Source organism: Nicotiana tomentosiformis, chromosome 6 (assembly GCF_000390325.3).
Source record: "Nicotiana tomentosiformis chromosome 6, ASM39032v3, whole genome shotgun sequence".
NCBI lineage: Eukaryota > Viridiplantae > Streptophyta > Magnoliopsida > Solanales > Solanaceae > Nicotiana > Nicotiana tomentosiformis.
In genome coordinates this window covers 35,289,756-35,361,844 of record NC_090817.1, presented here as the reverse complement: position 1 = coordinate 35,361,844, position 72,089 = coordinate 35,289,756, and the positions used below count along the sequence as shown (strand labels likewise).

Below are 72,089 nucleotides of genomic sequence, written 5' to 3'. Positions count from 1 at the left end.
TGGATTTAAACAATGTTCAAGTAATTTCGGGGTTATTTGCTATTCAGGCACTTGAGTTGGAGTGATTACTACTAAATTAAGACTACTAATAATTATACCTAATCACAGAGAATGAGAGTTGAACTAAAATGATTTATAAACAATATGAGAAATAAGAGTTATTACATGATAGGTGTAAGATAATTATTTAGGATTTAACGCTGTTTAAATTTACTTCTAATGTTCTAATGATTCTTACGAATTCACTCGATGATTAGTTTAAACGTAAGGTCAAGATTCCTCTCTCGATTAAATATGAACTCTACAAAATAAATTAAAATGAAGCACTGTGAAGATATGCAAGAACACGTATATGGACTAGTCTTTAGGAAAATGTCTATCGAATATTCTCCTAACTTGGTTTAATTAATAATTCAAAAATCTCTCTCGATTACTTAGAATAATTACTAAATTAAACCAAATAAAATAATGCAGAATTAATCACCAAAATATTTCTCTTTCGATTAAATAAACCGGTGAATAAATTTACAACCAATTCAAACCTCTATAAACGAATTCATGCAATTAAACTAGAGTTAAATCCACAAACAACACTCAAAACAACATATCCTTCAAAACCCTAGGAAATAACTACTCCATAGATATGGATAAAGTCATCACAAATAAGTTTAAGAATATAAAAAACACCAAAGACAACTTTACAATACAAACTCTCGTTTTGCACTGATTGTTGGCATGAGAATTGATAAAATCTTATGTCTTTAAGCCGTGGCAGCTCTCTAAAAATCTCCTGGGTCGAACCCCCTTCAAAAATATGTTTAAAGTGTATTTATACCATATAGGGATGACTTACCCTCTCTGAGCCGAACTGGGATAACTGAGCGAAAAAGCCACTGACGCCTCGCGCCCCTCGTCGCCCCATGCGACGCGTACGTGGGATTCTTCAGAAAGTCGCCTGATGGAATTTTCAGCCTAATCCTATCATTCACGTGGTAATAAATGCCAAATTCAGACACTTCAATTTATGAAAGTTTGATAACCTACATAGTGTCATTTTTCACGCCGTGATAGGCCTGGCCTTGAGCGTTTTCTTTGGTTTTTCACATACTTGCTCGGTTCTCGACCCTGTACTCGATACCGACTAATTTTTGAACCTTTAGTCAGACTTCAAAGTTCTTTTTTATTTATTTTAGCTCCAAAACGTCTCTTAGCTCAGAATCACAACCTACACAACAGAAAACACGTAATGAGTATATATTGTCCATCTTTTAGCTCAAATACAACTAAAGTATAGCAAATAATGAGTGTAAAGTAGCAAAACATTCATATTTCAAGACTACCATCACCGGTCAAAGCTCCGGACTCATCATCATCCACAACAAGCGGTATCAAAGCCATCGGTCCAGTGACCTCAGCATCAGCATCACCCTCATCATCTGATCCAACATTTGTGTTCTCATCTTGAGATGGGTGAATGGGACTGCCAAACGCAATCCCTAACATCTCCTTCATAGCAATAGAAAACGGGTACTCAAAATTCAGTTGTGTCCGCTCCTCATCAGTCACTCCAAACCGGTGCATCATCAAGTTTAGCGAACCATAAATACACCTATTAAAGTTCTCCTCACGCTCATTCCAAGATGTCGCGCTCAGCTCGGAAGCGGTGTCCATCAATGTCGTGATATCCATCAATCCCTTTGGAGATTCCACCACCTCATCGTACCCAGGATACTCAGGCACCTCACGAGATAACATATACTATGTCAAAAGGTTACCATAAAAAAACATTTTTACCTTTCGCCCAAACCGTGTGCAGGCCATCTCTCCCAGCATGATCTCACCAACATTGGTCGGCCTCCCAGTCATCAAAAAATAAATTAGACACACCCTAGCACAAGTGCATCCCGTGTTTTGTTTTACTGGCATCAACCTAGCTTACACAAAATTCTGCCACACCTTGGCAGTCTTGTTGAAACCCACCCGGAGGATCTCATCGTGGGCATGAACCTTGGTCCTTTTCCACTTAGAATTTGAATCCACTCCACAAAGAGCGTGACGAATAGCAGTGTATTCCGGGCTCCTCATAACCTTGGCAAGATCTTTGGGTTTGGACAGTCAACCCCTAAGAACTTGCACAATGACTCCCTGTCCATTGGCACCTCCTTTCCTTTGACCCATGACTTGCACCTGTGCTCGTTCTAGTTTGCATACAACTCCTTCACCATGCTCAAGTTTGCATGTCCAGGATACTCAAGCAATTTATGCATCTTCAAGCTCTTCAACCTTTCTAGCACCTGAGGGAAGTTCCTGTCCAAAGCGGTCACATTGATCCCTATCTCCGAGACATATCTCCCATATGGCTCGAAGTTGTGATACCATTGGATAACAAACTCACGAACTAATTTCAACTTGGGCCATGGTCCCGAGGATGCATTTCCGGACCCCTCCGCAACTTGCTTCCCTTTTGCTTACCTAGATGACCCATCGCTTTGCTTGCACATTTTGGGAGGGGGAGCAGTGGTAGAGGACTTTCCCGCACCCTTTCTTTTGCTTGCACCATCACGAGCCATTGCAACCTACAAAAACATCAACTTGAATGTGATAATTAATCAGGATCTTCGCCTAAGGTTAAAGTGAAAGTCTAAGATGACTCCACACTTAGAACCTAAGGTTCTATGCAATATAGTCACAATAGGTGTCTGACAAGTGCACAAGAGTTCCACAACAAAGGCAATGGATACTGAAGACTTCTCCATACCACACAAACAAATTCCATGTGTCACACCCTAACAAAGCAAGTAGTCGACTATAACAATGTGACTTAGTAGTATTTTAGCCAAGAAAAGCACGACCCCAAATTACTATAAAGGAATACAAACTAAGACTAACCTATCCTAACAATACAATACAACATATATGATAGATACAAAAGGTCGTGGGTAGGATGGTTATGGTATGTAATTCATAGGGAACAAGCTTCAAGTGATGTAAACCCACCCCAAACACCCCATGCTTAGTTCGAAATATCATAAAAGAACACTCGTCTACTCAGACATCAATTTTGTTCATCTCAATAATTTTAGTTTACTACTTTGGGTATCATATGCACAACCAATTTCACAACCCAATTTTGTTTGTTTACACGTCCCACCATCCACCATATAACTAAAAGCCAAAAGAACTAAGGGGATTTTGGGGATGGGATTTTGGGGGAGGGGGGGGGGAGGGTTGCAATCTAATAAAAACAAAAGAAAAGGGAAAAAGGGAACATACCTGGAATTTTGAAGAGGAGAGAGCAAGTGGAGAACAAATGAAATTTGAGAGAGAGAGAGAGGGAAGAAGAAAGCGGGGGGAGAGAGAGAGGAAGAGAGAGGTCGGGTGAGAGAGGGAAAAGAAAAGGAAAAGAAAGGTTAGGGTTATTTTTATTTGGTTGGGAAAGAGTGCTGGGTAATGGGTATGAGTTATTAGGAGAGTAAAATCAGGTTTCTGGGTCGGGTCAACGAGTTATTTTAATAATTAAACGAAAAAAACTTACTTGGGCTCAGGCTAGCGCGACGCCCTACCTGTGTGCTGGGGTGACAACTTGGATCTGGTTCCAGTGCGCCAGGCAGCACAATGCGCTGGCTTGGACGTTGGCTCATGTGCTTTTTTTTAATAATAATCCCCCATTTAGCCCGAACATTTTATACATCACTTACACATTCCACACCAAAATGAACTACGATGTCTATGACTACAAAGAAAACAAAAACACTACTCTACTCTAACTAAAAAGAGAAAAACTAATCTATGAAAGTAGTAAAATTCTAGTTGCCTCCCAACGAGCGCCTGATTTAACATCGCGGAACGATGTAGGGACTCACTTACTCATCAGCGAGTATCATTTTGGACTTCTAGAGATCAACGACACCTCCCCAATAGTGTTTGACCCATTTCCCATTCACCAAAAATTACCTTTCTCTATTTAAAGCACGCAACTCGATTGCACCATATGGAGTAACTTTCACCACCTCAAATGGACCTGACCACCACGATTTTAAATTCCCAAGAAACAACTTGAGCCTGAAATTGAACAATAGTACCTTTTGGCCTTGTTCGAAGAGACAGGGTTTGATACGCCTGTCATGCCATATTTTGGTTTCTCCTTATAAAGCTTAGAATTTTCATAGGCGTGCAACCTGAACCTCATCTAACTCATTTAACTGTAAGAGTCTTTTCTTGCCCGCAGCTTCCAAGTCCATATTCAACTTCTTGACCGCCTAATACGTCTTATGTTTAGGTCCAGCCAGTAAGTGACATGACTTCCCATCTACAAGCTTGTACGGAGATGCTCCAATTAGCATTTTGTATGCAGTTCTATATGACCATAAGGCATCATCTAACTTTGATGCCCAATCCTTCCTGTTCACACTCACTGTTTTCTCTAGTATGTGCTTTATTCCTTGTTTGACACTTCAGCTTGTCCATTTGTTTGCGGATGATACGCAGTGGTAACTCTATGGTGGACCCCATATTTGGCTAGAAGGTTATTCAACAACTGATTGTAGAAATATGTTCCTTCATCACTAATCAACACACGTGGAGTCCCAAACCTCGAGAATATGTTCTTCTTCACAAAAGTTGCCACCACCTAGGTATCATTGCTCGACAATGCAACAACCACCACCTATTTGGACACGTAGTCCACAGCTAGCAAGATGTACTTATTTCCTCTTGACAATGGGAATGGTCCCATGAAGTCTATACCCCACACGTCAAAAATCTCCACTTCTAGAATATTATTCAAAGGTATCTCATGTTTTCTTGTGATTGTCCCTGTTCTCTGGCACTAGTCATACTTCTTAACAAATGCATGAGCATCCTTAAATTATGTTGGCCAATAGAACCCTAACTGCAACACCTTTGCAGTTGTCCTGTCGCCTCCATTATGTCCCCCACATAGAGAGGAATGGCAGTCATACAACACTCGTTCCACCTCTTTTTCAGGAATGTATCTCCTCATCAATTGGTCAGCGCACTGTCTGTACAAGAATGGTTCATCCCAGTATTAAAAGTTCACATCATACAAGAACCTCTTTCTGGCCTCAAATTGAATTCCAGGAGGGAGAAATCCACTTACAAGATAGTTCACATAATCCGGGTACCACGAGGCAGGGTCATATGTTATGGAAAAAAGTTGCTCATTAGGGAATGTCACCTTAATTTGTCCACCTTCCTTCACATGCTCATGATTTTCCAGCTGCGACAAGTAGTCAGCCACTTGGTTTTCTCTGCCCTTCTAATCTCGTATTTCTACGTCAAATTCATGCAATAATAAAACTCAGTGCATCAATCTAGCTTTGGATTCTTTTTTCAAAAATAGATACCCAATTGCCGGATGATCAATGTGGACTATGACTTTTGTTCCCACTAAGTAGGCCCAAAATTTCTCAAACGCCCACACAGCTGCCAACAACTCCTTCTTAGTGGTGGTGTAATTCATATGTGCATCATCAAGAGTCTTACTCGCATAGTATATTATTACACCATGTACTTTCATGTTAGAATTTGTCTTAAGTGAATCAATATGAGCCGGAGAGTTGAAGGACCTGTAAAAATATAATGATAGGTTAAAACAAATTTTAAGGAGTATCGCGAGGGTTGGAAGGTTAAGAAGCTAATCGAATCGAAGAAAATAAGTTTCATTGAAAGTTGGCAAGTTGGGAATGTTATAACCCGTAATTGTGGGGTGAGACTAGGGTGCTTAAGATGATAAGAAGGTAATGTTATGACGTATTTTAGTAGTGTGATATTTGTGTGTTAAGTTTTGAAGCCAAGCAAGTTATGAAACAAAAGTCGATAAAAGTTGTCGCAAGTTACGTTCATTATTTTACTGAAAGTTTAGGTCTAATGTTATTGACATTTTTCTCTCAATGTCTAGTTTCCAATGCATTAAACTATACGTCGATACGATATTGGAGTAGAGATATATTCGCATTTTTGCAAGACTATGCAAGCAGCTTCTGTTGGGACCCACTTGAGACGGCCACCGACCTTACTTCTTTTAAAGGATGCTTCACCCTCATTTCGGGTTATTTCTCACCCAAAATTCTTCCAAAAGCTCTCCAAAACCCTCTCTAACATATCCCAAGATACCAAGAACCACACTCCAGGTAAATCAACTCAAATCATCATCAAAAGTATTAAAGACTATAGGAGAATGCTTCTATGATGTTGTGGTGTGATTAAGGGCTATTGTGAGCTAAGTTGAGATGGGGTTTCGAGTTGTAGCTGCTTTTCAAGGTATGTATAATATCTTCTTGATTGTTCCTAAGGTTAATCTTATGTTGGTTGTGTTGTTTGAGTGAAAAACATAAGATAGCACTTGAAAGAACATGGAACTATTTTTTGGCTACATATATGGTTTGTAGTGGCTGGAAATTATGAGAAATAATTTGATAATATTGTGGCTGATATTTTTAAGATTTTGTAGGTGTTAACTATGTTTATTAAAGAAGAAAATACAAAACACAAGTGATTGAGGATAAAAGTTAGGGTGCTAGGCGTATGGGGCTATTTTGGAAGTCTTTTGTGGATGTTTTAAACTAGGAATCATATAGTACATATAAGTATGATGTTATGAAGGTTGTGAACCAATTTAAAGAATAAGATTTGGATTCAATTTATGTTTTATTATTAGTAAAAATGAGCTTGCCGCTCAATATCATTGTTAAGATAATCGGAGAAACTCATATTGGATTATATTATCGTTGTTGCTATTGTTGGTTATTGTTGTTGTTGTTGGGCTATTGATGACCCTTAGTGGTCTTTGGGATGTAGTAAAAACAGGGGAGTTTCTGCCCAATTTTCCGTAAGCTATACGACTAGCCAAATACGATGGTACGACATTATATGTTGATGACAATATCATTTCACTTGTTATAGACGTAAGAAGAAGTGTTGAGCTTGGTTGAGGAATAAGGAAAAGATCATACAGGTATGTTAAGACACTTCCTTCTTTCTTTTGGCATGATCTAAAGTAAAATGAACGTAAACGATACGCTATTTCATAAAGAATCTATTACTAGCAAGGTTGTCCATGTTGTTCTTTCCTTATAAAGTTATTCTAAGAAAGTATGTATGATCCTTGAATCCTATTGAGGTCCAAATTGATGGTATGGATGTCCATAACGTTAATCAAAGGTGCAACGACCCTATATCACTCCAAAAGGTTTAGAACGTGGTTCCATGAGTCCAGCATGCATTATATATATGTATCTATTTTACTCTACTAAGCCACACTATAGTCGACCGGGTACGGAACCTACTATGCAACCACTAATCAGTTGGGTTTTACCGAGCTCCACGTGGTCGGGTACGATTCTACCGAGCCTGATGATGGCCGGGTATGTTTTTAACGAGCCTATTATGGCCGAGTACGATATGATGATGATGATGCCCACATAGGAGAATGTATTTAAAAGCTTTTGTATATATATGTATCATGCATATCATGTCAGTAACCCTCAGAGGTACGCAAATGATATAGGTTGTATCTTCTCTATCTCTCTTAACATTATTGTTCTTATTTATGCTTTCTAACCGTACATACTCAACACTTTATTCATATTGACATCCCTTTTGCCTGGGGACGCTGTGTTTCATCTCCGCATGTCCCGATAGACAGGTTGCAGCTCAGCGGAAGGTGTTGGTGCACTCAACTTGCTCCGGAGTTGCCTATTTGGTCAGTATGCCTTGGACATGTATTGATTGGTATGGCGGGCCCCTGTCCCAACCCTTATGATGTTTGTGTACTCTTATAGGCTTGTAGATAAATGTCATGTATATGAATGATGGTAAGTCCTTGTCGGTATATGTTTTGAGTTTACAAATGGTCATGTCGGCCTTATAGGCCCGTATGTCACACGTATAGGTTTATATATCATGTTGGGTTGTCCTATGTCAATTATTTCCTTATGTTTTATTCTGGTTATCTCATGACTACCTTTCTGGCCCATTTACGTATGATGGTATGATAAGAAAGATACGTTACGTGGGTACTCAGTTGAGTAAGGCGCTAGGTGCCCGTCGCGTCCCTCCGATTTGGGTCATGACATATATGGAGTAAAACATCTTGTCCTTTCTCTGGCCTAGCACTGCCCCAATAGTATGGTCACTTGCATCACACATAAGCTCAAATGGCAAGGACCAATCCGATGCCACAATAATTGGTGCAGCCACCAAATTCTTCTTAAGTTCATCAAACACCCTCAGACAAGCCTCATCAAACTTGAATTTCACATCCTTTTCAAGCAACCTGTACAAAAGAGTAGCAATTTTAGAAAAATCATTAATGACGCGTCTATAAAAACATGCGTGTCCCAAGAAACTCCGGACATCCTTCACAGAAAGGGGTGGAGGCAATTTTGCAACTGTCTCCACCTTCGCCTTATCAACTTCAATGCCGCTCCTTAGGACTCTATGACCCAGAACGATGCCCTCTTGCACCATGAAGTGACACTTTTCCCAATTCAGCACCAAATTCATTTCTTCACATCGTGCCAATACCTTTTCCAAATTCTTCAAACAATCATCATAAGATTACCCAAAGACTGAAAAGACATCCATGAAGACTTCTACAAAGTTTTCCAGCATATCGGTGAAAATAGCCATCATACACCTTTAGAAAGTGGTTGGTGCATTACAAAGACCGAACATCATTCACTTAAAAGCAAAAGTACCATAAGGGCATGTAAAGGTCATTTTCTCTCTATCCTCCGGGGCTATGATAATCTGGTTGTACCCCGAATAACCATCAAGGAAACAATAATACTCATGTCCAGCCAACCTGTCCAACATTTGGTCAATGAATGGAAGTGGGAAGTGATCCTTACGGGTTGCTTTGTTGAGCCTTATATAATCAATGCATACTCTCCACCCCATTACGATGTGAGTAGGAATTAGCTCATTTTTCTTGTTTTCTTCAATAGCTATCCTTCCCTTTTTAGGCACACATTGTACTCGGCTTACCCAATTACTGTCAGAAATAGGGAAGATGATACATGTATCAAACCAATAAATTACTTTTTTTTCTTCACGATCTTCTTCATAATAGGATTCAACCTCCTTTATTGCTCAACACTTGGGCGGTGTCCATCTTTCATAAAAAGTTATGCATGCAGAATAATGGATTGCTTCCCTTAATATCAGCAATTGTCCACCCAATGGCTTTTTTGTGCTCAAGAAGCACTCTTAGAAACATTTATTCTTGTAAATTGGTCAAGCTGGATGAAATAATCACTGGCAACCTTTCAACACTCCCCAAGTAGGCATAGAGGTGCGTTGGTAGAGGCTTGAGCTCCAGTTTTGGAGCTTATTCAACAGACGGTTTGGGAGGAGCTAATGTCACTGGTCGATCTAACTTTTCAAATCTTCCAAGCCCAAGAACATACTTGTAAGACATGTTAAGTACTTTCTCAATTTCTTCCACCAACTCATCTTCACTTTCTTCTTCATTCCCCAATAAAGCTTATTCAAGGGGGTCTGTAGGGCTTATATAAGGCATCACTAAGGTCACATCATTTTTCACCACATAAATCATGGATAACTCTTCATAGTGGACTTGTAAATATTGAAGACATCCACTCGATCCCCCACTCTCATTGTAATTTTTCCTTTACACACATCAATGATAGCTCAGCCTATAACTAGGAATGGACGCCCCAAAATAAATGAGACTTCCTAATCAGGCTTGTAGTCCTAGATAATGAAATCAGTAGGGAATATAAAAGAACACACTTGGACTAATACATCATCAATCACCCCTTCTGGACTAGCAAGGGAGTGATCCACCAATTGAAAGATAATAGCAGTCGGTCGCTTCTCACCTGGCCCTAATTTCTTAAACATAGATAGTGGCATTAAATTGATGCTTGCTCCAAGATTACACTAGGCTCGTCCGACTGTGTGCTTACCAATCAAAATTCGGATAGTAAAACTACCTGGATCCTTCAAATTCTAAGGTAGCTTGCTTTGAATTCTTGAACTACATTCTTTTGTGAGTGCCACAGTCTTGAACTCGGCTAACCTTCTCTTATTTGCCACTATGTCCTTAATATATTTTGTATATTTGGGCACTTCCTGAAAGATGCCTACCAACGGAATGTTAATTTGCCCCTGCTTCAAAATATCAAGGAACTTCTTGTATGATGCATTATCCTTCAATTCTACAATCTTTGCAGGAACGGAGGTGGTGGCTTGGCAACTATGGATTGTGGTTGCTTTGCCACAACTTCCTCAACTGGCTTCTCTGACTCTTCTTCAATTCCTTATTCAACTTCTACAGTAGCATGTTTTTCATTAAAGGTTACTTGTTTTCTCTTCTTCGATGGGACTTCTACTAGTTCTCTCCCATTCCTCAGAGACACAATATTAATAGGAGCCTTAGGATTAGTCTCAGTGCCGCTAGGCAGTGCTCCCGCGGGTCTGGTGTTCTGGGCACTGGCAAGTTGCCCTATCTGTCACTCTAAATTTCGGAGAGCAGTAGCTTGATTCTGATTATCAGCCATAATCTTCTTGAGCATCTCCTTAATGTTACCCATCAGATTTGCAGGTAGATCTGCTTGTGGTGGGTAAAATTGTTGTTGGGGAGCTTGTGGCCTGTACTGATTCTGAGTACCTTGATTCCCACCCCAAAAAAGATTAGGGTGGTTCCTCCAGTTTGGATTGTAGGTGTTCCCATATTGATTTTCCTGGCTCCAATTTTCATTACCCACAAAACATACATATTGCGGGGCATAGATCACTCGTGTGACCCTCTCCCAAACTTCACAAAATGCCTGAACCTATTGCACTGGCTGAACTTGTTGCTTATTGAGAACCATGGCCATCTTGTTGAACTAATTGGCTAATATGGAAACCTGCGCTGATAGTGCAGAAATAACATCTAACTCAAGGACCCCTACAGTTTTATGGAATGTGTGTCTGCCCGTTTCTCCTTGCTAGTCAGGATTACTTTTGGAGAATATGTTCAACAGTGCATAAATCTCATCAAAGCTTTTCTCCAACACTTGACCACCTGCTGCAACATCTACCACGATCTTAGTCTCTGGGTGTAAGCCCTCTATGAAGGTATGAGCCAACCCTTCATTAATTTGGTTATGATGAGGACAATCCCGAAGCAGCCCCTTGAACTTCTCCCAAGCTAAGTATATGGACTCGCCCTCCTTCTTTTTGAAGGTGACTATCTCACTTCTGATCTTTGCATTTTTTTCTGAAGGGAAGAACCGTGCCAAATATTTTTGAGCCAGATCATTCCATAATGTAATTGAGTTAGCAGGTTCTTCCTTCAACCATCTCTTCGCCTCAGCCAACAGAGAGAAAGGACACAGTGTGAGCCTCACTTAGTCCGGAGTGACTCCATTAGTGATATAAGTATTACTGGTCTCCAAGAAGTTCAGAATGTGTTGTTGTGGATCCTTGTGCGGTAGACCCATAAATTGCCCATTTTCATGTAGCAGCTGGATCATGCTCTATTTCAGCTCAAAGTGCGCAATGATTCTGGGCTTCACGATGCTAGAGGTGACATTAGCAATGCTAGTCATCACCACCTCCCAGATCCCCATATGTTGCTCGTCTGCCATCTCCACAGGTAATTGAACAAATCCCTGAAAATTATATGTGTCCCTTGCTTCCCTCAACCTTCTGTGAAATGTTCTCTCAGGTTCGATGTCAAAGACTTGAAGTCTATCTTGACTGCTGACCCTTCGCATTTAAACAAAGTTCTTGAGAGCATAGCAACTAATAAGAAAGTATACGTGGTCAACAAGTAATATAATGATGAATAGAGTGTCGAACCCACATAGACTTGTATTAACTACCTACTAATTTCACTCAAATTGTTATCCAATCGAGTCAATCAAAGTTGAATTGTGTGATTATAACTAAGCAGTGAATGTAACAATTAATTAATTTAGCAAGCAGAAAATGGTTGTTGAGAATTCAGTAGAGATAAATATTTCAGGGTTGTGATCGATTCACCAATCCTATTGTATTCTAGCTAATTAACTCTCCTTTTTTATACAATTCGCTTATGGTTGCTAATTAATCGAGTAAGTATTCTCGTAGTATTCTCCCGAATTACTACTCGCCTATTCAAAATAGATTAACGCCTATATTCCTATGAAATCAATCTATCAAGAACACATTAAGATCACGATATTAAATTAAGCATGGTGATTAGGTATATTCCTATCCTAGCCACAAATCCGCCCCCAACTTTGAGTTAAGATCATGCCCTATTCGATTCTTCTCTAACCTAAATGTATCTTTCCCAAGCATAACTCAGATAGTTAATAGAGCTTGATCGCCGGCCAGACAATCAAGAAATTAAACACAGAATTGAAGAAACAACCATGTAGTAGCGAATTATAATTAAGAAAAAGTCAATTTCGAACAACAATATTTATGGCTAAATAACAACCCCAGAACTAATGGGTCTTAGCTACTCATGATAATGTTAAACAATTTCACAAGTGTTGAATTGTTGAAAATACAAAAAAAAAAAAAGTTTAAACTTCTTTTTATACGAGTTGGGGGCGTGTAGGGCAGAAAAACCTTGTCCCGAACTAAGTGGGAAAAGTTCCTGCCACCCAGTGTCCAGGGCAACGCGACGCACTGGCCCTGTGCTGGGCTGTGCACTAAAAAATTTCGCGTCTGGTTGTAGCACCCCAAGCAGCGCGACACACTGGCCTAGGCACTAGCCTGGGCGGTTTTCTTCGTTTGTTCTATTTTTGCTTCAATTCGTGCACTTTCGTCCCATATTGCGTCCGGGTGACTCCTACACATAAAAATACCATGAATTAGCATATATCATTACAGTACACGTACAATTTCCACAAAATATGAGTAAAATGCGAAGCGACATGCATATAAATACACTTACTTTAAGCCAAATATCATTCACTTATCTTCTAACGCATTAACAGAAATAGATCTTAAATATCTTTTCCCCCAATGATTTTTTAGAGGATAACTTTTTTCTTTTTGAAAATTAAATATAGTTAAATTATTACTAAAGATGTTCCAAACTATTACAAACCATTGGTGTGTCGCTTAGAATACATTAATTTCCCAAACTAGCAAGTATATTACAAACATTTTCTTCTAGATATTTAACAAAAAGAGGTCTTGCTCCTGATCATAAGCTAGCTGTTGCATTACAAAAAGTGGTGGCACAGCAAAAACAGTTTTTTTGCTTAACTTGGACTGGTTATTTGCAAGCAGATGAGCAGCAACTTCCTTTACAATCGAATACTTCAAATAATATTGGTAGGGATGACAATGGGGCGGGGCGGGTTTAGGCCTATACGGTGCAGGGTGGGTTCAGGCTTATGCGAGGCGGGGTGGGTTGAAATGGAAAATTTTCAAATTCTAGCGGTTGCGGGTGGAAATCGATTTCTCCTGGTACGCGCTAAATACAAAACTGAAGTTGCATAATCTATTCTTTCTATTTACACTTAACTTTTATAAGGGTCTGCCACCTAACTGCTAAAACCAAAGGAAAACATGTTACAATATATTTAATATACTATTTATTTGATTCAACGACTGCAAATAGATGAAACAGAGTAATTTCTTATTGTTATTCCATGAACATTAGTATTATTTCTGAATTTTCAAACTAAATTCTTTATTTATTTAAGCAACCATAAAAATGTCCAATGTGAATCCAAAAGTATACATCTCGGAAATTAAAAGTACTCCTTCCATTTCACTTTGTATGACTTGATTTAGAGTACGATGGTCAAATTACCTAATTTCAGTATGAACTCAAATACAACTTTGTATGACTTGATTTAGAGTATGAACTCAAACCAACTAACCGAATGTCATTTTACAACTTTTGCACTCATATTATGCACCACATCAAAACAAATTTATTTTCAAATGTAATAGAGAACTAGATAACAAATCAATCCCAATAACCAAAACTGCATTGTGAAAATTTGCAGCAAGGTATAAAAGTCTAGTAAAATGGCCCCAGATTACAAAAGCCTGAAGGGCACAGCCAGCGGATGATGTCAAAATTCTGTGCAGTATTTCACAATATACCACTGTATCCATATATAATTACACTTACAATTAAATTCCCAAAAAATTTATAAAAAAACACACGCTTCACCTTAAAAATATATGGTTGTGTTCGTGCAATTTGACTTCAAACCTCAAGGTAGAGCAATAGTCACACTTCAACTGCTGAAACAGTATGCCTGAACTGTGTAAAGAAGAAAATGACCTGGTTCCTGTCATGAATTATAAGGATTAAAAGATATAGAAGATTATTCAGTATCAAGTTAAGAAAAAAGAAAGTGTTTGAACAGCATAAATACAGATGCTTGCTTACCTGGGTATGTGTATTGATCTTTAATTTTCGTCTAGGTGCTTCAAAATCCTTTCACAAAATTAGCCTTATAATAAGTCACAGGACAGAAGCTCTGCTACCAGTGAGCTCAAACACATTATCGTCTTTCATATTTTCTGGCAAGTTCTTTTAGAAGCAATCTCTGCCGAAAATCAAGATATTTGTCCAAGCTAGTCCCTGCCCACTGCTGACAAAAACATTCATCAGTTGGGACCAGTGAACTCAATGGAAAAGGTCCCTTTGGAGCCCTCTTTAGAGAAACCAAAAACCTATGGCGTGGCCTAATTCTCTGATCCAGCGACAAGCTTAGGTACGTTGGATATTTAGTCAATGATCGCACTTCATTGCCAAGTTCATTAACCAAGTACATGTACTTAGGTTTCAGATTCCCCTCAAGTGATAGAGAAAATACCTGCATGTACAGTCATTGTGAATATATGTCCACTATAATCTAACAAATCAAAAGACTGAGAAATCTTCCAGAATATTGAAGACTTCCATGCTAGCGCAGCTCTAATCATCTGAAATGTCACCCCCTTTTCTAATAGTACTATTTTTAACTAAAGCCTGTTATACTTGGAAATCTATTATGAAGGAGCAGAATATTATGCAAAATAGGAGATAGATGTAAAAACCGTGATTTCTAAAGCAGAATATTATGGCCGGAGCAGCATTTTCTAAATTGGTGAGACAACCCAACCATACTCACAGGTGAAGCAAAAACTACAGAAGGCAATAAATCTGACCTGCGTCATGCTAGTCAGTACTTTCACTATCTCTGAATTGCGCATTCCGATGCTCCTCAAAAAATTAATCCGGGGAAGCAATCCATCCTCAATGCTGTAGTGAAGTAATTGAGGATGCTTCCTAACCATTTTGACAATACTATCTCTGGGTGCACCCAATTCCCTAGTTAGAAAATTGTAGCGGGCTGTCCATGAAGTTTCAATCCGCTGCACCAAAATTTGAGGGCTTAGCTGCACAACTTTAGCGAGGTCATTCTTCTCGATACCGACCTCCTCAAGCAAGTATGTCACTGTGGGTTTTAATGAATTTTCCACACTATAGGAAAAAAGGGATGGAGTAGCAGTAATTATATGCCCTATTCTTGAGTCTGGGATTCCCAAACTAGCCAAAAATGTGACATGGGATTTCAGGTTGTTTTCCACAGTATACTCAAGAATCTGAGGCTGCCTCAAAATTATCTTCCTGATGTCTTTATGTTTGACGCCAACACTCAACAAGAACTCCAACCTTTCCTGTGCAGAACTTTTATTTATTTGAAGGGAAGGCATGTGCCTTTCGTACATCTGGATGAAGTGAGAGTCCTTAAATCCAAAGGTACCTAGGTAATCAAGAAGTGGAAACCATCTCTCATCCAGATCTAGTTCCTCTGCTAGATGACTAAATCTGTCCTTAGCCAAGCTCCCCTTTGCCTCCTACAATGCCACAAGACATGATTTCGCAGCTTATGGTTGAAGCAAAATTTAGAGCTTGACATGCTAACATTTAATACCTTTTCTCTGCAATCTGCATGCAAGAAATTTATGCTTAGTCAGTTTACTTGAAGCATTTTAGCGTACTCTAGGGAACTTTCATCATTTTTATTGCTCGACTTGCCTTGGGTAATCTCAGAAGTTTGCCTCTGGTGTCCCAACTTTGCACCTGATCCTCTTTCTGAATGGTGATGACCGGCTGCACCACACACATAGCATGTAATTTATGTTCCTTCCCAACCATTAAGATGAAAAAACTGGACACATACCTCGTCTGATGTGTGCTGCATTCTGAAACTTCTGGCGCTGCCTATTGTGGTCAGAAACTCTAACATCTCGAGATTCATCCTGGGTGATTAAGACACGGTAATAAAACAGGAAAAGCAGAAGCATCAAGTTTCCTCAAATGAAAGAAAAGCGGGAGGGGGAGGGGGAGGGGCAGGGGAAGGAGACTGTAGCATCAGTAACCAAGAATAAAACCCCCAAAAAACTCAACCAGGGTTGTCTAAACAGTGTTCTAATGTGAACAGATAAAATTAAGACATAATTTCTCAGTTTGTAACAAGCAAGCAATTTGAGGATACAAAATCCAAACAACCATCATTGTGAAATTGAAGATAAAGCAGGTAAAGTCTATGCTGCAATAGCATAAAAGTGTTATCTTTGTGCAAAAAGATACAACTAAATAACCAAAGTATGTGCTGCCCTCTGTTCCAATTCTTGTTTTTTTTTTTCATTCAGCAATTAATTTCTTTTAATCCAAGTGATTTAAAATTTATGCATTTAAAATTTATGCAAATATCATTCAGCAACAAGCTAGCTGTACCTCATAATAAATTGCAGAGTTATATTCCAGTTCCCCAAGAGATTTACCTGACTACTTTTGCTGTGCTAAGTTGAACTCACCCCGCAAGGTTTAGTTAATTTAACTATAGGATCCAATATTAAACAATTAATGTGTTATCTTTAAGGATAATTAATTTAATACCATAAACTAACATAAACAATAAAAATCTCACATAGTATATTCATTGGTTATGGTTAATATACATTTATTTTTCTATTTTTATCATAAACCTTGCTATGAATTTAAATTATAATCAACTTGCAATTGAAGTTCTCTACTACATTTTATTAAACACATGTATAAACATACTATTAATTAGTTATAGAACCAATAGAAGTTTATGTAAAATAAAACACATGAGCATCTATTAGTTGTAAGTTCTGTATGCCAGCAATAAAGCCCTCTAAAATTCTTTGTTACTTCCTTTTATTTGGCTTACCAAGAGTTAGACAGATAATAAGACACCAAGTTAAAGACAGCAAATTGATAGGATTTTGCCAGGAAAAAGCTCACATCAGAAGTCAAAACGTCGTCGTTTTCCTCTTCTTCATTTTCAAAACTGTCAGCGTCGTCAGCATCGGAGTCAGAGTCATAAGGAGAAATTGGCTGGCCGAACCTAGACCTGCGATTGGGCTTGAGAATCTTCTGATTGGTATGCGAAGAGACAACGAAGATTCTGCTAAACCTGAAGAAACTTCTTCTGTTACGAATTAGGGCATTGAATAGCGAAGGTTCTGTACCGGGAAAACTGATTTTGAGGAAAATGGAAGTGTGAGCTGCCATATTATTGAAGATAGTGAAAACAAGTAAGTAGTATAAAAGGAATATACTCTAAAACCCTAAAATTAGGGGATTGGAAGTACATGAAATGTGTGTGGAGGGTACTGTGTACATCTTATCTTTAGAAAATGCACAAGAGAATGGTCCACGGAATATCATCTAATTGTTCACAGTCTTTACTCCTCGCAACTGTCCCCAGTGAGCAGTGACTGTGACTTTTCCCGCTTCAATTTTTACTACACTTATTTTCCGTTGCTTTTGATTGGAAAGGGGAAATCAAGAGAAGATTTAACCAAAGGACCCATAAGTTTTGAATTAGGGAAATGACCTCTATTTTTTTTTTCTTTTATTTGTTTGTGTGTTTGAAAATTAAGAAAACGAAATGTCTGACCTTCAAGAAGTAGTGGCGAGGTTTTAACAAAAATGTGATACTCATCTTTTTAACCTGAACAGTTCATAATAGTATGAAGTCACCGAAAATATCCAAGAAAAACATATATAACAACAATGTATACAAACCAGAGGTAGAATAAACATACTTCGTAAACAAGATAATCGAAACATAACTCATTCTCCATGTTCATATATAAAAATGATGTGCGCAAAGTAGCATCTATATGAATGCTTCTAAATGAATCTAGGACGATCATACATTGTTACGACCCAAAATCACCAAAGTTCGTGATGGCGCCTAACTCACTTTCTAGGCAAGCCAACACTAAAAAACAATAATAGAATTCAATTATTAAATTATTAACAGAGATATGATAAAGATATGAAAGCGGAACAAGTCTCAAAAAAGCATTATGATATACAAATATCCAAGACAGAGTCAAAACACGACCACACAACTATCTAACTAACGCCCAAAATCCAGTGTCATAATATCACAAGAATCTAATCAAAGTATATAGTCTCAACTGACAATAACATGTAACGACCTGACCGCTCGTTTTGAGTTTTAGCATGTCGTTCGGCGGTTTGAGCCCTTGAGTAGCTTTCCTTTATGTATTATGACTTGCGCGTATAGATGGTTTTGATTTTCGAGAAGTTCAGAGTTGATTTGGAAGAATAATTCTCAAATAGGAAGCCTTAATTTTGAAGAATTGACCAATATTTGACTTTTGAGTAAATGACCTCGGAATCGGGATTTGAAGGTTCCTATAGGTTCGTAAGGTAATTTAGGACTTGGACGTTTGTTCGGGTTGAGTATTGGATAGTCCGGAAGTGATTTGGTGCTTATTATCGGAAGTTTATATTTTAGAAGGTTTTAAATTAGCTAAGTTTGACTTAGAGTAGACTTTGGTATTATCAGACTCCGGGCGGTGTTCCGGGACCTTGGATAAGTTCATTTAGTTAATTGGAACTTGTGTGTGAAGTTTGGTCGTAATCCGGAATATCTAAAGTGTGATTCAGATGCGTTCGGCAAAGTTTCAATGTTTGAAAGTTAAGAGAAAATTTTGATCATCGATTCGTGATTTTGATGTTATTCGTGGCGTTTCGTGCCTTTGGAGAAGTTTACATAGGGTATATAAACTTGTTAGAATGATTGAACGGAGTTCCTCGGATCTCGGGTGAGTTTTGGGGTAGTTTCGGACCACTTTAGGCCTTTTGAACTGCTGATAACTGATGTTAGGGGTGTGAGTCGCGATCCGGAGGTATGGACCGCGATGGCAAAGAGCAAAATGCATTCCAAGCCTTGAGAATCGCGATCGTGGAAGGTAGGGTCGCGATTGCGTAGAAGAAATTTCTACTAACAGTGGTTTGATTTCGGAAACTTATATCTTACAATCTATAAGAAATTTGGAGATGATCCAAATATGAAAGTTGTAGATCTTTGAATCTAATTTTCAGAAAAATAAACTGTTTATCATTTGAAATTTTTTACAAAATGTTATAGCTATTATACATAAGGGTGTCTGTGAAGAGAAAAACAAAATTTGTACATCCCGATCATGGGAATTCTTGGCGCGATCGCGAAGAAGGAGGCATGTCAGGTGTATTAAACATTCGATTTTGGGATTTTAAATTTTTTTTTTACTTTTAAGTGCTTGGAGCAAATGTAAGGAGATTTGGGGTGATTCTTAAAGACCATTTTCACCATATATTATAAGGTAAGTAATTCCTTCTTATTGTGAGTTAAATACATGAATTATATATGGATTTTAACATAAAAATTAGTAGAAATTATGGAAATTTGGAAGAAACCCTAAAAGTAGTATTTTTGGATTTTGACCATGAAATTGGATATGAAATTTAAAAAAAATTATGTATTTGAGTTCGTGGTGCTATGGGTAATGTTTATCTTCGAGAATTTTTAGTATCCGTTTATGTGAGCTCGGGGTTGACTTTGTTGACTTTCCGTGTAGAGTTGAGAATTGTTTTTAGTTGATTTAATTACGAGTCATTAAGTATATTTTGATTGGTTTGCACGTTCTTTGACTAGTTTCAGATCGTTTGGCATTGGTTTGAGGTGCTAGAGAGGCGTTGAAGGATCAAGGTTGCGGTTCAGATTAGAAAGGGATGTCACAAGCTCGGAGGAGTGGAGGGAAGATTTCAGATGTTCAGAGTATGCTGGCGCTATTGTTTTGTCACCTAAGAATGGTGTTCTGTGGAAGAGGAATTCTGTATTGATTTACAGATTCTTGATTTGCATTACATTTTAGTACGATTGGTAGCCATGGATGTGTAGATTTTGCTACCTGATGCGGAAGGTTGTGGGAGTATCTCCCACGAGACGATTGTGTAAGTGTGACGTGTCAATCATTTAACTGGTAGAGATTGAAATCAGGTATGAAGATTCTGGTAGTGTCGCTGATTGAAGGGTTTATGTCTGAGAAACACACTATTCCTGTTGTTGCAAACTGTGGAAGTTTGTTCCGAATTTAACGGTTGATCGTATGTGTCATGGATAGGGTCATTATGGATCTTTGGAGGTGATTGACCTATTTTAGTATGATCGGAATCGACTTTGAGGTCCGTGGGTAAACCTAATGTAAATTTATATTCTACACCAAATCAGATATACTTATTCAGCATAGCATTGCTTAAGGATGAGCCTTCGAGCGTGGTGGATGTTATTCCTGCCCTCATCTATTTCATGTGTTACTCTTTTATGCCATGTTGGTTGTGAGGTGGCTTGATTATTCACACACGTGTTGTGATCCTGTGTAGCTTGTGATTTTATATGAGCGAGATGACTCTCGAGATGCTGAATTATTTATTGCACCTTAGTCGTGCTTGGCCTTCGTAGTGCATGGTGCTATTCGTCTTCCCAAAGTTATGTTTATGCACTTGGCGTGCTTGTAGTTGATATGCGTGTCCAGTGAATATGAGCATTTTGGATCAATGAGTATTCCCTTATTGATTGTTATGTATGGATCGGGTGGCACGCTACCATGAGTATGATGTTTAAATTGGGTTGCGAGCCGTAATAGTATCACGTGTGGATCGGGTTGTGCGCCGCAACAGCATCACGTGTGGATCGGGTTGCACACCGCAACAGTGAGATGTTGGGTACGGTTCCTTATACTTATTTTGTGTGTTTAGTTTCTCATCTTTGAGATAGGTTCATAGTATTTGTTTGGCTATTTTATTCGTTACGCGGGCTGGATAGTTCGGTACTCGGGTTCGCTTTTCCTTAATGGTCATAGTCGAATTGTGGTTTGTTGGCACGTTGATGATGTCGTATGATATTTTAGACGGTTTTGATGTGGCTTGTCGACCGAGCAACTTGTACTGGGTGAGACGATGTTGTTGGACCTGAAATCAGCGCAAATGTATTTGTATAATGTATGTTGGAGGGAAAATGTCACTAAACGATTCAGAAAGCAGCAATAGTGCGGAGGAACTCCATGATTTATTGTTTTGATGGGATATTATGAGATTCTTCACATCTCTATCATCATTGCAGAATTGTGAGGTTGGAATAGGATTCTTATGGGTCATGGGTATATTACATGCATTAGGTTCGTAAATTTGCAACTATTGTGGTTGGAGGATGTTACAATGGGCAAATGAATTATGCGGTGCATTGTGCGACTACATCATGGGTGTATGATCATGTTTCGGTACATATTTGTTAGATTGATACGGTGTAAGTATGCAAGAACTGGACCTTATAGGAATTTCGGATGTTGGAATTTGGTTCTAAGGCTTGTAGGCTAAGGAAGCAGGAATGATCTTCCATCTGGATTGAGCTAATGTGCTCATATGGATTATGATGGAACATATAGGTACCCGAGGAGTTATACAGTGGTTTTGGCAATTTTGGAACGGTTCTTGGCACGTTCAAGGATGAACGTATGTTTAAGTGGGGGAGAATGTAATGACCCGATCGGTCGTTTTGATCTCTAGCATGCCGTTAGATGGTTTAAGACCTTGAGTAGCTTCCCTTTATGTATTATGACTTGTGTGTGTAGTTGGTTTTGATATTTGAGAAGTTCGAGAAGTTCGAAGTTGATTTAGAAGAATAATTCTCAACTTAGAAGCCTTAAGTTGGAAGAATTGACCAATATTTGACTTTTGAGTAAACTCCCTCAGAATCAAAATTTGAAGGTTCCTATAGGCTCTTAAGGTGATTTAGGACTTGGGCGTATATTCGGGTTGAGTATCGGATGGCCTGGTAGTAATTTGGCGCTTATTATCGGAAGTTTGCATTTTAGAAGGTTTTGAATTAGCTAAGTTTGACTTAGAGTATACTTTGGGGTTATCGGACTCCGAGTGGTGTTCCGGGACCTTGGATAGGTTCATTTAGTTGATTGGAACTTGTGTGTGAAGTTTGGTCGCAATCTGGAATGTCTAAGTGTGATTGGGGCGCGTTCATGAAGTTTTAATATTTGAAAGTTAAGAGAAGATTTTGATCGTCGATTCGTGGCGTTTCAAGCCATTGGACAAGTTTACATAGGGTATATAAACATGTTAGAATAATTGGACGGAGTTCCTCAGATCTCGGGTGAGTTTTGGGGTGGTTTCAGACCACTTTTAGGCATTTTTGAAATGCTGATAGCTGATGTCAGGGGTGTGAATCGCGACTGTGGAAGTCTGGGTCACGATCGCGAAGAGCAAAATGCATTCCAGGCCTTGTGAATCGCGATCGCGGAAGGTAGGGTCGTGATCACGTAGAAAGAATTTCTGCTGTGAGTGGTCTAACTTTGGGAGCTTATATCTTGCAATCTATAAGGAATTTAAAGATAATATAAAAATAACAGTTGTAGCTCTTTGAATCTAGTTTGCAGAAAATTAAACCGTTGGTCATTTGAAAATTTGTACAAAAGGTTATAGCCATTATACCGAAGGATGTCTGTGAAGATGAAAAGATAATTTGTACACCGCGGTCGAGGGGCTTCTTGGCCGCGATCGCGATGAAGAAAATGATACTGGAATATTTTTTAACCATGCTCGCGAAGAAAGAGGCCTTTCAGGTGTATTAAATATTCGAGATTTTGAGTTCATTTCTTCACTTTTAAGTTCTTGGAGCACATGTAGGGCGATTTGGGGTGATTCTTGAAGACCATTTTTTTCATATATCATAAGGTATGTGATTCCTACTCATTGTGAGTTAAATACATGGATTGTTTATGGAGTTTAACATAAAATTTGGTAGAAATTATGGGATTTGGGAAGAAAACCTAGAAGTGAAATTTTGGATTTTGACCACGAAATTGGACATGGAATTGAAAATAAGTTATATATTTGAGTTCGTGATTCTATGGGTAATGTTTATCTTCAAAAAATTTCAGAATTTGAGTATGTGGGCCCGGGGGTTGACTTTTCGTGTAGAGTTGGAAATTTTTTCTAGTTGATTTAGTTACGAGTCATTGAGTATATTTTGATTGGTTTGCACGGTTTTGACTAGTTTCGGATCGTTTGCCATTGGTTTGAAGTGCTAGAGATGCGTTTGAGTCGGTTATCGAATTTCGGAGCGAGGTAAGTTTCAAGTCTAACCTTGTGAGGGGAAATTTACCCCATAGGTGTTATACTTGTTATGTGCTACATGTTGTTGGAGCTACGCACGTATGAGGTAACGAGTGTACATGAATATGCTAGAATTCTTCATTAGGTTCTGGTAGACTTGTACTCACGCCATGCTTTAATTGTATTATTTGAGTTATCCTTGCATGCTTTAATTAATATATTCAGCTTGAGACTGGACTTGTATAGAGTGCCAAACCTTGCTACCTTAAATACTTGACGAGCTACTTGGTTAGTCGTGGAGCTTACACTTTTCTTATACGGATTTATCTTGAGTTGTACGAAATTTAAAGAAAGTCTCTTAAATTTCATAACTCACATATATATTTGTGGGACCAGTGACCCGTCAAATCAGCAGTATTATGAGATGCATCTACGGTTCGTGTCGGACGACCCTCGGCAGTGTACACGATTATGAGATCGGGCTAAATGCCTATACAGTACTATTATTGGATCGGTCACTCCACGACAGGAAATCGTGCCATTACTCTTATGGGATCGGGCCGCTCACCTCGGCAGAATCGTGCGTAAAATTAGATAAGAAGTCAGTGTACCTGTGAGTTTCCTAACTTGAGATGTGATAATTTATCTAGTGTTGACTATTATGTATCCTATTCGAAGTAGTATCCGGTTATCGAGGACTTCATGTTTATTCTTCTGTTGTGGATCATATTATGCACTTATATCTGTTTTGTATTTTTACTTGCTATGCCTCATATCTATTTTTTTTGTTATACTTGATTTATTGGACCACTAGTAAGTGTCAATGTCGACTCCTCATGACTACTTCTTTAGGGTTAGTTTAGATACTTACTAGGTACGCGTTGATTTACGTACTCATGTTACACTTCTGAACTAATTGTGCAGATACTGAGACGGGTTCAGTTGGTGATCATCTTGGCGCATAGGAGCAACTATTGAGGGGAATTTATGGTGAGCTGCATTTCATGTCACGATCCATAGCACACGGAGTCTCCATCATATTCATTTACTTTATCCTGTCTATTTTATATTCTACACAGATGTTGTATTAGTATTGTACTCCCTAGAAAATGCTATTGCACTTGTGATATCGGGTTTTAAGGATTTAGACTTTTGATCGTGGTTGTATCTGTTATGATTTCGGGTTTATATTTTGGCCACATTTGAATATTTAAAATAATAACATCTTTACTTTTTATGAAAACGAACGAACTTTCACTCTATATTTCATTAATTATTTCGAAATGCATTTTGGATTTACTATTGACGTATTGATTTAATTGTTGGCTTGCATAATGGTAGCATTGGGCACCATCGTGGCCTAGAGTAGGATTTGGTTTGTGCCATAACATTTGTCTAAAAAACAATTATATAGACGGAGATGGCTAAGTAGGGAAAGAGGATTCCATGTGCTGCGGATCGGATCAGGTAAACAGCTCACCATGAAGTTGCCATCAAAATACTCTTATTCCTCTGGATGGATACTACTAATGTCTATCTCAGAAGCTGCACAAAAATATACAGAAGTGTAGTATGAGTATAAAATTACGGTACTTAGTAAGTATCAAGTCGAGCCTCGAAGAAGTGATGGTAAGAGGTCGATATCCACACTTACTATCAGTTCAAGAATCAGGTAAAAGCAGAAATAAGATACAAAGTAAAATATGGAATCGCCAAATGCATACAAGGGCTAAAGACACAATACATATGGAATTTAGATATGGTTTGCAGATAAAGAGATCGAATCAGATATCAAATACCTCAATCCTCGCATAAACACATGATGTATATCAACCAATATTTATATAAAGTCACTGCATGAGTCAAAAATACATAAATATGCATGCCAAAGATTCCTTCTCAATACCTCTCCATGTGCCTGACACATGCCACGTGTCTAAACCAAGTACCATATCCAGGTTTTAACGCTCACATGGCAAGGGTAATTACCTAATTCCGGAGAGACGGATCTATATCCAAGCATTGATCATTTCATAATTAATGATCAATTACCAATAATCGATATCCGTTCATAGTGTCCTAAGTGCCAAAATCCTCAATGTTTCTCAATATCCAACTCTCCAACCATGCACATGTATATGAAATAATATAATTAAGAGACACCGAAATATAACAATAGAAATGTGGATAAAAACTCACATGGCTAAAAGATGTCTATGGCTAATAATGTAATCCAATTAATCATAACAGTTTAATGAGAAATTTCACAATTCATGATTCTAATCATAATATTTAGCAAGAGTGAATTAAACAATTTAACTACCAAATCATGAGTCAAATAAAACAAGTGTATGACTACGGCTTAATAAGAAAGCTCAACATAGAGAAATGATCCTTTATGCCAAATTTGACAAGTCATAACCTTCAGCATGCTTCTAAATTATAATTATGAGCCATCAGTAATCATAGAATTAATGAAACATGGATAATAAATTCACATAGTCCAAACAAGGGATAATCGTAGGCCAAACTGTAACGGATATGGTCATAACCTAGCTACGCATATACACTCGTCACCTTGCATATATGTGACTCCTAAATCAAGTAACAAGTAGAAAGTAGATTACTTATAGGGAGAATTCCCTCTTACAGGGATAGACAAGAGACTTAACTCCATCCAGTAATACCTTCAACCTCCCAAAATTGCTTTTCCTTTTAAACTCAACTCCAAACAACTCGAATCTAGTCAAATAGTACTTAAATGAGTCAATACAAGCTTCGGGAATTGATTCCATAACAAAAGATCCAATCTTTAACCCAAAATTTAAAAGTTAGCAAAAGTTAACCTCGGCCCCCGAGCTAGAAATCCAAAATTGATTATATATATATCTCACTCAAAACCCCACGGTTCAAAATATATGATTAATTCTAAATCGAGATCAAATTGTATAATCAAACCCCCAAAATATTCTCTTAAGTTCATACCAAAAATCTCAATTTCTATACTTTATTCCTTATTTTAAGAGTGAGAAATCCATGTAGACTCTTGAAATATAATCACAAATGAGGAGAAATCTCTTACCCTCTTGCTTTATATGAAAATCTCCTTGAAAATCGCTCGTTTTCAAGTCTAGGGTTCAAAATATGAAAGAAAGAAAAAAATTCTGAAATTCTCATCTTAAATAATCTGTCCAGGGATACTCTTCGCGATCAAGAAGCACCAAAACTACTGCTTGAAAATTACACCTATGGGATCTCAACTAAAGACCCGCAATCACGAAAGACAACCACTCTACTCCTCCGCGAATGCATAGAACAAAATCCCCAGCCATGCTATTCCTTTTCGCAAACGCGGTCAATTCCACACGATCGCATAGCCCAACTCCACACCTCTCCGCGATCGTGACCACCTGCATGCGAACACAATGGACAAAAACTCACCTTCCAGACCCCCTTCTCCGCGATTATGAGACTCAACTCTGTGATCATGAAGCACTACCCTGCACCAGCACACCAACAACTGCAAAACATAAGAAAATGGTCTGAAACTACCACGAATCACACCCGAGCACTCCCGGACCTTGTCCAATCATACCAACTAGACTTTATACCAAATCCAAACTTATCCCAAGGCTCAAAACATCATAAACAATAACAAAATAAAGAATTGAATATCAAATCCATCTTTTAACTTTCAAACATTCTAACTTCGCTGAAAGCATCCGAATCACACTTAGATATTTTAGATTACAATCAAACTTTTCTCACAAGTTTCAATAAATCATTAGGACCAATCTAAGGTATTAAAACCATAACTGGAGTCCGATAAAATCAACTCCCGGTCAAACTTATGAACTCTCCAATCCTTTAAATTACCAACTTTCAAAAAATAGAATCAAAATTTTCTAGGAATCTCCAAATTCAAATCCTAACATACACCCTAGTCCAAAATCAGCACACGAACTTATTGGAGCCATCAAATTACTAATCCGAGCTCGTTTACTCAAAAGTTAAAACTTGGTCAACTTTTACAACTTAAGCTTCCGAAAATAGAATTAAGTGTTCCAACTAACGTCCAAACCTTTCCGAAACTAAGCCAACCATCCCCATAGTTCATAAAATATCAAACAAACAATGGGAAGCATCAAATAGATGAGCGGGGCTCTAATGCACAAAATAGCCAACCAGATTGTTACATTCTACCCTTTTTAAACAAATGTTCATCCTCGAAAGGGCTTAGAATTATACCTGAAATGCCAAAAAGATGAAGATATCTGCTGTGCATATCATGCTCGGTCTTCCAAGTTGCTTCCTTGACCGGTTGACCCCTTCATTGATGTAATCTCTTTCGAACTAAACTTCTGAACCTGCCTATCCAAAATGACCATTGACTCTTCCTCATAATCCAGATTCTCATCCAACTACATTGAATTGAAATCTAACATAAGTGACTTGTCTTCATAATACTTTTGAAGCATGGAAATATAGAATACCAGATGAGCTCCCGACAAGCTGGGTGGAAAAGCAAGCATGTGAGCCACCTCATTAACTCTCTCTAAAACCTCAAATGGACTAATATACATGAGGCTCAACTTGCCCTTCTTGCCAAACCTTATCACACCCTTCATAGGAGAAACTCTAAGAAGAACCTTTTTACTTTCAATGAAAGCCACATCACGAACCTTTCAGCATAACTCTTCTGCCTCGACTACAATGTATGAAGCCGCTCCTAAATCAACCTCATCATCTTTAGAGCATCAAGAACCAAATCTTTACCCAATAACTTAGCCTCACAATGCTCAAACCAACCAATCGGAGACCGACACCGTCTCCTATATAAGGCCTTATACGGAGCCATCTAGATACTGGACCGGTAGGTGTTGTTGCAAGAAAAGTCCGCCCATGGTAGAAATTGAATGCATTGTCCTCCAAAATCAATAACATAGGCTCTCAACATATTCTCAAGGATCTGAATGGTCTTCTTGAACGCCCATCCATCTGTGGGTCAAATGCAATGCTAAAATCCACCTGCATGCCCAACGCTCACTTAAAAAACTCTCCAAAAGTGCGATGTGAATTAAGTGCCCCGATCCAAAATGATAGAAACAAGAATACCATGCAATCGGACAATCTCTCTAGTGTAGATCTATGCTAACTTCTCTAAAGTGTAAGAAGTCATGACCGGAATAAAATGTACAGACATGGTCAATCTGTCCACAATGACCCAAAAAATATCTAACTTCTTCAGGGTCCATGGCAATCCTACTACAAAGTCTATAGCAATACGCTCCCACTTCCACTCTGGTATATCTATCTTCTGAAGCAAAGCACCTGGTTTCTGATGCTTATACTTGACCTGCTGACAATTCAAACACTGCAAAAACATGTCCAACAATATCCTTCTTCATCCTCTACCACCAATAATGCTGCTTCAAATCATAATACATCTTCGTGGCACCTGGATAAATAGAATATTGCAAACTCTTAGCCTCCTCAAGAATCAACTCCCTTAAAACATCTACATTAGGAACACAAATCCGACCATGAAGTCGCAATACACCATCATCACCAATGGCCACCTACTTAGCACAACCTCGCAACACCATGTCCGTAAGGAGAAGAAAATGAATATCATAATACTAGCGAGCCTTAATGTGCTAAAATAAGGATGACTGTTCTACAACACAAGCAAGAACTCTACGAGGCTCGGAAATATCCAATCTCACAATCTATTAGCCAAGGACTAAACATCTATAGCCAACGACCTCTCCACAGCTGGAATATATTCCAAACTTCCCCTACTCTCCACCTTTTTACTCAAAGCATATGCTGCCATATTCATCTTTCCCCGATAACATAAGATAGTGATGTCATAATCCTTCAACAACTCCAACCACCTCTACTGCCTTAAATTTAAATTCTTTTGCTTGAACAAGTGTTGAAGACTCCGATGATCAATGTAAGCCTTACATGACACACCATACAAGTAATGTTTCCAAATCTCCCCGAGTCCAAATATGTCTTTTGTATCAAGATTCGACCTTAAATTGAGGTCTAAATATCCAAATTTACTTTCTTAAGTTTCTATCAAAAGTCCTAGTTTCTACATTTAAAATCCCATTTTCTATCGAAGTTGTAGGCACGACCAAATGGCACGTAGGTGCAACACTATGTCAGTGCAGATGTCACAAGTGTGACAACACCTTAACAAATGGGGAGCATGCATCCGCGACAAAAAGTGCACATATGGGACTAGTCCCAACTCTGAGCCTCTTTGCAGATGCGGCTCCGCACCTGGGCATCACAAAATTGCAGGTGCGATATGCTTCCAGGCTCCCCATTCACGCAGATGCGAGCCACTCGTCCGTACAAGCGGCCTCGCACCTGCACACCTCCAGAAAGTAGGTGCGACCTTAGTTCGCACCTGATCACCACAGGTGCAATACCTGAAAGTTCACAAACAGTAAAAGACATCCAAAAATGCCTGAAATCAATTTGAAACAAACTTGATGCCCCAGTCCCCAGTCCAAACATCCTAGCAAGCGTATAAAACTTACACAAACTCGCTTGAAAGATCAAAACATCAAATAACATCTAAAATCAAGAATCAAACATCGAAACTCAAGAATTTTCAAATGTTCATAAACTCAAACTTCCAACTTTCAACTATAAGTGCCGAAATGACTTTGGGTCAACCGGGACCCAAACCAAACATATGTACAAGTCCAAAATTATCATACGAATCTACAAGAGTCATCAAAACACCGATCAAAGGTCTTTTACCAAGAATGTTAACCGTGATCAACTCCAATAATGTTAGGACTTTAAAATCAAGATTTCTTTGTCAAACACATCTAAACTTTCCGGTAATCAAAACGAACCATGCACACAAGTCTTAAATCATCAAATGAATCTATTCAAGGTCTCAAATCACAAAACCGAAAGGTAGAACTCAAAATGACCTATCAGGTCATTATATTCTCCCTCTCTAAAAAAAATGTTCGTCTTTGAATGGACATGAAAATGTACCTGAACTGGAAAAAATAATATGGGTATCTACTCCTCATATCGGACTTAGACTCTCAAGTAGCCTCCTCAATCGGCTTCCCTTTCCAAAACACTTTTAGGAAAAGAATTTCTTTAGATCTTAACTTTCGCACTTGTCGATCTACAATAGCCACCAACTCTTCTTCATAAGTCAAATTCTCATCAAGCTTCACTGTGCTAAAGTCCAAGACATGCGACTTATCGTCATGATATTTTCGGAGCATAGAAACATAAAAAATCAGATAAACTCCCGAAAGACTATGAGGCAAAGCAAGCCTATAAGCAACATCCCTAACTCTCTCTAACACCTCAAACGGGCCAATGAACCTTGGGCTCAACTTGACCTTCTTCCCAAATCTCATCATACCCTTCATGGGTGAAATCTTCAAATGTACTTTCTCACCTTTCACAAATGCCACATCACGGACCATCTTGTCCGTATAACTCTTTTGCCTACTCTACGTTATTCGAAGACGACCCTGAATCCACTTCACCTTATCTAAGGCATCATAGACCAAATTGTACCCAACATCCTAGCCTCACTAGTCTCGAACCAACTAATAGAGAACTGCACTACCTACCTTTTAAAGCCTCATACGGCGCCATCTGAATGCTGGATTGATAGGTGTCGTTGCTGGAAAACTCCGCCAATGGTAGAAACTATTCTTGATGGACTCCATAATCAATAAGACAGGTTCTCAACATATCTTCAAGGATTTAAATAGTGTGCTCAGACTGTCCATCCGTCTGCAGGTGAATGCAGTGCTAACTTCCACCTACGTGCCCAACTCTTACTGAATGGCTCTCCAAAAGTGCGATGTGAACTGAGTACCATGTTCCAAAATTATAGAAATGGGCACACTGTGCAAATAAAAAAATCTCTCTGATGCGATTTGACCCAATTTCTCTAAAGTGTAAGAAGTCATCACTGGAATGAAATGTGCAGACTTGGCCAATAAGTCCACAACCACCCAAATGGCATCGAACTTCCTCAAAGTATGTGGTAATCCTACCACAAATTCCATAGTAATACACTCCCTCTTTCACTCCGCTATAACCAACTTCTGAGTTAAACCACCTGGTTTCTGATATTCATACTTCACTTGCTGGTAATTCAAACATCATGAAATATGCCCAACAATGCCCTTATTCATCTTCCACACCAGTAATGCTGCTTCAAGTTACGATACATATTCATGACACCTCAAGAATCAATTCCCTCATACCATCAACATTAGAAACACAAATCCGAACTTGTAGTCGCATAACACCATCATCTCCAATGAATACCTTTTTGGCACCACTTTGCTGCAACGTGTCCTTCAACATTAACAAATGTGTATCATCATACTGGCGAGACTTGATGCGCTCCAACAAAGGTGATTGTGCCACCACACAAACAAGAGCTCTACTAGGCTCGAAAATATCCAATATGCCATATTTGTTAGCCAAGCCTTGAAAATCCATAGTCAATGATCTCTCCTTAGCTAGAATAAATGCCAAACTACCCATATTCTTCGCCTTTCTACTCAAGTCGTCTGCTAATACATTTTTCTTCCTCGGATGATACAAGATAGTTATATCATAGTGTTTCAATAACTCCAACTACCTATACTACCTCAAATTCAAATTCTTCTGCTTGAACAAGTGCTGGAGGTTGCGTTGATTAGTGTAAACCTCACATGATACACCATATAAGTAGTGTCTCTAAATCTTAAGCGCATGCACTGTAGGTGCTAACTCCAAATCATGAATAAGATAATTCTTCTCATGGGTCTTCAACTATCAAGACGCGTAGGCAGTCACCCTACTATCCTGCATTAAAACCGCACCAAAACCAATGCGCGAAGCATCACAATACACAATGTAGGGTCCTAAACCTATGGGTAACACCAACACTACGTACTCAAAGCAACCTTGAGCTTCCGATAGCTCTCCTGGCACTAATCAGATCATCTAAAATGAGAACCTTTTTGAGTCAGCTTGGTCAATGGGGCTACGATATTTAATTTGTGACATATATAGGTCAAAGACGTTTCGTATTCTATATTCAATTGATTTATAACTAATGATGCATGATATAGATTAATCAATGTAGGTCAATATGTTTTATCTCTTATATTCATGTATCTAAGTTAGTTTTCTAATTAGTTATAACTCGATGAGTTATTTTAATTACTCACATATATAAAATTGATGATTAATCATACTTATCTTGTACTAAATATATGTTATACTTCGTTGTACAACTTTAACTGTATAAGCCATTATTGCATATCATCTTCTTTAACTTCTAGGAATTAGTGCTTCTATATGACGTGCGAGCATGCCTTATTCTTACTTGATCAGTGCTCCATTTGAAAACTTAAAAATTGATCAGTGGATCAATTGATGAACAATACTATTCTATTTTAAATATGTTTATGATTATTAGTATTAACACGTTTATTTATAATTGTCGTCATGGTCATAACTTCTTTTGTTTATTTAATTTGTGACACATATAGGTTAATGGCGTTATGTGTACAAGTATATTCAATTGATTTACAACTACCGATGCATGGCATAGATTAATCGATATAGGTCGAGACGTTTTATCTTTTATATTCACTAATCTAAGTTAGTTTTCTAAGTTATAAGTCGTTGAGTCATTTAATTATTTCCATATATATATTATGATCAATCATACTTAGGTTATTGTACTCCCTCTCTCTCTCTCTCTCTCTCTCTCTCTCATATATATATATATATATATATATATATATATAATACTTCGTTGTTGTACTTTAATTGTATATAGCCTAATGTACATTATACATGTTAGTGCGTTGATTATTTGTAAAATAAAGTGTAAAATTGATTATTTATATTGAATAGATTATAAATTTCAATGTAATTTGAATGTTTGACCATGTTTCACCTATGAACGACCGGCATCGGTTGGTTGCCTAAATTTTAAAATTGATTATTTTTCAAATTTATCAACAAAACTAACTGAAGTCGGTCGGTAATCAGTTTTTAACATAACCAACCGATATCGGTCGCTAAATATAAAAATTTATTTTTAATTTTTATTATAATTAAAACTATCTCATAAAATGGGATCACACAACCGACCAATTAGTCGGTTAGCTGAAAAAGTTTGTGTTACGACCCAAAATCCCACCAAGTCGTGATAACATCTAATCCAACTTTCTAGGTAAGACAAATAGTATAAGTTACAAATATAATGAGAAATCATAAGTAATAATAAGTAAAATTGCAAAAGAATTCAATACAACTAACCCAGGGACTGGTAGTATAAGTCATGAGCCCTTATAATTTAGATTTACAAAGCTGATATAAAGAATAAATACAATATTTATTTAGAGTTTACATAAGCAGAAATAAAGTCCTAAACTATCAGGAGCAAATGATAGATTAAGTCTGGTTCGCAGCTATAACTTTAATAGCAGCCTTTTTCACCCATAACAGTTCAGCTCCAAGATCTGCATGCAAGGTGCAGAAGTGTAATATGAGTACCACCGACCCCATGTACTCAGTATGTATCTTGACTAACCTCAGTGAAGTAGTGACGAGGTTTTTAAGTAAAAATGATACTCACTTTGTATAACTTATGCAGCTTAATAAACATGTACAATATAGAAAAGTATCCAAAGAGACAGTCACAAAATAACAAATGTCAATAACAAAGGTGCACAACTGGGGTAAGGGTAGTAAACAATCTTTGCCAATTAAATAGATCCAACAAATACAACTTGCACCAACTCCGCTCACGAAGAGACATACATCAAGTAGTGTATGTTCCAACACTCCTATATGGATGTAGAGTGTCTGTATATAACCGTGATCCAATTCTGTATCTGTTTCTAAATACCATGTTTATAGTCTAATATTTTAATGTATGATAATAACTCTTTTTTATATCAATCTAACGCTCTCCAAGTGTCCAACAATTCATTAACAAGTCTTAGACATATGTAAAAAGAATCAACTAGCATATATAAATGATATGCGTGAATAATGCATGTAAATGCACAAAGTATCACTCCAATGGCCAAGCTTTTACCTTTATGCTTAATAACTCATCTCATAAGGTCCCACATCAAAATCAACTAGAAACCCGTCGGGCTCTCAAAACCTACATGTATGCCATCAAGATAAAAATATGATAGGGCGACCCTAGGGGGATGGATCAACATCCACACGCGGCACAGACAACTCACACGACATAAATGCACAGATAACTTACGTGCTGCACGGACAACTCATGTGACAATAATCGTATCAACAAAATGGAAAACTCATGTATTGCATGGACAACTCACGTGCCTGCATGGATAACTCATGTTCCATACTCATAACAATCGCACGGACAACTCATGTGCTGCACGAACAACTCACATGCCATATCAATATCACATCACAATCCGCACGGCAAAGACCTTATGCCAAATCAATAATAATATCACAATATCAGCATGACATAAATCCCGTGCCATCATCTCAGTCCATATTCGATAATCATATGCAGCGATGTATTCATATGAATGAAAGATAAACATATATGATGCACATGGACAAAGAAATAATCCTGCATGGATGTATGTATGTCTACAAGGATGTTCCCTAGGTAGGATGTATGCCTATATGTAGGTATGGCCAAGGACCCAACATGTAATGTGTCAATCAAATAATCATCATGCCCAAATAAGCATCAAAATCCATTTCACAGTCTTTAACATGGGTAAGGGAACTCAATTAGTCATACACCAATTTAAGACATAACACAAGAATAACAAGTACGAGTGTGTGTTCATAACGTACGTGTAATTACGTCTAAAGCAAGTGTAGCAACAATATCAAGACTAGTTCATCATGCACAAAATAAGGTATCATTAGCCTCAATATTAGCTCTAGATAGTTTATTAAGGCATAACACAAGAAAAACAAGTACGGGTGTGTGTTCATAATGTGTCTAAAATAAGTATAGAAACAATCTCAAGAATAGTTCATCATGCTCAAAATAAGTACCATTAGCCTCAACATTAGATCTAGCATGGTTTATTATGCTCATGTACTCAATCAATTGTGTATAACATAGAATCAAGTAGAACACACAACCAAACAAGGCATAGAGTAAACTAGAATCTACCCCGAGTATGAATACCCATGGCACATGTATATATTCTCATCACGGCATATATACATCACCCCCATATAGCAAACAATACCAATTAATAGGAAAAATTCCCCCAACCAAAGCTAAGAAAGACATTTACCTTATGCGGGTTAGTCCAAATCCCCAAAATCGTTTTTGCTTGAGAAATAACCTCTAACCATCTCAAATCTAGCCAAACACCAATCAAGGAAGTCAACCAACACCATAGGAAGTGATCCCAATCCATAAAGCTTTGATATTTGAAGAATTCACACAAAGTGAACAAAAGTCAACTTGTACTTGCATGCTCGAAATCCATAACCAATACCAAAACTGATGACCCATATTCTATCGAGTCCTTATATATGATTAGATTCTAAAATCGAGTCCAAATCGGTACTCAAATCCCCAAAATACACTCTCTTAAGTGTAGGCAAAACATCAAATTTTATCCCAAAATTTCATATTTTCGGTGTTAATAATTCATGTAGATTCTTGAAATAATACCAAAAATGAGTAGAAATCTCTTACCCCAAAGTCTTAAATGAAAATCCCCATGAGAAATTGCCCCTCTCCACGTCTAGGGTTCAAAATATGAGAGAATGAGCTCAAAATTCCGAAATACCAACTAAAAACTAGCTGTAGAAGTCGCATTTGCAATCAGAGGCTCGCAAATGCGAAAACTGCAAATGCAACCTCAGGCTCGCAAATGCGAAGAAAGCTCAGGCCAAACTATGTCATAATTTTGACCAAAAATATCGCAAATGCGTATATCCACAGCTGCCAGTCGTAAAAGCGATACCACAACTTCACAAATGCGAACGCATTCTCAGAAGCCCATAGTCGCAAATGCGACTCACATCCTCAAAAATGCGAGGTCCTCCCAGCTTGACTAGGTCACAATAGCGACAACGTACTCACAAATGTGATGGTCACATTTGTGACCCCCTCATCGCAAATGCAAAGAACCAGAACCAACACAACCCAACTTTGCAAAAATGATCTGAAACTAATCTGAAACTCACCTGAGCCCTCAGCGGCCCGTCCAATCATACCAACAAGTCTAAATACCTCATCCAAACATATTCAAAATCTCGAAACACCAAAAATGACATCAAAACTAAAAATCGTAGATCAAATCGTTCTCTTTACTCTCAAACATTCAAACTTTGCCGAATGTGTCCGAATAACACTTAGACATTCAGGATCACAACCACACTATGCACACAATGAGAGAGATTGACCCAGATTTACATTCAGGAGATTGTTCAATTGCATGGTGTGCCTGTTTTCATTATATCATATAGATCCCCTCATTTTACTTCGCATTTCTGGAGGGCAGTAAAGAGTGAGTTGGGGACCCGAGTAGAGCTCAGCACAACCTTTCATCCGCAGACCGACAGGCAGTCAGAGAGGACGGTTCAGATCTTGGAGGATATGCTTAGAGCATATGTGATTGACTTCGGAGGGCAGCGGGATCGATTCTTGCCTTTGGATGAGTTTTCTTACAACAATAGTTATCAGTCCAGCATTGAGATGGATCCATTTGAGGCGTTGTATGGTCGGTGATGTCGTTCGCCCATCGGATGGTTTGAGCCCGACAAGGCTAAGTTATATAGTACTGATTTGGTGAAGGATGCCTTGGAAAAGGTAAAGTTGATTCAGGAGCGACTTCGCACAGAACAGTCTAGATAGAAAAGTTACACGGATCATAAGGCATGTGATTTATCATTTATAGTGGGCGAGAAGGTCCTGTTGAAAGTCTCACCGATGAAAGGAATCATGAGATTCGGCAAAAAGGGCAAGTTGAGCCCAAGTTTTATAGGTCCAATCGAGGTGTTGAGACGAGTTGGGGAGGTTTCTTATTAGCTTTCTTTGCCTCCAAGTCTATCGGGAGTTCATCCGGTCTTCCACGTGTCTATGCTCTGGAAGTATCATGCCGACAGGTCGCATGTGTTAGACTACAACACGGTTCAGTTAGATGAGAGCCTAGGTTATGAGGAGGAGCCAGTTGCCATTGATGACAGGTAGGTTCGCCAGTTGAGATCCAAGAAGATTTCTATGGTAAATGTTCAGTGGAGGGGTCAACCAGTCGAGGAAGTAACTTGGGAGACCATGGAGGACATGCGGAGCAGATATCCAAACTTATTCGGCACTCCAGGTACGATTCTAAACCCGTTCGAGGATGAACGTTTGTTTAAGAGGTGGAGAATGTAATAACCCGGCCGGTCATTTTGCTTTCTAGATCCCCGTTACCCTAAATAATACTCCACGTATGTGCTTTTACTATTTTATGACTTGCGGGGATGGTTAGTTCGGGATTTGGAAGGGTTCGGGTTAAAATAGGAACACTTAGTTCCTTGTTATTGGCTTAAAAGGGTTAAGTTTGACTTGGGTCAACATTTGTAGTAAACGATCTCGGAATCGAGATTTTATGGTCCCACTAGGTTTGTATGATGATTTTAGACTTGGGCGTATGTTCAGATCGGGATTTGGATGACCCGGGAGCGTTTCGGCGCTTAATATTGAAAGTTAGCACATTAAAGGTTTTTCAAGTTCTTTTAATTTGGTTTGAAGTTGGTTTTGGTGTTATCGAGATCCGTTTGGGATTCCAAGACCGGGAATAGCTCTGTATGGTAATTTATGACTGGCACACAAAATTTGGCATCATTCCTAGTTGATTTGATAGGAATCAGACGCGCGAAAGTGTTGTTTTTAAGTTTTTGAGTTTCATATTCAATTCATGCATTTTGGTGTTCAATTCATAATTCTATATGTTATTTTGGTGTTCAATTCATATTCAATTAATGTTGGTAGATGTGTGAGTGTGATTGGATGGGGTCCTGGGGGCTCCGGGTGTGAAAAGATTGGAATCGGGCTCAAAATTGGCGTGGGAGAACTGTTGGTGCTTCAGATCTGGTGCAATCGCACCTCGTGGAAAGGGCCACAGGTGCAAACTCGCAGGAGTGGCCCAGTGTTCGCCGAAGAAGACCTAAGGCTGGAGCTGGGTGGTCACATGTGCAAGGGTTGTTCCACATCTGCGCGCCCGCAAAAGTGATCGAGGCTTTGAAGATGCGGACTTGGGCTGGCCGGTTGTGGATCGCAGGAGCAAAAGGAATCCGCAGAAGCAGACCTGCAGAAGCGTCCCTCCGTTCACAGAAGCAGGAAAACTAGAGGCAGTGAAGGATCATAGGTGCGACCTTTTGACCGCACTTGATGTTTCACAGTTGCAATCTAGTGGCCGCACGTGCGGAAGTCGCTGGGTAGTGAGTGTTTTTAATTCGAGACTTAGGCCATTTTCCCTCATATTTCTTTTGGTCTTGGGCGATTTTAAGAGCTCATTTGAGGGGGATTATCATCAATATCCTAAGGTAAGTAACTCCCACCCATTTTCAAGTTAATTTTGCGGGTTTTAGCTAGATTAAACATGGAAAGATTATGAAATCTTGTGGGATTTGTGAAGAACCTAGGGTTTTTGTAAAAATGGGATTTGACCACGAAATTGATTATGGAATTAAGTAAAAATTATATATTTGAGTTCGTGAGGCTATGGGTAATATTTATTTTCAAAAATTTCCGGAATTCAGGCACGTGGGTCCGGGGGAGAATTTTAAGAAATCTTCCAATTTGGGTTGGGTGATTACTCTAATAGATATATTATGAAGTTTTGAGTATATATAGATTAAATTATATAGTATTTTACTAGTTTCGGATTGTTCAGCATTGATTTGGAGGTTTTAGAGCGGATTAGTGGACCGGAAGTGAGCTTGAGAACGAGGTAAGTATCTTGCCTAACCTTGTAAGAGGGAACTCATCCCCTTAGGTGTATTTTTGTTGTGAATTACATGTGTGGGAATATGTACGCTCTAGGTGATGAGGGCCCATGTGTACCTATATTCCATGAGATGTTCGGGTAGTCTTAGATTTACATCATGCTTTTAATTGTACTCGCATGCTTGTTGTGCATATTAATTATCTTAAATAAAGCTGAGACTAGAGATTTTAAAGTTGGAAACTTCCAAGTCAGATTTCTTATTTGGGGAAAGAATTGAGGAATACTTAATAACTCTGAGAAATTCATGTCCTCTCGCGTCGCAAGTACTTCCGCAAGCGAGGTAAACTTCTCTATTCTCGTGTGAGCGGACCGTTCGCCTCGGCAGTATAATATATGCATCTATGGTTCACGTCGTTCGACCCTCGACAGTGCACACAGTATTTTGGATCGGGCCGTACGACCTCGGCATAAATCGTGCGTGATACCTTCTCCGAACCTGAGTACACTTGATATTATGTTATGGCTTGAGAGGTATAATTTATTTAATAACCTGAAGTGATTTGGAACTAGTATGTGTTAGATGAAGATTTTGGAATTTATTATCAGTTAAAGAATCATTTATACCTAGCCACTAACGACTTATTTTTTATCATATGTTTAAGTGACAATGAGGCTCTTTCAATGTAAACCAACTACCATAATACACCCTACCACATAAGTATACTTCTTTCTTGGCAGAATACCATACGGACACAGAAACAGTTTCATTTTTTTATAACTGTATTTCCAATACTAAGTGAATGAAACACTCGTTAAACAAGTCTGAAGGTCAGGTTCCAAACACATATAGAGGCAGGAACACTATACTGTTACTGCTAACGAACCAAACACTTGAGATCACATCTTAAGGATAAATAAAGAGCACACAGTTCAGATATGCAGCATCACAAAAATACTGATGCCTTTGTCCTAACAGACTAATCACAAATTGCTTCAACTCAGTTCTTGTCACTAGCACACATAAAGGTTAACAATACTACTTAGAACTCTTTAAAGCATCAACAAAGGTTCAGACAAACTGTCATAGTTAGCAACCTCTATAGATGTTATTAAAGATAGCAGAATATAACTAGAACTCTTTAGCATGACTACAGGTTTACAGATTCAAACAAGAAATTCCTAAAGGTGCTTAATAGGATCACAAATTATCAATCTTACTATATTTTGGAATTGATGGCAGAACCATATCTCCATAAGAGTATTAACCTTATATTGAAATAGGTAAACTATTGTGTTTAAGCAACAACAATAAGAAGTTTCTCTTAGGATTTTCACACCAGGTACAGTTCAAATTAACAGGGAAAGAGAGGACTGAGTGCAGTTTCAAAATAGTGTACAGGGATATGAAATCATGAAGACAAACAGAGGTACATGCAGCATTTCATTAAGCTACACATAGATACTTCAAATAAAGTTATGATCTTACAAGGACATGGTGAGTTTCACTTATTATGAGACCAAGTCAGCACTGTCATAAAGGGGGTTAAACACAAAGAAGATATTGTACCAAACATGTTTAACTCAGTTGTACAGACTAAGATTAACATCTAAACATGATGTAGTTATCCTCAGCTTGTAAAACAGTTATCATTCAACTATAGCAAACATGACTAAAACCTATTTTATGAAAGCTAACTTGATCATAACAGAATATATGTAGAATGGTTACTGATGTTCATAAAATTTCACCTTAATGAGATTGTTTCACACATAGAGATTTAGAGATGTAACTAACGGTTAGACACAGACATAAGACTCTCACAATAATGACTCAGAAGTTGCTCTTAGAATTAGCAAACACTTATACAAAGCAGGAGAGCTGTCACGACCCAAAATCCACTATAGGTCGTGATAGCGCCTAACGCCGCCGTCAGGCAAGCCAACAATAATTTATCAATTTGATTGCTCATTTTATTACTTTCGAAATCACAAATTTTAATAAAAAAAGGAGATTTACACTTCCAAGTCACGGGAATGTACAACATTTGTAATTTATAAAAGAAATGAAAGGCGATAATAATGTATGAAACCCTAAGCATCAACTAGTATAACCCCAAAATCCGGTGTCACAAGTGCATGAGCATTTTCTAAGGAGTACAATAATAATACAATATTTGTCCAGAATGTAAAAAACACGAGATAAAATAAATAGTACGATGGGGACTCGGTGGACTGCGATGCATAGCCTGGGTTGCAGCTCACATAAAGTCTTCTCAACAGATGCGCCTACGCACCAAGATCACCAAATAAACTTGTCAGATCATGTACATTTAGTGCAGAAGTGCAACATGAGTACGTAAATCAGCGCATACCCAGTAAGTATCTAGCCTAACCCTGAAGAAGTAGTGACGAGGGGTCGACATCGACACTTATTAGACGTGTAATAAAATAATATAATAATTCATAACATATATGAAGTGCACAATGATAGTGGGAAAAATCTGTAAATTTTATAATCTTTCAAATATTTCTTCAAAGTATAAATCTCTCGATCTTGTATTCTACCTTAACAGCTCAGAAAATGCCAAGAGTCAATATCAAATAAATAAGGAATACCATAAAAATGCCGGCCATCAGTGGAAGGTTTATCTCGTGAATATTCGGACTACTAGCGATATAACGCACGATTGTGCCAAGGTCATTCGACCCGATCCAGAATAATGTGTACACTACCGAGGAATGAGCGGCATGAACCATAGATGCATTTATTATACTGCCGAGGCATTCAACCCGCTCCACAAGAAAAGGAAGGAAGTTACCGAATTATGAGACATATATTTACAATACAGTACATGAGCACATAATGAATATAATCTTTACCGTTTCTCAAATAACTCGCCCACAACTCAAAGTGTTAAGGCTCGGCCTAGTATACATATATTTATTACTAAATCAAATTCAGTTATAAGTTTAATTAATTAAGCCAGCAGAACGAGTTCAAATAATGCAATTATTACATGATAAAGTCCTAAGTCTACCCAGACATAAACATACTTTAGCTGCGTACGGACTCTCATCACCTCATGCGTACGTAGCACCCACAACTAGTTGCACATAACAATAAATATCACCTAGGGGTAGCTTCCCCCTCACAAGGTTAGACATGAGACTTACCTCGCTCTGAAGTTCCATAACATGCTCCAATGCCACTCAAACACCTCAAACTGATGCTCGTCTCACCAAAACTAGTAAAACAAATGTACAAATCCATAAATATATACTCTATAACTCATAATTTAACAATTTATAAAAATTTCCAACTCCGCTCGAAAAATCAACCATAAGTCAATGGTGGAGCCCACATCTTGGAATCCGAAAATATTACAAAATTTGAACACCCATTCAACCACGAGTTCAACCATACCAAAATTAGTCAAATCCAATCAAAACTCGACCTTCAAATCCTCAAATTATAGTTTATGAAGTTTCTACAATTTTTCCCAAATTTCCATCTCAAACTACTAATTAAATGTTGAAAACAATGATATATTCATGTATATTACCCAAATCCGAGTTAGAATCACTTACCCCGATGAATTTCTTGAAAAACCTATGAAAAATGGCCACAAATCGAGCTCCCATAAGTCCAAATGTGAAATAATACTCTAATCCTTGTTTATAAAATACAAAAATCTGATCTCCCATTGTGCTGACCGCACTTTTTTGTGCGGTCCGCACATCCCAAGTCCCGCGGCCGCGATCCAGATTGTGCGGTCGCACATCCACAGTGACTGCACTATAAGACTTTAGTAAATTTCCCATAACTTTCTATACAAATGTCTACATGATGAATAGTTTACCTTTCTGGAAACTAGACTCAAAGAGATACAACTTTCATTTTTGGATCATCTCCAAATTCCTTATAGATTCAAAACTATAAGCTTCTGAAGTCAGACAATCAAACCTACAAATTCCCCTTTCTACGGTTCGCACATCTCCTCTGCAGTCCGCACTTGGGGCTTTGCCTCAACACTCCAAAATGTGCCCTCCGCACTTCAACTGTTCTAGAACATTGAGTGCCGAAATGCCCAAACTCGTTCAAAACGCACCGCAAAACACACCCGAGCCACTCGGGACCCCGTCCGAATATACCAAAAAATCCCGTAACATAACATGGACATACTCGAGTCCTCAAATCACACCTAACAACATCAAAATCATGAATCGCGCCACAAATCGAACTTAATAAAGTTTTAATCTTCCAACTTTCAAAACTCATGCCGAAACATATCAAATCAATCCGGAATGGCTTTAAATTTTGCAAACAAGTCATAAATAACATAACGAAGCTACTTAAATTTCCGGAATCGAAATCCGAAATCGATATCATAAAAGACAACTTCCGGTTAAACTTATGAACATTCCAAACCTTCAAATTTTTAATTTTCGTCGATTAGTGTCGAGACCTTCTAGAAATATCCAAATGAAATTTTGGGCAAACGCCCAAGTTCATAATCATCATACGAACCTATTGGAGCCTTCAAATCCCAATTTCGAGGTCGTTTACTCAAAAGTCACACTTTAGTCACTTCTTCCAACTTAAAGCTTCCGAATCAACTCCGAACTTCCCAAAAATCCAATTCCGACCACACGTACAAGTCATATTACAAGAAGTGAAGCTACTCAAGGCCTCAAACTGTCAAACGGAGTGCTAGAGGTCAAAATGACTGGTCGGGTTATTACAAGAGTACTTAAACACTTAAACTCCACATGCTTCATCTAAGTGATGAAGGATTAAACTACGAGCTTTCATGTCTATTCTAGTTAGAATTATTAAACACCAACCTCGACTACATAACAACATGATGTAGAAGATAGTGTGGTAGGGATAGAGATCACGGCAGAATCATTAAAAGAAAATCTGAAGTCTAGGTAAACATGAGAAGCCATTATGGCATATTAAGAAAACTTAATCATGCAAACTATTTGAATTCAAGAATGGAAATCATTAAGGTCACATAATAACTTAATTCATACCAATTAAAGATACTCAAAAAGTATGACAGATGACCTCAAATTAACAACATATCATCATGAACTGAAAATCACATCTGTACACTAATGACAAACATCATAAACGAACATAATTACTAAAAGACAGCAACATGTTCATGATATTCGAATAAGATAATCAAAAGAGAAAAGGTGGAGGTGTACTGACCTTCTCTAGGACAGCAGACCAAATTGAGACTCTTTCTTAGCCGTATGGGATCAAGAGCTCGAACTTCAACCAGTGTAAGGCTCAGAAGAAGAAAGAAAATTAGAAGCTAGTTAGAAAACCCTAGCTTGATTCTTACTACTCAAAACTAAAGTTGATATTTTTTCTTTGCTCATTAGGTGATTTCAAGGTGTATCTTCCTTTGTTAGGTGAGAGCATTGAAGGATCCTTTTATAGTGGCATTCAATGCCTCTAGGGTTTAACAAAATTCAAATTTGATAGTGGAAGATGATGATGAGCTGATGGTGTGAGCAAAATGAGTGAAATTAGAGAAGAGTAGAAGGGAAAACAACAAGGATTTTTACCTGAGAAGAGAGAGATTGATTGTTGAAGGCAGAAGATCATGGGTCAGTACTTAAAACCCAAAGGTCACTGCGTTTGATCTCTGGGTAAAGAATCCTCATAATGAATCCTTTTAAAAACTTCATGCATGCTCCGATTTGATAAAGCAAGGGAGGATTTAAGAGATTTGAAGTTACATCTTCAAGGTAGGACTCCAGATTTGAGGGATTTTTAATTTAATGATGAAAATGGGGAAGATCGGCTAGATTCGTGGATGTAGGGGAAAAGAGGAGGACTTGAAGACTGGATTTGTGACCTTGCACGAATTGGTTCAAGGTTCGTGATTGATTAAGGTTGATGGGGTTTGAGAGATGGAAGAGAGAAAAGGGAAATTAGGGCGGCTATTTTGGGAAAGAATGAGCTAGGGTTGGGGGGTGTCTCCAAGTTAAGAATGAGAGATGGAACGGGAGCCGTTGGATCATTGTGATCAACGGCTCCGATATTTCGGAGATAAAAACGTTTATTGGAAAAAAAAAAGACGACTGTTGGATTTCTTTTAATCCAACGGCAGAGATAAATCATCGATGAATATTAAAATAAAAGGAAAATATTAGTATAATTACTGACCGTTGATCATTTGGATCAACGGTCCAGACGAAGTGTGTTTCTTGTGCGAGTGTTTGAGAGCGATGATGTGGCACTTTGTTATTGGCTTAGACGAGATGGCCTGGATAACCAAGGTGGATGGGAGGGTAATTTTCAGACTAGGTCAGGTGAGATTGGGTTTATGTTTTGGGCTGAAATTGATTTAATAAATGACCATATTGCATTTCATGGGGCATTTGCAATTATAGCCTTATAGTTTTTAACCCCTTTAAAATTAATTTAATTAAACATAAATAATTTCTAAAAAAATATACTACTAATTATTGTAATTAATTGTTCAAAAATACTTTATTTTCTAAATTGCAACACTAATTTAGAACATGGTAATATAATTAATCAAAATCTTAAGAAGTAATTCGCTAAATTAATTACAAAAACCTCGATGACATATTAAATATTTTTAATAATATTAAAATAGTAAGTACATTTGTAATTACATATTATTAATGCTGAATGATTAATTTCAAAATTAATGCTTAATTAATTTGTAAAAATAGGTATTTATTAACAAGAAATACTTTCAAATATTTATTGCAAATTATTAAATATAAGTAAATTAATTTTAAAGGGAGGGTCAAAATTGGTCGTCAATAGATGCGCCGCTTTGACCGGAGACGATGAAAGAGTTTTCGGGCAAAGAAATTGAACTAAAGCAAATTTTATCCCAACTTTAGTCATACATCGTTGGAATGGCACAAAGATTATGAGCTGCAGGATTGGGAGTTAAGGAAGAATCTGGGAGGATTTTGGGAAGAATTTTGAGGCTGAATTCTGGCTTTGAATTGCTTACATATCTCGGGCTTAACGAGGATCATGCCTCATGTAGTTCTGGAGTAAAGATTTTTTGAGAAAGCGATGCTCGCAGAAATTTCCCCAGTATCGTATTATGACGATACTGCGTGACAGAGGAATTGACACTCATGATAGCTTGAATCTGTGGCTTGACTTGAAGGATTTGAAAATTTTGAGTTCCACTTGTCTTTTGTGATTGAACTTGGATCCTTGGCCCACTAATGAGTTTGTTGTCCCTCATAGCTTTGTAGTTTGGTCTACCTCTTAGAAAGAGTTCCTCGTTGCGATGTTTGTTCCTGCAAAATAAATGAAATACACACATATCAATATATTGCAATGCAAAATATATTAAGATGCGATGTAGATGATGCATGAATGATGATGTCTGGCTGGCGGAGAGCCGTTATTCGGGATCGGGATGATGGGATACTTGATCTTGACTCGATTTGTTAGTCGGGCTGTATACCGTTCCGCAACTATCGGGGCATTTGAAAATTGTCTCCGCTTGTTGGGGGAGCTTGATTTGTAGAGTGCGTCTCCGCTTGTTGGGAGAGCTTTGCACTGAGAAATGTCTGCGCTTGTTGGGAGAAATTTGATTTGTAGAGTCCGTCTCCGCTTATTGGGAGAGCTTTGCACTAGCAAATATAAAACACTCTCTACTTGGGAGTGATTGACTTAAAACCGTAATCATGCTTGAAGCTGCATGAGCAAAACATCAAAACATTCAAAGTAATAGCAAAGAAAAATAAAAGCATTCCCAAGAGATACTCTTGATTGCAAAGCTAAGTTGCGGCCATCATTTGGCAAAACGTCAGTGACGAGGTTTGCGACTATCTATTCTGGCATCCTTTGCGACAGAGCGACGATGCAGATTATTTTATTGGCAAAGTGAACAGTTTGCTATATACAAGGCTCCGATTGGCGAAGCCGACGTTCGATTTTATATAAGGAACTCCGATCGATTGAGCTAATAGTTTGCTATATACAGGACTTCAATTGGTGAAGTCGACGGCTCGTTTGTACAAGGTGCTCCGATTAGCTGAGCAGGCGGTTTGGCTATATACAGGGCTTCAATTGGTGAAGCCAATGGCTTGTTTTGTACAGGATGCTCCAATAATTTGAGCATGCAGTTTGCTATGTACATGGTTTTCCCGTATCAGTGGTCTGACTCCAAGGTACCTGCAAAGTATTCAAAGATTAGCCTTAGCCGTACAAGAAAATATTCAAGTAAAGGAGAATTTAATATAATCTTAGGAAGGTCGCAGAACCGTCACTTGCCCCAGTGTGGTCTCAATGTTTCCTTGGTTCATGTTGACCCTACACTCAAAGAAAAATTCTTAGCGGGGTAGTTGGTTTGTGTCGACCGCAGTGTTGGTTTGCCCCGACCTATGATATGGTTGCGCCGCGAAGTTCGGTAGGTGGAACAAATTACTGTACTTTTAGAAAATACTTTATTTTAAGGAAAATGCTATCGTTCTGGTTTATGACATGTTACGAGATGTTCTCCACACGCGAGCATCTCTTCTTGAAAACTTTATCCCGTTGATGTCGATATTTCCTGATGCTTGATGATGTGGCTGCTTGCCGCTGAGACTGCGTCCTAATTCAAACTAATGCATTGCAAAGGTTTTCCTAAGGTTGTGATCGAACCCTTTTAGGTTGCCTACGTATCCAAGACAGAATTAGGTATGCACGTAGTTCGTGGATTATGATAAAATATGATGAGGATGACTGAGCCTAAATCAGGCAGCCTACGTATCTAAATGGAATCAGGTCAATACGTAGTTCAATTACAACATATGCAAAATGATGAGATTAAGAATAAGATGGCCGAGTTTGACTCAGACTGCCTACGTATCCTAATAGAATCAGACCAGGACGTAGTTCAATTACAAGAGATGACTGAATCCGATGAGGATTGCCTATGTATTCCTTTCTAAGGTAATCAATATGGCGTAGTTCCGATGCAACATATAAAAGTTATATTTGGTTTTTCTATTACAAAAGAAAGGGGGAAAGAAATTGAACCCTACGTGGGTTGCCTACGTATCCCTCCGTGGGAAGTCAGGTTGAACGTAGTTCTGTAATAGAAAAAACCTAACTCTATTTGTCTTCAAACATAATATCTCTTGATTGCGCCTGAGTTGATGGGCTTCGTGTTGATTCTTCTATCGATTTCTGCCAAGATTAGTGCTCCACTCGACAATACTCGGTGAACCACGTAACGATCTTGCCAGTTTGGTGCGAACTTTCCCTTGGCTTCCTCTTGGTGGGAAAAGATTTTCTTCAGGACCAATTGGCCTCGGTGTGAACTGGCGAGGCTTCACCTTTTTTTAAATGCACTGGCCATCCTGTTCTGATATAGCTGACCATGGCACAATTCATCCATTTTCTCCTCGTCGATGAGCATGAGTTGCTCCTATCTGACCCGTATCCACTCTGCGTCATCCAACTTGGCCTCCTGAATGACCCTTAAAGATGGTATCTCAACATGTGCGGGTATCACAGCTTCAGTGCCATATACTAACATGTATGGCATTGCCCCAGTGGATGTTCTCATAGTGCTCCGATAACCCAATAAAGTGAAAGATAGTTTCTCGTGCCATTGCCTGTGATTGCCCACTATCTTTTGTAGAATCCTCTTGATATTCTTGTTGGCTGCCTTGACTGCCCCATTTATTTGTGGTCTGTAGGCTGTGGAATTGCGGTGGATGATTCAGAACTTCTCACAGATTTCTCTCATGAGGTTGCTGTTGAGGTTAGCGGCATTGTCAGTGATGATAGACTCCAGTATTCTAAATTTGCAGATGATGTTATTTCAGACAAAATCTACCAGTACCTTCTTTGTGACGTCCTTGTAAGTAGATGCTTCAACCCATTTAGTAAAATAGTTGATAGCTACCAAGATGAAATGATGCCCATTTGATGCGGAAAGTTCTATAGGTCCAATCACATCCATGCCCTAAGCGGCGAACGTCTAGGGTGAACCCATCACATTCAACTCATTCGGCGAAACCCAGATAAAATCCTCGTTAATCTAGAACTGGTGACACTTCTATACGTAGCGGATATTGTCATTTTTTTATAGTCATCCAAAAGTATCCAGTTCTCAAGATATTCTTGGCTAATGTGAACTCATTCATGTGGGGTCCGTACATTCCTACATGTATTTCTTCCAATAACCTGGGGTCCTCCTGTAAAGGACTTTCCCGTTGAGGAAAACGTTGTTTGCCAACCTCCTGAGGGCTCTCTTATGACCATTAGTAGCATTCTTTGGGTATTCTCTGGTTGCGAGGAATTTTCTAATATCGTGATAACATGGTTTACCATCTAGCTCTTCATCTACATGGAAGCAATAGGCATTTTGATCCCTCATCTCTTCATCGATATAGTTCTTGTCTGGATGCTGAATCATTGATGATAGAGTTGCAAGGGCGTCAGCGAACTCGTTCTGAATCCTGGGGACATACTTGAACTCAATCTTTGTGAACTTCACGCAGTGCAGGTACACTACAAGAAGGATCTTGACATTTTTGGTGGACCATTCCCCTTGGACTTGGTGTATCAATAGATCAGAATCCCCTATGACCAAGAGTTTTTTGACGTTCATGTCGACTACCATTCTGATCCCAAGGATGCACGCTTCGTATTCATCCATATTATTGGTACAATGGAATCTTATCTTCGTCGATGCTGGATAGTGCTGTTTATATTCCGATATCAGGACTGCCCCAATTCCGACTCCTTTAAAGTTTGCTGCTCCATCAAAAAACATTCTCCATCCCGGGTACGATTCTGCAATATCTTCTCTAGCAGATAATACTTCTTCATCGGGAAAATACATAGTGAGTGGCTCGTAATCCCCATCTACCGAATTCTATGAGAGGTGGTCAGCTAAGACTTGCCCCTTGATAGCCGTCTGAGTTATGTACACAATGTCAAGTTCGCTGAGGAGTATTTGCCATTTAGCTAGCTTTCCAGTGGGCATCGGCTTCTGGAAGATGTATTTGAGCGTGTCGAGCCGAGATATCAAATGTGTAGTGTATGCTGACATATAATGCCTTGGTTTCATGGCAATCTAAGTCAGAGCGCAACAAGTGCATTCTATCAAAGTATACTTGGCCTCGCATGGCGTGAACTTCTTACTTAAGTAGTAGATGGCCTGCTTCTTTCTCCCAGTTTTGTCATGCTGTCCCAACACACAGCCGAAGGCGTTATGCAAAACTAACAAATATAGTAACAATGGCTTCCCAGGTTCGGGCGGAACCAGCACTAGTGGATTTGATAGATACTCCTTGATTCTGTCGAAGGCTTTCTGTCACTCTTCGGTCCATTTTTGTAGCAGCAACATTTTTCAGCAACCTAAAAATGGGTTCACAGATTACCGTGGACTGGGCTATGAAGCGACTGATGTAATTAAATCTACCTGGGAAATTCATTACATCTTTCTTGCTCTTCGGTAGTGGCAATTCCTGAATGGCCTTGATTTATGATGGGCCTAGTTCTATCCCCTTCCTACTTACAATGAAGCCCAATAATTTTCCTGCAGGGACTCCGAACGTGCACTTTGCCGGGTTCAATTTCAAACTATACCTTCGCAGGTGTTCAAAAATGTTTCTCAAATCGTACAAGTGCTCTAAACTTTTCCGAGACTTGATGATGATGTAATCCACATATACTTTGATCTCCTTATGAATCATGTTATGAAAAAGGGTCGTTATGGCCCTCATGTAGGTGGCTCTGGAGTTCTTGAGACCGAACGACATGAATCTATAGCAATAAACTCCCCAAGGTATGGTGAAGGCTGTCTTATCTTCATCTTCCTCGTGCATCAAGATTTGTCGATACCCAGCGAAACAATCCACAAATAACTACAGTTTATGCTTCGCGCAGTTGTCGATGAGGATGTGGATATTTGGCAGAGGGAAATCTTCCTTTGGACTAGCTTTGTTGAGATCTCGGTAATCCACACATATTTTGATCTTTCCATTTTTCTTGGGTATTGGGACTGTATTTGCCAACCAGCTGGGATAATTGGTGACCTTACCACATTCGCCTCTATCTGCTTGGTCACTTCTTCCTTTATCTTCAGACTTAAATCAGGTATGAATTTTCTAGGTTTTTACTTAACCGACGTTCTAGTAGGATCGGTGGGCAGTCGATGAGAGACAATGTTAGTGCTTAATCCCGGCATATCATCATATGACCATGCAAATGCACCGATGTATTGTTGGATGAGCACAACCAGCTTTTCCTTCTACTCAGCTTCTAGATGAATGTTGATTCTGGTTTCTTTCACGTCTTCACTTCCAAGGTTAACCACTTTCATTTCTTCGAGGTTGGGCTTTTTCTGACTCTCCAGCTGTTCGATCTCCTGTGGGAGATTGTATGGCATCATACTCTCATCATAATCCTCGTAATCTGGGTCGTTATGCTCGAAGTTTTTGTTATATGTCACAATCGCGGAATGCAAGTTTTTAGAATTTTGATTACTAAAAAGAAAAGCTAAGTATAAATGAAGCGGTAAATAAAGTTGCAAAATTTTGAGAAAATGATTCTTTTTATTTAATCAAAAAAGGAACGTCTTAAGCATTCACAATAGGCAAATGACAAAAAGGTACTGACACGGTGTATGCCTCAATTAACCGTGCACTTTTCAAAAGAAAACTTTTACAGTTCCATACTACCAAGACTCCAGGTGAACCAAAGATGGACTGGAGGTCTAATTCCGCAGCTCTTCCCCTATTTCGGCATCCCTAATAGTCGGTGTCTTGATGTTAGTCCCTTCAAGCATTCTTCGATTATATTCACGAACATTTTTCCCATCTCGTCGATGATGTCATCTTCCGGTACTGAACTCTGACCTGGACTTGAAACATGCTCTGGCACAAAAACCTTTTTCCCGGAGCTACCGGTATGAGCTTTCCCAACCAGAGGCTGATATCCTATACCGACCCTTCCTTTCTACCCATTAGATTTAATTGGCTCTGTGATCCCTTCCGACCTGGCTCCCAGCCATGTTCCTGGCCTGTATCCATATTTTATTATCTCCCTCATAACCATCTTGGATCTATACAGCGACTGCATTCTTAAGTTTTGTTCAGTCTCTTTCATTTCGGTAGTTTGCATGATTTCCACTGCATGGAAAGAAACTCCGTCTAGCCCTTCAATGAATGGAATAACATGCTCCAAATAAGCATAGTGACCCCAATCACCGTGGACCACGATCTCCTAACTTCCCCACTCAAATTTTATGCATTGGTGTAAAGTGGATGGGATGGCCCCTGCCATGCGTATCCAGGGCCTTCCCAGCAACAAGTTGTAAGAGGAAGAGATATCCATTACTTGAAACAATATGGGAAATTTGACCGGCCCGATCTGCAAAGCCAAATAAATTTTTCCGACGCCATCCATCTGCGAACCATCAAAGGCCCTCACCCTCACATTGCTTTCCTTGACTTCCCTTAAATGGATTCCTAACTCTCGTAGGGTAGAGAGCGGGTAAATGTTGACTCTTGACCCTCCATCGACCAGCATTTGGGACACCACTTTATCCCCATATTTGATAGTGATATGGAGAGCTTTGTTGTGACTTGCGCCTTTGGCAGGAAGTTCATCTCTTCTGAAAGTGATCATATTCGCTTTGACCATTTTCCTAATTATCGCGGCTAGCGCCTCACTGGTGGTGTTTCTTGGTACACTTACCCCACTTAGTATTTTCAACAAGGCATCCTTATGATTGTTGGAACTTATCAACAAAACAATGATTGATATCTGTGCTGGGGTTTTCTTCAGCTGCTCCTTCACGGAGTACTCTTTGGTGGACATTGTCTTCCAGAACTTGGCGGCTTCTGGGTCTATTATGTTCCTTCTTTGAATTTGCTCTCTTACCAAGTTCCCTTTATTGGCATCTTTAGGAGCATAGCATCTCCCAGACCTAGTCATACCATGGGTTGAAGCAGAGTCTGTAATTTTGGCCTTCCCCTTCTGCCGGTACGTCCATGGGACGATTTTGTATTCCCAACTCTCTTTGTCTCATGTATCAACGACAGGTTGTCGCTGATAAGTCTAAACTGTCATTGTAGGTCTCACTTGCACTGTAATCATTGGAGCCATTTGAGGAGGGATACGGGCGGCTTCTACATTTCCTATAGTGACTATCGTTCCCTTTAGGTCATATTCTTCATCCAATGTGATCATGTTGACCCCTTGATTTCGGTTATTTGGTAGCGGATTGCAATTCACATTGGGCGGTGCCAGAGTGCACTGAATGGCTCCGCTCTTGATCAGTGTTTCAATCTCATTTTTCATCTTAAAACAATCTTCTGTATCATGTCTAGGTACATTGGAATGGTACGCACACCTTTTAGTTACATCAAAATACTTGGAGGGATATTGAAGAACCCTTCCTTCCACTGGATGTATCAATCCTGCTCTTCTTAATCGAGTAATTGGGCCAAAGGCTCAGCAATCGGGGTATATTCTAGGGGACCTCTCTTCAAAATTGGGATGAGGGCGTGGTGCACAAGCGAGTCGATTTTAGTAAGTAGTGGTTTGGAGAGGAGCATATGGTCATTGTGGGTTTGGGTTGTTGTTGGCTCGAGGAGGGTTGTATTGTGGCTGAGGATGATAATACCACTGGGTGTTATAGACTGGAGCATAAGTGGGTGGTGGTGAATGATTGTTTGGGGAATATGAAGTGTTTCTGTGATGTGGGTTGGGTTGATAGTAAAGGACGACTGCTGAGACCTCCTCTTTCTTCTTCTTTCCGCTACCAATTGACCCTGATTGGATGGCCTTGCTGGCCGCTTGCAATGCTGCCATGGATTGTACTTTGCCAGATTTTATGCCATTTTCTAAAAAATCTCCCATCTTGACCAGCTCGGGGAATTTCTATCGCATCATTCCCATCATGTTTTTGAATTATATCCCTTCCTGAGCTCTGATGAAATACTTGGTTAATCCACTGTCGTCCAACGGAGGTTGGGCCCTGGCGGCCTCTGACCTCCAATGACGTGCATATTCTTGGAATGACTCGAATGGTTTTTTTTTGCAGGCTAACCAGTGCAAACATATGTGGAGTGATCTCTGTGTTGAATCAAAAGCAATTCATGAAGTCCTCTACCATATCTTGTCAAGTTCTCCAGTTTTGCGGATCCAGTCGAGTATACCAGGTGAGCGCTTCTCCCGTCATGCTCCTTATGAATAACTTCATCCTTAGCTTCCCATTACTCCCCACTCCGACTAACTTGTCACAGTATTCCCTCAAATGTGCTTGGGTATCACCCGTCCCATTGAAGATATCAAACTTTGGAGACTTATACCCTGCTGGCACATCCACATCCGGATGGATACACAGATCCCCATAGTCCAAACTTTCACTTTCTCGAGCGACTTGGAAGTTCTTCATTTGTTTTCTCAAGATTTGCAGCTGCTCAAATATTGACTCCTCTTCCTTACGCCTGGCTTTCCTCTCCATCTCGGCGTATTTCTCAATCTCATAAGGCACCCTAACCATGACAGACGTTGTAAAGGTAGGTTTAGAAATGACATATACATGAGGAACATATCGCTCATGAGAGGAGGTATCGCCACATGTATGTGTTGGTTTGGATAAGTGGTAAAAGTGACTCCGTCACGAGGAGGAGTGTGAGTTGCATTGGTGGTAATAGGAGGGGTTTGTGGTGCCTGAACGTACTGTGGTATGTAGGGAGTATGGATAGGGGGATTTGGTGGGTTTGCGGGGGTTACTTGAGGTATGACTTGAGTGGTAGGGACTGAAGTTGGGGTGTTGTTGTTTTGGCATGATGTGGAAGGAAAATGGTCAGGGATTGAATCCAAATATGGAAAACGAGGTGGTTGAGGAAGCGTTGTCAGGGCTAGATGTGATAGTTCCCTGATATGTTGTACTTCCTCCCTTAGAGACTCCATTTCCTGGGCCATTCTGGCCACGTGTTCATCATTCCTGGTATCGTCCTTCTCCTATGATCACCCCGAACCACCGTACAATCTAAGATCAAAGGGATATGTCAGCTATAGAAAACCCGATTGAACATGCTCTACCAACTTTCTTTTATTTTTAGGGGTAATAATAAAGCAACAGAAAAAATAAGAAAAAAAATAAGAAAAGAAAAAGAAACAGGAGTCAGACACTTCATTTATACAACTAGGAGATCACATAGAGCAATTAATTCATGCATTAACACTAGCGTGTTTTCCTAGAATTCGTGGGGAACTCTCATTGCCAGAGGAAGGCCTAAATCGTCGATGTTTGACAAACATTTAGACTTGAAACATTTAGATCCGAAGAAAGTTTGTTTTCATTGATAATTTGGACTGAGATAAGTGGGAACAAAGATTACATCACTGTTTCATAGAACTGCATGGGCTTGGACAACTTTCCCTTTTGGAAAGTAAAAGAAAACTGGGGATAAGTTACAAAGTGGGAAAGAAGGGGAAATCAACCAACTTCTAGTAACCATCTGTGGAGTCATTTCCCATCTCCTTATCTTCTTCTGGTTCTTCTTCCGTATATTCTGCCGGATCTTCTTCAAACTCCTCCTCATCATCGTTGAACTATGACCCCTCCTCTGGATCCTCTTCTAGCTCTGTACTAGACTCTAGTTGGATGCACTCCACTACCCCGTCATCGTCTTCAGCAGGTGGCAATATGTGATCGATGGATCCTGGGACCACTTGACGGTGCATTGAAGTAGTCACAAGGTAATACGGTAGGATCTCCTGATAAATTTGCAAAGCAGCCACTTCGTCCTCTAGACAGGCTATACCCTCTCTGCTTAGCCTGGCCAGCTCGTCTTTCTCGCTGATCCAGACATAATACTCAGGATTTCACCACGAGTTTTGACCCATTAACATTGTCACCAGGTCGTTCCACTCTTCTTTGAGCCTTCTTATCCTAGGGATCAGAATCTAATTGTTGTACTCATCCTCGTATAGCATTTTCCTGGTCCATAAAGGCACATCCTGGATCATCCCCAACTATCTGAGAACTCACAGAGGTGAGTATGGTTGAATGCCCTTAAGTCTGATCAGCTCAATGAAGTATTTCTGAGGAGTCCTTAAGATTGCTCTTCCACCTAACAATGATAGCTTCCAGTTGATCTATTCTCCACTCAGATTGGTCAGCATTTCCCTCCAATTTTCTTGCCCATGTGGGGAGACCTAATGCTCATTTTCTCGTAATGGCTACGGATCATGTTGTTATGCCCACAAAGTAGTCAATGGTGGCCTCTTGTTGGAAGAAATGTTTGGTAGCCCAGATCTGAAGCAGCAAGTTACAGCCCTTGAAGAAATCATACCCTCGTGCACATGCGGACAAAGCCCTCGTTATCTCAGCTAGCACCATCAGCATCAAAGTAGCTTAAAGGTTGCCACAGAAGGTCGCCAGAACCACGGGTAATAAGTTGATGTTGATCCGACCCCTTCTCTACGAGAAGACCAATAATCCCAACAGTGCCAATGAGAAGGTGATAGGCCTAAGACTCTCCCACGTTGCTTGATCACAATGAAACTCTCCCGAATACCACTCATAGATTTCACGGTTTCCAAACATGTCAAACATATGGTCGAGGCTCACCCATCCGTCCTCGATATTTCTCAGACCCCGACTATTAGCTAGGCCTAAAGCATCCAAGAACTGGTAACCGAGAATAGTAACTGGTAGTATTGGTTTCCTTCCGTTGAATGGCAGCTCCGTGAAACTAGTAACTTCCTCCAATGTTGGTACTAACTCACAGTCGGCAAACTTGAACACCACGTTAGCCAAATCCCAAAATTCTATCAATAGGCGAGTTAGCACCCTATCTGCTCGGATGTTTAGCAAAGAGGTCAGTGCCCCCAGGTGTGTCCGAATCTCATCTCTGTGTTCCCGGCGAATGTTCTTCCACCACTGCTTCAACTTGTGTGTCGCTCCCATCACCATGTTAATCTCAGGGATGTTTTGGTTGATTTCCATTTTCTGAGGTGGGTAAAGGAAATGTGTTTAGTAAGTGTTTGCTTCGGATCTTTAAGTGTTTTGTCAGGTTTGTTTTTCTTTCCACATAAGTCATGTCGTTGGGTGCATGACCCGTTAACATTAAGGTGGCTTTCCTAATTATGTCTTCATGCCAAGGACTGAGTCACCTAAGGTTTATGTAATGTGGCCTATTCTTGCTAGAGTAGAGTGTTTCCTACTTTTGAGTTAGACTAAAGGCTGCGAGAAGTTATGTTAGTTGACCTGACAAAGCCTTTCTCTGAAACTAGAGAGTTTTGAAAAGAAGGTTCGGAGGGGTGTGAAAGACAACCCTCGCGTGCCATTGTGTGTGATAGTGTACAACCAAGACTCGATAGGAACAAATGTGATGACAGTGTATATATAAAGCAGTAACAGATAAGAGTGTGGTAACAATAAGTATAAGCATAAAGAGCAAATAAAGTAGGTAAGCACGTTATTGCAAATACAATTAAAGCAATGCACAAATAAATATGAATGCCAAATTTAGTCTAAGTCTTCTAAGGTCAGAACCTAAGTGTGAAATCCCCAGCAGAGTTGCCATGTTGTTGCACCCTATTTTGCACTAGTCAAAACAAGATTCAACTTGTGGTTTCTCTGTTATTGATGAAAGAGAGTCGCTACCTAATATTTAAAGGTATACTAGGTTACCTATTTAATTACAAAGTCGTATTCTTTATTAGTCTGCTAACTGGAGAGATTATGGGTAAGAGTTCTTATTCTTCTTAGGGGAAGGTGTTAGGCACCCCTTAACATATACCTGAGGTAGCTCCATAGGACTTAGACTAGATTTGGAATCAATTATTTGCACTATTCCTTAACTATTTTCAAAAGAGAGTATGACTTGATGTGCATTAGGACATAATACTTACGAAAGAAGTCTGTAGTTTAGAAGAGGTATCAATTTATAGAGGAGTAATGAAAAATAAAGTTAGTGTATGTATGCTTGAAAAGAGCTTTTAAAATAGTATATAGGTTGTTTGTATTTTAGAAAATATGTGAAAAGAAAAAGCTAAACTAAAACACTTTGTTCCTAAAGCATGGAAGTTCATATTACTTTGATGAGATGAAGGTGTTATGAAAGTAAGTCTAAGATGTACCTTGGCTTTTAGATATTAGACTTGAAAAATACCGTTTGAAAATCCTTATTTTTTGGGCGACAACACCTTATTTTCAAAATGATTTGATTTCCCTTTTGAAGATCAAATTTACGATTCAGTTCTGTTTTTCTTTTTTGAAAGAGGACCTTCCATCTCTTGCTAATATTTTCGGCTTCAAAATCTTTACGAAACTTTATCGAAAATATAGAAGAACAACTTATAATTAGCGAATGTAGGATTAGTTACTAACGAATGTTTCTTTTAATCCTAGGTTCTTTAAGGCTTGCCTAAGTTTTATATGACTTAAGATATAAAGTAAAGATTTCAATCCAATATATAATTGTTGTATACATGTGAGATAAAATAACAACAAGAACATAGAAAATATGACAGAGCAGTAAGGCTAAGGCACTGAAGCAATAAATAATAAAGGAGTTTAAAGGAGAGGATTGGACTCTGGTATTTGGGCCTCAAAGAGGAAGGCCTAGCGATACAGGGACAGGCAACATCTGACTCTGGACCTTCTGAGATATAGCAATACTGGATTTGGGCCCGAGTTCCTTAAGAACTCAACAGGCCGAAACAAAATGTACATGTAAAAAATGAAGGTCATTAGATACATATTATGTATATCCAATCATGCATGAAACACATAAGTAAGTGATTGGAGCAAAATATAACAAATTAACAATACTCAAATACTATGAGAACTTATACTAATGTGGTGGTTATATATGGTAAATAATTTACATTGAAACCTTTCGTTTTCATTAAACACTAAACCAACCTTTCGTTTTCATTAAACACTAAACCCAAAGAGAATAACAAGTGTCAATGAATTAAGGGCTAAGGAGAGAGTTCCACTCAAGGTCGATGCCCCCTTTGAATCTCCCGACACTTCAAAGTTCCCAAGGGTCTCAAGGCCCAGGGCAATGCTTGTACCGAGGAGAGCAGCCCAACCTAGAGTTAAACTCTACTCCCAAATACTCCTAGCCACTAACGACTTATTTTTCCCCATAGGTTTAAGTGCCAGTGAGGCTATTTCAATGTAAACCAACTACCATAATACACCCTACCACAAAAGTATATTTTTTTCTTGGAAGAATACCATAAGGACATAGAAATATTTTTGATTTTTTTATAATTGTATTTCCAATACTAAGTGAATGAAACACACGTTAAACAAGCCTGAAGGTCAAGTTCCAAACATACTTAGTGGCAGGAACACTATACTATTACTACTAAAGAACCAAACAATTGAGATCACATCTGAAGGATAAATAAAGAGCACATAGTTCAGATATGCAGCAACTGAGAAATACTGATGCCTTTGTCCTAAGAGACTAATCACAGATTGGTTCAACTCAGATATTCTCACTAGAACAAACATAGGTTAACAATACTACTTGGAAATCTTTAAAGCATCAATAAAGATTCAGACAAACAGTCATAGTTAGAAACCTTTACAGATGTTATTAAAGATACCCGAATATAACCAGAACTCATTAGCATGACTATAGGTTTACAGATTCAAACATGAAATTCCTAAAGGTGATTAACAAGATCACAGATTATCAATCTTACTTCATTTTGGAATTGATGGAAGAACCATAATTCCATAAGAGTACTAACCCTATATTGAAATTGGTAAACTATTATGTTCAAGCAGCATCAATAAGAAATTTCTCTTAAGATTTGCAGACCATGTTCAATTCAAGTTAACAGGGAAAGAGAGGACTGAGTGCAGTTTCAAAACAATGTACAGGGATATGAAATCATGAAGATAAACAGAGGTACATGCAGAATTTCATTCAACTACACATAGATACTTCAAATCAAGTTATGATCTTACAAGGACATGGTGAGTTTCACTTATTATGAGACCAAGTCAGCAATGTCATAAAGGGGGCTAAAGACATGGAAGATATTATAGACAAGGAAGATATTGTACCAAACAGGTTTAACTCAGCTGTACAGACTAAGTGAGAGTTTGGACATAAGAATTGTAAAATTCCCCAAAAAAGTGAAAAATATTTTCAAGTGAAAATGGTATTTGAAAATTAGAGTTGTGTTTGGACATGAATATAATTTTGGGTTGTTTTTGAAGTTTTGTGAGTGATCTGAATGAAAATTTTGAAAAATAGCTTTTTGGAGTTTTTAAAATTTTCGAAAAATTTTAAAATGCATCTTCAAGTGAAAATTGGAAAATTTATAACCAATCATTTCGAAAAAAACTGAGTTTTTTTTTTAAAAAGTGAAAAATTTCTTATGTCCAAACGGGCTCTAAGATTAACATCTAAACATGATGTAGTAATCCTCAGCTTGTAAAACAGTTATCATTCAACTATAGCAAACATGACTATAACCTATTTTATGAAAGATAACTTGATCATAACAAAATATATGCATAATGGTTACTGATGTTCATAAAAGTTCACCTTAATGAGATTGTTTCACACATAGAGATTTAGAGATATAACTAAAAGTTAGACACAGACATAAGACTCTCATAATAATGACTCAGAAGCTGCTCTTAGAATTAGCAAACACTTATACAAAGTAGGAGAGCAATTAAACACTTCAACTCCACATGCTTCATCTAAGTGATGAAGGATTAAACTACAAGCTTTCATGTCTGTTCTAATTAGAATTATTAAACAACAACCTCGACTATAGAACCACATGATGTAGAAGATAGTGTGGTAGGGATAGAGACTACAGCAGAATCATTAAAAGAAAATTTGAAGTCTAGGCAAACATGAGAAGTCATTATGGTATATTAAGAAACCTTAATCATGCAAACTATTTGGATTCAAGAATGGAAATCATTAAGGTGACATAACAACTTAATCAATACCAATTAAAGATACTCAAAAAGCATGACAAATGATCTCAAATTAACAACACATCATCATGAACTGGAAATCACATATGTACACTAATGACAAACATCATATACAAACACAATTAATAAAAGACAGTAGCATGTTCATGATATTCAAATAAGATAATCAAAAGAGAATTTTGAAAACTATTGATTGCCAATCCCCGACAATGGTGCCAAAATTTGACAAGCCCAAAACACAATCTGAAATTAATGCTCGCTAGCCTAAGATAGTATAGTTAAATTATCATCTCTACATAGATTGGATTTAAAAAATGATCTAGTAATTTCTGGTTTAACTGCTATTCAGTATGATCAAAATTTGATTGGAATGATTACGAACAACGATTAACTACTAAAATAAAGCAATTGACAATTAACTGCAAAGAACTATAGATCAGTAAAGTTGGTTTCTTATCAATGTGAGGAATAAGGGTCGTGATAGGATAGGTGCAAGATAGCTATTTAGGATTAAACTCTAGTTTAATTCACTCTAATATTCTAATGATTCTCACGAATTCACACGATGATTAGTTCAAACGTGTAGTCTAGACTCCTCTTTCGATTAAATTTTAACTCTATGAGGTGAACTAATATAAGCACTGTGAAAGTATGCAAGCATGCATTAATGGATTAGTCTTTAGGAAAATGCCTCTCGAATATTCTCCTAACTTGATTCAATCAACAATTCAACAAACTCTTTCGATTACTTAAGGGAATCACTACATTAAACCAAACAAAATAATGCAAATATACTCACCAAAATATTCCTCTTTTGATTAAATAAATCGGTGAATAAAGTTGCAACAATTCAAAACTCCATAAACGAATGCAAGCAAGAACTAGAGTTAAAATCCACAAATATTTATCAAAACACCATATCCGTCAAACCCTAAGGTAAACTACTCTATAATCATGAAGGAAATCATCACAAATATAATTAAAGAATAAGGAAGCATCAATCTAATATTACAATCCAAACTCCCGTATTGAATTAATGGAAAGATAATGAAATCCTAAGTCTTGTAGCCTCCAATGCTCTCCCAAAGCTTTAAAGGTCAAAAGTCCTCTAAGAATCATGTTTTGGGTGTATTTATATCATATAGGAATGAGCCAGGACGAAAATATCCTTTCCTAGCTGAAGTAGGATAAATACTCTATAAGAATTGTGCATGCACGGTGCATGGCGCGCCGCCCCACGTGATGCGCCTGTGGAGAAGTTCAAAGAGTTGATTTTTACACTCTGCAAGAATTTTGCACTAGCGCCCCGCGCCCCGCTACGCATGGCGAGGCGCGGTAGTGCAATTTTCTCAGAGTAATTTTTGTTTTCTCACTTTTTGACATCTAGACTTGGTCCTCGACCCCCGAACGTGATTCTGGCTTAATTTCTTGGGCTTTTACTCAGACTTCAAAGCTCTAACTTGTTCAAATTAGCTCCAAATTATCTTAATAACTCGGAATCATTTCCTGCAAGGCATAAAATACGTAATACGCACAAACCACCATTATTTAAGCTCAAGCCCAAGTAGCAGTGATTAGAGTACAAACTATGACTAAAATATGGGTTTCTAGCCTACCATCAACCCTATGCGATCGCTACTCTCCTTCCGTGATTGCGATGAACACCAGAAGACAGCTGATGCAAAACAAGGAGAAATGGTATGAAACCACCTCAAAACACACCCGAGGCCCTCGGGACCCCGTCCAATCACACCAACCAATCCCAAAACATAACACAGACCTGCTTGAGGCCTCAAATCACATAAAACAGCATCAAAATCATGAATCGTACCTCGATTCAAACCTAAGGAACTAATGAACTCTCAACTTCCACAACTCATGTCGAACCATATCAAATCAACTCAGAATGACCTCAAATTTTGCATATAAGTCCCAAATGACAGAATGGACCTATGCCAACTACCAGAACCATAATATGAACCCAATATCATCAAAGTCAACTCCCGATCAAACTTATGAATCTTCCAAACCTTCAACTTTCCAACGCTCACCAAAAAACATCAAATCAAGCTACGGACCTCCAAATCCAAATCCAAACATACGCCTAAGTCCAAAAGTAGCATACCAACCTATTGGAACCATAAAAATACCATTTCGGAGTTGTCTACACAAAAGTCAAACTCCAGTCAACTCTTACAACTTAAGCACCCAGCCTTGAGACTAAGTATCCCAATTCAATCCAAAATTTCCCCGAAGCTAAGCCAACCAACCTCGCAAGCCAGATAACATAAAATGCCAATAATTTAAAACATCAATTTGGGTAAATGGGGCTCAAATACTCAAAACAACTGGCCGGGTCATTACATTCTCCCCCTCTTAAACTAACATTCGTCCTCGAATGGGTCAAGAATCATGTCCGGGGTCTCAAAAAGGTGAGGATATCTACTTTGCATCTCTTGCTCGGTCTCCAAATTAGCCTCCTTGACCGGTTGACTTCTTTAATGAACCTTCATTGATGTTATATTCTTCGACCTTAACTTTTTAACCTGCCGGTCCAAAATGGCCATTGACTCAACATTATAAGTCAAATCCTCGTCTAGCTGCACCGTGCTAAAGTCTAATACATATGAAAGATCCCCATAATATTTATGGAGCATGGAAACATGAAATACTAGGTGAACTCCCGATAAACTAGGTGTCAAGGAAAGTCTGCAAGCCACCTCTCCAACTCTCTCTAGCACCTCAAAAGGACCAATATACCGAGGGCTCAACTTGCCTTTCTTCCCGAACTTCATCACACCCTTCATGGGAAAAACTCTGAGTAGAACATTCTGACCCACCATATATGCCACATCGCAAGACTTCCTATTAGCATAACTCTTCATCCTGGACTGCACTATACTAAGCCGCTCCTGAATCAACTTCGCCTTCTCCAAAGCATCACGGACCAAATCTTTGCCCAACAGCCTAGCCTCCCCAGGCTCAAACCATCCAACTAAAGAATGACATCACCTCCCATATAAGGCCTCATACAGATCCATCTAGATACTGGACTAATAATTGTTATTGTAGGCGAACTCTACTAACGGTAGAAATTGATCCCATGATCCCCAAAAATCAATGACATGGGATTGTAACATGTCCTCCAATATCTAAATGGTACAGTCGGACTGTCCGTCCGTCTGGAAATGAAACACCGTACTCAGCTCGACTTGTGTCCCCAACTCTCACTGCACTACTCTCCAAAAATGCGATGTAAACTGTGTGCCTCGATCCAAGATAATAAACACAAGCATACCATGAAGACGAACAATCTCTTGAAGATAAATCCGAGCAAGCTGCTCTGAAGAATGGGTAGTCATGACTGGAATGAAGTGTGCAGACTTAGTCAGTCTGTCCACAATGACCCACACAACATAAAATCTCCTCAAGGTCCGTCTAAGCCCAACTATAAAATCTATAGTGATACTCTCCCACTTTCACTCCGGAATGTTTAGCCTCTGAAGCAACCCACCTAGTCCTTGATGCTCTTACTTCGCCTACTGATAGTTCAAACACCAAGCAACATACTAAACAATATCCTTCTTCAACCTCTGCCACCAATAATGCTGCCTCAAGTCCTGGTACATGTACGCAGCACCCAAATGAATAGAATACCGCAAACTATGGGCCTCCTCAAGTATCAACTCTCACAACCTATCCACATTAGGCACACAAATACGACCCTGAAGCCTCAATACCCCATCCCCACTAATAGTAACCTCATTGGCATCACAATGTTTCATGATGTCCTTTAGGACAAGCAACTAGGTATCATGATACTGATGCTCCTTGATGCACTCAAACAAAGAGGACTGTGATACAACACATGCAAGAACCCTGCTAGGCTCCGAAATATCCATCCTCACAAACGTTTTGGCCAAAGCTGAACATCCAAAGCTAACGGTATCTCCCCAACTAGAATAAAAGTAAGACTCCCCATGCTCTCAGCCTTCCTAGTCAATACATCAGCCACCACATTGGCCTTCCACGGATGATAAAGAATGGAAATATCATTGTTCTTCAATAGCTCTAATCAGCTCTGTTGCCTCAAGTTCATATCTTTTTGCTTGAATAGGTGATGGAGACTCCAGTGATCCATGAACACTTGACAAGACATGCCATAAAGATGGTGCCACCAAATCTTAAGCGCGTGAACAATGGCTACTAACTCCAAGTTATACACAGGGTAGTTCTTCTCATGGGGCTTTAACTGGCACGAAGCATAAGCAATCATTCTCCCCTCCTGCATCAACACATACCCAATGCCAATTTATGAAGAATCAGAATAGACGGTATAAGAACCTGTTCTCGAAGGCAAAACCATAAATGGCGTTGTAGTCAAGGTAATCTTGAGCTTCTGAAATTCTTCCTCACACTCATCAGACCACCTTAACGGGGCACCCTCCTATGTCAATCTAGTCAACGGGGCAATTATAGATGAAACTCCCTTCACAAAACGGCAATAATACCCAGCCAACCCAAGGAAACTCCAGATTTCAGTAGCAATAGATGGTCACGGCCAATTTTGAACACCCTCAATCTTCTTTGGATCCACCTTAATCCCCTCACTAGATACCACATGACCCAATAATGCTACCAAGTTTAACCAAAACTCGCACTTGGAGAACTTAGCATATAGCTTCTTTTGCCTCAAAGTCGGGAACACGATCCTCAAGTGCTGCTAATGATCCTATCGGCTGCGAGAATACACCAATATATAATCAATGAAAACTATCATGAAGAAATACATATAAGGATAAAATATGTTATTCATCAAGTGCATGAAAGTTGATGGGGCATTGGTCAACCCAAACGACATCACCAAAAACTCATAATGGCCATAACGGGTCCGAAAAGCAGTCTTCAGAATATTTGAAGCCCTGATCTTCAACTGATGGTACCCTAACCTCAAATCAAATTTCGAGAATACTCTAGCACCATGAAGCTTATCAAGTAAGTCATCAATACGCGGTAGTGGGTACCTATTCTTGATAGTAACCTTGTTCAACTACCTGTAGTCAATGCACATCCTCATAGAATCATCTTTCTTCTTCACAAATAGAACTGGTTCCCAAGATGACACACTAGGCTTGATGAAACCCTTATTAAGCAATTCTTGTAACAGTTTTTTCAATTCCTTCAACTTCACTAGTGTCATATGATATTGTGGAATATTTTGGGTTGAGTGCCCAGTACCAAATCAATACTAAAATCAATATCCCTGTCGGGTGGCATGCCCAACAAGACTACTGAAAATACATCTGGGAACTCCCTCACTACCGGAACTGACTCAACGGTATGAGTATCAGCACCAATATCTCTCACAAAAACCAAATATGCCAAATACCAATTCTCAACCATCTGTTGAGCCTTCAAAAAAGATACCACTCTACTAGGAACATGATATAGGGAGCCTCTCCACTCCAACCTCGTAAACCCCGGCATAACCAATGTCACGGTCTTAGCGTGACAACCAAGAATAGTATGATATGGTGGCAACCAATCCATGCCAAAAATCACATCAAAATGCACCATGCTGAGAAACAAAAGATCAGCTCTAGTCTCATAACCCCCTAATGGTCACCATACAAGACTGATATACATGATCTACCATAATATAATAACCCACCGGTATAGATACATGAACATGCATATCTAAAGAATCACGAGGCATATCCAAATAACGAGTAGAGTAGGATGACACCTAAGAATAAGTGGAACCAGGGTCAAATAACACAGAAGCATCCTTGTGCATACGAAAATAATACATCTGATCACGACGTCAGAAGCAACTGCCTCTGGCCTAGAGGGAAATGCATAGCAATGAGCTTGTCCACCACCTGATTGGTCTCTCCCTCTAGGGCGACATTGTCACGTACAACCTCTACCCTGAGCTGGTTGAGCGGGTGGTGTAGCAACTAGTGCGGGAGTCATAGCCTGACCTCCCTACTGCACGGGACCTTCATGAAAATAGGGGCAATACCTCCTCACATTCCCCAACTCCCCACACTCGTAGCAACCTCGAACCGGGAATGAATACGGGGCCTGAATCAGACCCCGTGAACTAGAATAACCATTGGAATAGCCCGGTACTGACAAACCTTGAAATTATGGAGTACGATAAGAGCTCTGAGCTGGGAGTGCACTGAACAAAGACTGTACTGAAGCTCCTCTGGTAGTTGGTGAATGATAAACTGGTCTACTAGACATGCCCCTCACAAACCGACCTTGGCCTACAGATGAGAGACTTGTGAATCCTCAAAATGACGATGCCTCATGTCAGAGGTCATCTCACTACTCTGACCTATGATGCGCTCGATTATCCTCGCGATCTCCATAACCCGAGTAAATATCATCCTTGGTCTCTCTGGCCATCTGTATCTAGATACCATATATAAGACCATCTATAAACCTCTGCACCATGTCTCTCTCAGTAGGGATCAGAATAGCTCCATGGTGTGATAAATCTATAAATCTGGTCTCATACTGAGTATATATCATTCTACCCTGCTGGAGGCGCTCAAACTGACTGCGGAAGTCCCCTCTCTAAGTGAAAGGGATGAACTTCTCCAAGAATAGCTGTTAAAACTAAGCCCAAGCGAGAGGAGGTGAACATGTTGGTCTGCCCCGAGCATGATCCTACCACCATCTTTTGGTAGAGCCATGCATCTGAAACATTGCAAAGTCAACTCTGTCGAACTCCACTTTACCCATGTTGCGCAATACCTCATGGCAATGGTCCAAAACCTGTTGGGGTCCTCAGAAGTTGTACCACCAAAAAGAGTGGGAAAAAACTTGGTGAACTTGTCTAATCTCTTCAACCCCTCAGCTGACATCGTGACTCTCTCTCTGGGTTGTGTAGCAGCAACATGCTGAACTGCTCTAACTGATAGAACTGTTTAGGTCTGATATTCATGAGCCATCTACTCTGGAGTGTGAGTAGCGGGGGTCTCAGACTCTCCCCCGGCCTGAAAATGACTGGTATTTCATGAAATATATCGGCCTGACCACTCTCTATAAGACTAACCAAGCGGACTAGAGCGTCCTGAAGTACTGGTAGAAATGAACCCCTCAGTGACCAAAGTTGGTCCTATTGGTGCGGTCCTGCTCAATTTGAGGCCCATCATCAGGTGTTGTTGCGCGTGCTCTAGGCTGAGCTCTACCTCTACCTCTGGCTCTCCATCGGCTCCGACCTATACCTCTGGTAGTGGCTGCAGTCTGGGGCTCTGGCTCCTGATCATCTGAATGTGTCCTTACCATCTGTGAGGGAATAGAAGGTAAAGGTTCAGACTTCAAAATTAACAAATCTGCAAGACAAGAATGCAAGAAAGTAAAGTTTCATAATAGATCGGTAGGCTCTCGAAAATAAGTACAGATGTCTCCGTACCAATCTGCAAGACTATACTAACTTGCTCATGACTTGTGAGACCTAGGTAATCTAGTGCTTTGATACCAATTTGTCACGACCCAAACTCTCACCGGAGCCGTGACGGCGCCTAACAGTGCTTGCTAGGCAAGTCAACCATTTCACAATAAAAATAACTTAATTAATAGAATCTTAGTTATCTGAACAATGATAATATCATAACATTATCTGAAAAAAAACAACAATTAAACAACTATAATCATCACATTGATCCGGTGTCAACGAGTACAAGAAAACTAAAGAATCCTAAAATACATAGCCAAATCCTCAATACAAATTGTCTGGACGATATAACAGTGATAAGAGAAATAAACAAAGAGACCTTCAAGGTCTGCAAACGACATAGCAGCTACCTCGTAGTCTCCACAAGCTGGTATCGGTGCGAACTCTAGCAATTACCACGCCTAGAAGTACCTAGATCTGCACATAAAGTGCAGAGTGTAGTATGAGTACAACCGAACCCATGTACTCAATAAGTAACAAACCTAACCTCGGGCTAAAAGCAGTGACGAACTCGAAAGAAAGTCAGTGTACAACACCAATAATCAATAACACACATGATATAATGATTAAAGTAAAGTAAAAAGGTCAAAAGATGTCATGTTCATCTCGTTCACAAATATGGAAAATCAGATATGTTTTACAAGTATAATAGTCAAAGCCCAACCTTTCACCAAAACAACTAAAATATGAGTTTATCTAGAAACTGTGATATTTCCAAACTTTCAACAACAGATAAGACATTTCATTTACCAGCTAGCATGAGGAAAATACATCTCTACGCATACATGTCAAGTCAATAACATCACGGTGAAACCATCAAGTATATTCACACTCAGCATACTCATGGTGCCTAGCACAAATGCCCCTTACTATCACACACACAACCACACTCAGCACTCTACGGGTGCCTGGCACAAATCACCAATGTACATATATATCACTGTGTCTGCGCTCGCTGTAATATCAGACTCCAGAGGGGCGGATTGTTGCCCAAGTGCTAATCAATAATCAATATAACCGTTGCAGCATGCAACCTGGTCCAAATAAAAATCAGTTACGGCATGCAACCCGATCCACTATAAATCACAATATGACTCTATGACCCATATTAGTCATCAACCGCTCAAGTCTCAATGGCTCACATCTCATAGAACTCAGCCCAAACAGTATCACATATAGAAAGAAACAACAGAATATGATATGACAAATAAATAATGTACATAGACTAAGATATAACAAGCGGATGAAAAATTATGACTGGGAATATGATTACAATTAAGGCAAACAGCTCAACACAACAAGAGTAACCCTATCATGCCTCGAACACATAAGTACATAGCATGGACATGATTTCTAATACGAACCATAGCTCAAATAATCATACAAGTAGGAAAAACTCGGATATAATGAGGCATGAAAGCAAACAAGTCTTATAGTAGCCTAAGTCCACCGGGATCATGAATACTCTGGTGTACGCACACACACCCGTCACCTAGCACGTGTGTCACCCCCAACACATCTCAAGTATCATAGTTCACAGTGATAATTACCTTCAAACCAAGTTTAGTTATGTTACTTACCTTAAAATGCGTGAGTCAGTACTCTAAAAAGCCCTTCCCGTGCGAATCGACCTCTGAACGACTCGAATCTAGTCACAAACAACTTAATATTGTCAAATAATGCCGTAGGAAACAACCCCAAACAATAAAGCTTAGATCTTGAACAAAATAAAAAATTTAACCCGGGATCGCTTCCAAAAATTTGAAAAAAAGTCACGAATTCCGAACACGCATTCGAATACGAGTCCAACCATACTAGTTTCATCCAAATCCTCAAATTTTCATTTAGAAATATTTTTACTAAAATTCCCAAATTATTCACTTAGATTCATCATTAGATTGCTAAAATAAAGGTTGGAATCATGAATAATAATCAAATCTGAGTCAAAAACACTTACCCCCAATCCAAATTGTAAAAAATTCCCTCCAAAATCGCCCAAATTTGTGCTTGCAATCTCAAATGTTATAAAATAACTCAAAGCCCCGAAAATGATATTTTAAAGGTCTTCCCAGTCATATGAATTGCGATCGCGGGACCCCCATCGTGATCGTGGAGACCAAAAATTCCAGTTTCACAAAAGACCATATGCGAACGCGGCCCCAGGCTCACGATCGTGATTCACTAGCTTCCAAGCCTATGTGAATGAGGACCTTCCCACATGATCGTGAAGGATAAAAGCCTGACGCGCCAGACCATCCTTCCCTTCTACGTGAACGCGACTCCCTGTACGCGAACGTGAAAGCCACGGCTCCTCAAGCTCCACGAATGCGACCTCTCCATCGCAAACGCTAAGTGCAAAATTCATCTTCTACCAAATACCCTCCGCGATCGCTACCCTCCTTCTATGATCGCGATGAACATCGGACACTTGAAGACAGCTGATGTAAAACAAGGGAGAAATGGTATGACCCCCCCCCCTGAAACACACCCCCGAGACCTCGTCCACTCACACCAACCAATCCCAAAATATAACAAAGACCTACTATAGGCCTCAAATCACATAAAACAACATTAAAACCGCGAATCGCATCTCGATTCAAACCTAAGGAACTAATAACTTTCAACTTCCAAAACTCATGTCCAGCCATATCAAATCAACTTGAAATGACCTCAAATGTTGCATACAAGTCCCAAATGATACAACGGACCTATTCCAACTCCCGGAACCACAATCCAAACCCGATATCATTAAAGTCAACTCCCGGTCAAACCTATGAACCTTCCAAACCTTTAACTTTCCAATGTTCACCAAAGTAAAACATCAAACCAACCTACGAACCTCCAAATCCAAATCCGCACATATACCTAAGTCCAAAATAACTATATGAACCTATTAGAACCATCAAAATACCATTTCGGGGTTGTCCACATAAAAGTCAAATTCTGATCAACTTTTATAACTTAAGCACCGAACCTTGAGACTAAGGGTAAAATATTTTCCAATTTTTGCATGTTTGGTGTGCTTAAATATTTTGAAAAATATTTTTCTCATGAACTAATTTTCCTCCAATTGGAGGAAAATATTTTCCCTATCAAGAGAAGGGAATATATTTTCCAAAATTCTTTTTCAACCTTCCTCACCTTATTCCCCATCCCCACCAACCCACCCCCATACCCCAACCTACCCCACCCCCACCTTTTTTTGGTTCAAATTATTTTGT

The 72,089-nt window shown here is 39.0% G+C and overlaps 2 protein-coding genes and 1 non-coding gene across 3 annotated transcripts; 1 reads left to right on the top strand and 2 right to left on the bottom strand.

Moving 5' to 3' along the window:
* Positions 1 to 11,133: 11,133 nt before the first annotated feature.
* On the top strand, positions 11,134 to 11,240 carry LOC117274742 (small nucleolar RNA R71). The gene has a single exon (XR_004504925.1). It is a non-coding gene; the product is annotated as a small nucleolar RNA R71 (small nucleolar RNA).
* A 2,653-nt stretch (positions 11,241 to 13,893) lies between these two features.
* Positions 13,894 to 17,673, bottom strand: LOC104088618 (transcription termination factor MTERF9, chloroplastic). The gene is made up of 7 exons (XM_009593327.4): positions 17,258 to 17,673; positions 16,167 to 16,245; positions 16,022 to 16,096; positions 15,918 to 15,931; positions 15,148 to 15,840; positions 14,384 to 14,813; positions 13,894 to 14,282 (listed from the first exon to the last, which is right to left on the bottom strand). The coding sequence occupies exons 1-6, from the start codon at positions 17,525 to 17,527 to the stop codon at positions 14,499 to 14,501; spliced, it is 1,446 nt and encodes a 481-aa protein (XP_009591622.1). The 5' UTR covers positions 17,528 to 17,673; the 3' UTR covers positions 13,894 to 14,282; positions 14,384 to 14,498.
* Positions 17,674 to 49,601: 31,928 nt separating this feature from the next.
* LOC138893786 (uncharacterized) lies at positions 49,602 to 50,285 on the bottom strand. Its single transcript, XM_070178448.1, has one exon. The coding sequence runs from the start codon at positions 50,283 to 50,285 to the stop codon at positions 49,602 to 49,604; it is 684 nt and encodes a 227-aa protein (XP_070034549.1).
* Positions 50,286 to 72,089: the final 21,804 nt, after the last annotated feature.

Coding starts and splice junctions, on each gene's coding strand:
- LOC104088618 (XM_009593327.4), bottom strand. CDS start 17,527: ATGGCAGCTCACACTTCCATTTTCCTCAAAATCAGTTTTCCCGGTACA. Junction 16,097..16,166: donor TGCAGCACACATCAGACGAG/GTATGTGTCCAG, acceptor TGTGTGGTGCAG/CCGGTCATCACCATTCAGAA. Junction 14,814..15,147: donor TACTGACTAGCATGACGCAG/GTCAGATTTATT, acceptor CTGTACATGCAG/GTATTTTCTCTATCACTTGA.
- LOC138893786 (XM_070178448.1), bottom strand. CDS start 50,285: ATGTATTTTCCCGATGAAGAAGTATTATCTGCTAGAGAAGATATTGCA.